Source organism: Punica granatum, chromosome 5 (assembly GCF_007655135.1).
Source record: "Punica granatum isolate Tunisia-2019 chromosome 5, ASM765513v2, whole genome shotgun sequence".
NCBI classification, from domain to species: domain Eukaryota; kingdom Viridiplantae; phylum Streptophyta; class Magnoliopsida; order Myrtales; family Lythraceae; genus Punica; species Punica granatum.
In genome coordinates this window covers 12,117,201-12,189,289 of record NC_045131.1, presented here as the reverse complement: position 1 = coordinate 12,189,289, position 72,089 = coordinate 12,117,201, and the positions used below count along the sequence as shown (strand labels likewise).

The window sequence follows — 72,089 nt, the reverse complement described above, 5'->3', positions numbered from 1 at the left end:
GCTTTTCCCCTCGAGCGATAATTAATGGAGAACCTCGTGAAAGCTTCCATTTTCTGCGGCTAAATTGAGTTTCATATCCTTCATCATGAAGTTGCCAGGTATCCTTCTGCTTTCTGATCTCCCCCTCGATGGGATTTACGAATCCCGCACTAAACCTCTATCTTGAATGCATAGAAAAATTCGACCTTGTCAAACCCAAAGTTTTGACACCACTTGTTAGGAAAGGATCATCAAACACCTATGCACAGCGAGATAATCTGTCCGTATCTCCTATTATCAAAATAGGATATAAAAAAATGAATAAGAAAAATAGAGAAACATTGAGATTTTAATGTGAATAACCCCCCTAATATGGGAAAAAAACCACAAGATGATTTCCGACTCAACTTCACTAATCAATAGTGGTTACATTTCCTAAAGAGCATGCTCTTGTTTTAATCAACAACTCAAGAGAAACACTCTTGGATCAACTATTAATCACCCAACAGGGCGGATTTCCTCCCATCATCGATGTGCTACTATATTTTCTCCTATCTTTTATGTCTATTTCAGTCGTAGTTGACCTGGCTTAACTCCTGAATTAGTGAAAATATCTCTAATTTCCCTCCTCAGTCACTAAACAATCTAAGGGATTTGCTAACAAATCAGGATTTCTCAAATCGGATTTAAATCTAACAAACATAATTAATATCTCCATAATCTCTATTATGAGCTCATATGGACAACTCGAATCCATGAGATTTCTCTTCTCAATATTCCTAACACTGTGTCAAAATTTTTGTAATATGTATAGATTTTTTGTAGCGAAAAGGTATTTTCATTAATTAAAGATTAATTAACTTTTTGAGTAAAAAATATTAACAAAAAATTTAATCGGTGAAAAAAGAAAAAACTGTGAAATCTGAATGATAGAGGACAAAGAGAGGAAAGAGAGTGTAAGGATAGAGAGAGAAAGAAGATTATGAAAATAGATAAAAAAAAAAGTGGGAAAAATGGGGTGGTGGTTAAAAAAAGTAAGTGAGTTTACTGATTAAACCTTTCATTTAGTGGTTCTTATTTTATAATTTTATTTTGCCACAGTCAATTATTGTAAGTGAAAATTACACCACAAAGGCCTTTTGTCGAATAAGTAAAGTAATATGGATATATTTAATTTGTTCTATATGAGGCTCGGGGTTCTTTTCCATTACAATGGGGTCGGAGCCCAAATGCATCGCTGTTTTCATCGATTATCAATTATATAATACATGAAAGTCGAGTTGCTCGACGAGGAAGCGCTCTCTAAGCTAGATTAGTAAACTTTTAACAACACAATAAGTTACCTTTTCGTTTCTAGTTACAAGGAGGACCCGTGAGCATAATACAATTAAATAAAAATTCTGATAGCTAATAAAGGGGCATGGATAGTCCATTGAATATCCAACCTGAAACATATTGGTAATCAGGCGAGGCGTGCGTCCCTGTACTACACTCTCTGTTGATAAATTACCTTGCAATGTCATTAAGCAAATTTCTCCATGTTTTGTAGTTGGATCAAATTCAAGGAGTCTGTTTAATCAATTCACATTATTGGATTATCTTTCAAGTAGTATGTTGATAGTTTACTGTACTATTAAGATTCCTTTTTATCTCGAAAAATGTAATCGAATTGTAAATGACATGTCGAGATATGAATTTTTTTTTTACATAATTTAATTGTCTATGTACCATAAGTCCTAGAAATATGGTTATCATTCAACCACATTTTTTTCCCAAAAAAAACTCTCCATCCTTTGGGACCTCGATCCAACTTGCTTCCTTATATGTATATCTATGTGTGTTAAATGTATAGCTATACGAATATTACTCTCTTTATATGTGCTATTCGATGAAATTTGATTTAATGTCTTGAAATTAATTTATATGATTAAGCAGATTGCTTTTTAGTTTACCTATTTTAAATGCAATTATTTTTTGCTATCTAAATGTCTTTAATATTAATTTTGTTTTTATTTTTTTGGTGTGTATCATAGTATCCGGAAGTCCAATACGCCACGAATATTCATGTTCGAGCAGAGTCAGCCCACTGAGGGTTAAATCTTTCGCAACGTGGATTTTCATCATTTATAAAACTCGAACTTGAGACCTCATTTAAGGAGAACAAGTACTGATCCGCTTGAATCAACCTACGTTAGTATCTTTGATATTAATTTAAATGCCCAATATTTTAAATAGACTTGTTTCCTTTGAAGTTATGAATGTCAGTTGTTCTTTAGTTGTAAGGTAAAATAATATATATGTATATTTACATTTTTCATCTTATTCTTATTAATATTCTTGTAATTTTTAAAAATGCGATTTGACATGATATTTGCACTAAATTTCTCTGAAATGTAACGTTATCGCCTAGTTATATATAATAACTAGGCAATTCTATCTCCACCTTGTTGCGAGTCCGACAATTGCACCAATCTTTCTAATATGAGAACCATGATCTCATTTATCAAAATAAATAAATAAATAAAAGAACCATTATCGCAATATAATATGCCGTAAATGGCTTACTAATTTTAAGTTGATGAATCATACTTGTTTTGCATGTAAAAGCATCTAATAGTCATGACCGAGTCATATCCCGAGTGAGAATCAACCCCAGATAATAGGCTAGTGTAACCTTATATATCACCGGAAATAGGTTAGGAAATTTCTGACGCCACAAACAAAAGGAGACTGCTGAAATAGGTTTTCAAACGTTAAAAAAAATGAAAATATTAAAATTTGAAATAAATGAATAAATAAGTTGTGCCGCTAATTTTAAGTGGACGAACTTTACTTATAGTACCGGAGTTCAAAATTCATAAGGATCCAAGTCAAAGTTTACGATGATTAGTCTTTAGCCAATAAGGAGGTATAATATTGTATTTCACCAAAAATAAAATTAGGACATTTCTAAGTCACAAATAAAAAGATATTAGTTAAATTAGTGGCCAATTAAAATAAATTTTATGCATAAATTAAAAAATTTACGGAATAAAAGGTGGGCCATGCGAGCGGAAAAAACAGCCCCACTCGCGTCAAAAGGTCTTTTTACTGACTATGATTTGTCTTTATTAAAATTTAAAATAAATAAATAAGTGGCTCTGTTAATTTAAGTAGACTAACTTTACTTACTCCGTCAGAATTCGAAATTTATTAAGTGTTCCTCGCCAAGTTAAAGTCCAAGCAATCATAAGTCTCAGCAAATGGGGTGTGTCTTGCATTTCATCGAAAATAAAATTAGCACATTTTTAACTGTACAAATAAAAAGTGACTACTTAAATTTGTGAGCAATCGAAGTAAATTTTATTACACTTAAATAAAAAAATATAAAATAATTAAATTAGAAAAAAATGGATGTGGCGTGCACGTTGGAACAACCACCCTTGCTCGCCATCAAAAGTCCTATTGGAGCCGACTTTAATGGTCTTTATTAAATTAAATATATTAGTTAAATCATAATATAAATAAATGAAAAAGTGGTTGCGCTGATTTTAAGTAGTCAAATTTTAATGCTGGAGTTTGAAACTCGGTAAGAGGCATGGCCAAGTCAAAGCCTAAGCCATGATTAGTCTTGGCAAATTGGTTGACGTAATCTTGCATTTCACTTTTACCCAAAAAAACCTTGCATTTCATGTAAAATAAAATAAGGACATTTTTAACTTGCAAATAAAAATAGACAGTTAAATTGACAACAAATTGAAATAGGTTAATAAAAAACATAATAAAAAATGGTGGGGCATGGAGGTTGGAAAGATCATCCCGCTAGCCCTTAACTATAGGACCAGCATACTCAGCACAGAAAAAAAAGAAAAAAACCTCCAGGACCAGCTTTGATGGCCTTCTCACTTCTGAAACTTATTATAAAATGGTCCTGGCTAAGTTAAAGCCTAAGCATTGATTAGTTCAGCAAATAAGGTGATATAACCTTATATTTCACCGAAAATAACTTGAGACATATCTAATTGCACTATATAAATTGATGAACGATCAGAATAGGTTTTTGTATACTTAAATTTTAAAAGTTACATAAAATGTTAAAAAAAAATTGATGGGGCATGCGAGTGGAAAAAATCAATCCACTCTCCATTGGAGGTCCTATAAGGACTAGCTTTAATGGTCATAGAATAAAATAATAATATATATGTATATTATTTTTATATTATTTATTTATTATTGAAATTTGAATTTATTATATTTGTATTTATATTAAATATTTAATTTATTTATATTTATGTCTATTATTATTTAATATTCAATTTATATTTATATTTATAATTTATAAATTGGGGATATAACCTTGCATTTCACCAAAATTAAAATTAATAAATTTCTAACGGTACAAATAAAAGAAGGACTACTTAAATTAATGAACAATCGAATTAGGTTTTCTCAATTTAAATTAGAAAATTACAAAAAAAAAAAGAAGTAAAATAGCGGGGGGACATGTGGGCGGTAAAAATCACCCCACTCGTCATTGGAGGTCCCATGGGACCAATTTTAATGGTCCTTAGAAATATAAATAGATTAGGGGTTAACGACACGTATAGACGTGTGGTTTGTTCATTGTCTCACATTTAGCAAGTATTTTACATAATTACATAAACATGCATGGGTTTAAATTTCATCCCAAGTCTAGTATATCCGTCAACTTCCGTCAAAAGGCCCCTTTAAGTGATTGCGTTGGCTGGCCCATTATTGTTGAGTTGGAACCTGGCTGGCAATCAGTGGGCCCAGCAGTCACCCATGAACCCCATTTCCCCCCAAAACTCGTTGAGTTCTCCACTCGAGGCCACCCAATTCCTCGCAAAATTAGAAACCTTGTTGTCCCCAACCTCGACCCGCTTCAACCTTGGCGAGTTGAGGAGGAGGGACTCCACGGCCTTGGCTTTGACCCCGCAGCAGTGCACAAGGTCAATACTCTCAAGGAGCCTGCAGCTGCTGGGGACGAAACTGATGGTGGCATCCCTGAGCCCCTTGCACCCTCTCAGCCTCAGATCGACCAGGCAACCGCAAGAGGCGAGCATTGAGATGACCTGCCTTATTATGGAGCATCTCGTTGTAGGAGAGGTCCAGTTTCCTCAGTTCCCTCAGATGCCCCAACGTGGCCAGTAACCCGGGCTCTCTCTCGACCACGTCATCATTAATCAATGAAAGTTCCTGGAGACAACAACTCATGCCAATCCCAAAGATCTTTAGCCCATTACCAGTGACTAGGCAACAACAGCTCTGAAGTCTAAAGCTTGATGATAACGCTCGGAAATCCATAAGGACAAACTGGTGATCCCTCTTAAAGTCTGGAGGGAGCCAACGGTCGAGATTTTGCATATTGCATGAACTAGAATTAAGGAAATGAAGCAACCCATCATGACTTCACCATCGTAGATTAACAGAGAAGTCAATAACTCGCAATTTTCGGCCAATTGCAAGAAGACGCGTTGACTATACTTCGACATGTCCAGAGCTAGACTTCCTCAAGACTCGACAGGCACTGCCCGAAGACGAATAAGGTGCGTCATCACCGATACCTGCGCATCTTTTGAGTAGCAGTTCCTTGAACTTCGTGCAGCTCCTCCATAGTCAACAGAGCCCCAATCGCTGCCCCGAGTACCCGACAGGGAGAGGCTCTCAAGCCCTAATTCGGCCCTGGAATTCCCAAGAGGCGGTATTTCGGGTCTCCACCGATATGAGCCTCGACGCCATTGGAGGAAGTGACCAACACGGAGGGCTCCTTCAGCGAGGGGAAGTTGAGGACCCACGTGAAAAGGAGGGGCCTCAAGAGGGAGACGATAAGGGTGGTCCCATGGGCAAATTTCCTTGACAGCGGAGAAAGCAAGGAAAAGTTCCTCAAAGGGCCGGCGAGGAAGGGGAGGCAGGCGAGCTTATCATGGCAGTGAGAGGCGACGGCAGAGAGGAGGTGATCGTATAAGTCAACGAGTTTTGGAGGGAAATGAGGGTATAGGTGACTGCCGGGGTCCACTGATTGCCAGCTGGGTTCCATGTCAGCAATGGTGGGCCAACCAACGTGCCATGCAATCACTTAGTGGAGCTTTTTGGCAGAAGTTGAGGGATATGTTAGATTCGAGACAAAATTTAAACCATGTCAGTCTATGTAATTATATAAAACACGTGCTAGATGTGAGACAATGAACAAACCACATGTCTATCTGTGTCACTAACTCAATAATTTATAAATAAATTACTTGATTTTAGCTTGGCATGCGCTGATCTTATGTCAATTTTTATATGTCAGAAAGGTAATCAATAAATATGAACATACAATTAATATTGAAGAAAATAAAAAAAAGTACAATTAATATGATCTATCAGGTAGATATATAATATAATCATTTGTAGAGCCAAATAAGTTAAGATCATGATGATAAGCAATTACTTACTCTAGTCTCATGAAAATGCACACGAATAACATGTATATTAAGAGATAATAAAACTAAATATGTATATGTGCAGATATATGGAGTGGTAGATATCATATAGCGGTTAGGATGTCGGAAAATTATAGTGAGTCAAAAGATGATGTGTAAAATCAATTTATTTGAGTCTTATGTTTATGGGATCCTATTTTTTTTTTCAGTCATCTTAAAAGCTTTTAGTTTTTTTCAAAATTTCTTTAATTATATGTTACCATTTATAAATGGACATGTATCTAGAATTCATTAAATATAACCAAACCGGATATATTTATACTGAAGGTTCTTTTGATAGGAAAATGGAAATGCCAATTCACATGGAGTTGAGCACGTTAAAATATTTCTTGCTTGACGCAACTACATTTCGTTTTATAGAGAAGATAAAATAGGTAGTCAACAAATACGAACATGCAATTAATATCTAAGGAAAATGATAAACTAGGTAATCGACAAATATGAACATGCAATTAATATCTAAGAAAAATGAAAAAGAACATGCAATTAATATAGATAGGAAAAATCTATCAATTAGAATGTAATCATTTGTAAGTGAGAGTAAAAAAAGTTAAAATCATGACGATAAGTAAGGACATACTCTAGACTTATGAAAATGCACACAAGGAACATAGATAATAAGATATAATAATCCTAAATACGAGTAACCTAGATATTAGGATATAATAATCCTAAATATGTATATGCGCATGCATCTATATATATACATATATATATGAAGAGCGATAGATATCATATAGGGGTTCGGGTGTCGGAAAAGGTAAAGTTAGTCAAAAGATGATATGTAAACTCAATTTATTTAATTCATATTTATAGAATATTCGATATATTGAATTTGAAAAAATTACATATCTCGAAAAATTCTTTTTAATTAACAAGAAAATTTGTAGTTTTTTTTTTTTACAAATTTCTTGAATTATATGTTCCCATATATGATATGGACATGTATCCAAAATGCATTGAATATATAACCAAAACCAAACATAATGAAGGTTCCTTTCAATGGAAAATGGAATAGTCAATTTACATGGAGTTAAAGGTGTTGAATTTTTTAAATGTTGTAACGATGCTTTGCTCCTAAGCTTTTAGATATACTAGATGAACATGCCCTTGTAAATGGTTGCGATAATCAATAAAATTACTGTCCTATCTCTATAAAAATGATTTTTATCTTCATTATTGTTTACATTAAACATTATGGTTGACTAATATTATATATTTTCTTGAAAATTTGATATTTTTGTGCAATTATCTCAATCAAAATGTAAACCATCCAACAAAATATGAATAATTTAATAGATCCAATATTTTCTTGTATTTTTTGGAGACGTGTAAACAACCTATAAATTTACTCAAGAGTACGTTCTAGAGAAAGGAAAAGATCAGGTTAAAAATTAGTGAAGTTAATGCGTGGAACTTGAAGAGACTCTAAACCCTTAACTCCTTATTTGTCGAGAAAGCTTATGTAGAAACTCCTCAACATATGAATTGGAGGCTCTTGTTGAGCATACTTTAAAATACTATATATTTATATAGATAGATTGACAATAAATATAATTTTAGATAAATCTTATTTCGTTATGGATGGCAATCAAAAGGTCGTGGTTGAAGAGTGTTTAATATCAGCTTATGCATGCACCGGGGAAAGAGAATATAATGTCCTATTTTATATGGGACAATGACACTGTTGGTCCTAATTGTTTGGCATTTTTTGACTTTGAGTCCTAAAAGTTTTAAAACGGGTGACCGAGTCCTATAAGTTTGAGAAAAATGTCAACATTAGTCCTAAATCTGACCGACCGTTACCGTCAGCCTACGTGGATCTAACGCCGTTAAAGTATCCCTTACTGTGATGACGTGGCACGTTCCTATTGGTCCGACTTAACTAATAAACTTTTTAAAATTGAATATTAATCCCTCATTTTTTTCATTTTCGAAAAATGCCCCAGGTCGGCACTGTTCATCTTCTTCTTCAGGAAACAGGTGGAGCACTGTTCATCGTCTTCTTCGGGAACCAGGTGGAGCGTCGATTCCCTCTGGATGTTGTAGTCGGCGAGGGTCCGGCCGTCCTCAAGCTGTTTCCCGGCGGGATGCCCTCCTTATCCTAGATCTTGGCCTTCACATTGTCAGTCAATCATCAACGGCTCAACCCACAGCCTAAGAAAAATGACCATTTACTGCTTCAAGAAATTTCGCCGAAAATTCATAGACTAACCATCTTCCCGCTGATTAATAACAGCTCACTGACGACCGACGCGCACAAACCAATCAAGCAATCGCAAATCGAAGAACAACAAACCATTGCATTTGAGCAGGAACAAGCAACCCATTCCTGCCCTCTATTCGATTAGCCAAGAAATGACAGACAGAGATAACACCGAAGTCAATCCAAGAAACGAATACCCAGAAAAATTCAAAGCAACCCAACAAGAAAACCAACCCAGCAGAAAATAAGCAGGAAATCAACAGCACCTAGAAAACAAACAAAAAATACAAAAAATGATGTATTAATATTCAATCCGTCCTTCCAGACCGTACTGTTCTAGGGTTTTAGTCGTCAGTCTCCACCGTGATTCTCCGTCGCCGCACACCCCCCCACCCCCCCCCCCCCCCCCCCCCCAAACCAATGGCGGCTGACAAGCTTAGGGATTTGAGTCAACCGATTGACGTCGCCACCTGGTTGCTCCACCTGAAGACGATGAACAGTGCCGACCTGGGGCATTTTTCGAAAATGAAAAAAATGAGGGATTAATATTCAATTTTAAAAAGTTTATAATTGAGTCAGACCAATAGGAATGTGCCACGTCATCACAGTAACAGCTACTTTAACGGCGTTAGATCCACGTAGGCTGACGGTAACGGTCAGTTAGATTTAGGACCAATGTTGACACTTTTCTCAAACTTATAGGACTTGGTTATCCATTTTAAAACTTTTAGAACTCAAAGTCAAAAAAGACCAAACAATTAGGACCAACAGTGTCATTGTCCCTATTTTATATTAACTAGATGAAAGCTATTCATGGGCTAGATTTGTTGGATATTAACAAATCGATAATCACAAATAATATAAAATTCCATTCATGACTAAGATTTTGTCCATAAAGATTAATTTTAAAATTTTCATTTGCAACTACATATATGATTAAATTTTATTTCTTATTAATCATATTCTTGATCAAGCTTTTTTAATTTTCTCATGAAACCAATGCGATTTATAACCATTGAGTTTCCTGTATAGTTCATAAAGTAATACATATTTTTTTTTCTTTTTTTCTTTTTGCTTATAATGAGGCAATATAGCTGGAAAAGAAGAGTTTTTCTTTTTTTTAAAAAAAATAATACATACGTACATATATGACTTTTTGTTTCGTGAAGAATTTTTAGAGTTCTTGAGTGGTGTGACTTGATAAACAGCATGTCACTTGTTGCGTTATGATTTGTGAAACTTTAAAGGTCATTCAATCATGGACTACTTATATTCTATATGTCATATTCGATGAATTGATCTAGCTTTTATAATTTATGTAGATATAGATTTTACTTATCTATTTTTCTTATTATCATTCATTTATTTCTTACAGCTAGTACGTCAGGCATGACGCATGGCATGCTCATAAGCATTTACCTCATGTCGACTAATCCACCCTTTCCCACCAGAACGAATCCATCGCCTTCTTTAAATATTTTCCACCCTTTCCCACCAGAACGATATGTACTTTAAAATTCGGAAATTCACTATATTCTGATTAATTCAATTTGAGACGATTTATTTCACTAAGGATAAAGTTCTTTCAACGTATATTTTCTCAATTCACAAGACTCGAACTCAATATTTTACTTAACGGAATACGCTTCGAACTACTTGAATCAATTCAAGTTGGTGATCGATGTGATTCAGGATTGGACACAAATGTGATGATTAGTGTCTTATCTAAGACATTATACCCTATTAAAGCCCTGCTCCTAGAATAATTGGCGTATTAAGTTCATGGTTGGTATGGGAGAGAATAAGAATTTAATTGATATAATTTGAAATGTTATGTGATATATCTAATATTTATGGGATTTTGCATAATCGATAGATATGATCTAGTGCATATGCGTATCCCGTATCTACAAATAAAACTCGTTCAGTTCTCCATAAAATTTCTATAGTTGGACACACCTAAATTTTTTTTTTTCTATAGTTGGCTTGATTGTAGATTATGGATCGCTAACAAATTGATCTATATATTAAACTGTGGTTCCTTGAAAAGAACTCTACGTGCAATATGTTCATTCCAAGAAAATATACTGCTTTCTATACGTTAATGAAAAATTAATATCTTCCGCTAGCTATATGTTATGCTCAGCCGTCGACTAGCCTAGGAGCGCTATTATTTAGCAATACCGTTGGGTCTGCATATGTCGCTTCTGCATTTTTTAATTTTTTTCTTTCTTTGTAATGGGCTTTGTCCCCGGTTTAAATCACCAAAAAATTAATATCTTCTGCTTCGTATATCTACATATTTATACTGAGAAATAAAAAAAAATTCCTTATGAAGAAATATTTATAGAGGTTAATTTATTACAATATAATTGTCAGATCTTTGGATTCAAGCGCACATGTGGAACATGCATGATCAACAGAAATGCGGCACAATCAATCATTACGTCAAATGAAAATACCTCCTATAATGGCACCTTGGGGCGAGTGGAGACACAGTGGTCCCATGAGGGTGCTGGGGACGAGTGGAGACTTCTTCTCCCCTCACCACATTTTTTTTTTTTTAGATTCACACTTTTTTCTTAAAAAAACTTTTAGATTTTTTTAATTTTTTTTAATTTTACCTTTTCTGCAATGTTTTTTAATTTGGCTTGAATAAGCTGCAAGGTGATCCCGCCAACCCATTAGGCCAGTTGATTTGGTCGTTGTAAATGGATCGCTTATTTCTTATAAAAAATATGTTCTACCCCAACTTTATTTCGAAAAATCAGAAAAAAATTTGTATTATAAGTACTAGATATACGAATTAGGATACATGTAATATTTTCTTTTTTCGAATTTTAGGTTGTGAGCGGAGAACGTTTTCATATATAAGGTGTTTCTGTTTTTTCTTTTTCTTTTGTAACTTTCTTCTTTTGTCCTGTGTTTTAAAGCTCCTCCGACAATGTATTGGTGTAACCTGGGTAACCCGTCATGTTTAGGCCAGTTTTTCCAAAAAAAATATTTTTCCCTTTTTGCCCTAGATTTTTTCCCTACTATGTGCAAGTTTTTCCCTCTTTTTAAGATTAATATATATAAAAATAAGTCACTTGTGGAAGCAAACCTTAGCATTCACAAGTAAATATAACATCATGTAAGCTTTTCTCTATTTTTTTCTATCACTATTATAGGATTCGAATCCATGTACTTTACATTATTCTCCTTATTTATTTTACCTTCCTAAAGAGTTATACGTATGATACCTTAGACACCATATATATGAATATATATATATATATGCAATTCAGTTATAAGCTAAAACTCGCATATAAATATTAGGAAGAAAACATTGGCACATAAGAGGAACTCATTCCACCATCTATTAACTTAAAAGTCTAGATTCAGCATGTGCCAAAGGATTTATCCCTCGTTAATCTCTTATGTAAAATTAATATATAGAATAAACTTAATTGAATTGGCATGATAAATTATAATAAATTTTAATAAATATAAAGGTCTCCGATTCAAGTTTAGTGTCAATAAAAAAATTCAGCAAAAGAATTATTAAATAACGTTCAAGGCGTTAATTTTTTTTTGAATGAGTTTATTTAAAAGGAAAACACTTAAAGATAATATAGAATTATAAATATATATATTCTTTTGTATTCTCTAGATGTATAGAGATATTTCAAATTCGGAATAAAAATCTTGATATTACATCTATCTAACAAATAATTTGAGGTAATTTTTGGACCCGTGACGAAGGGCGGACATGTTCCCCAGTGCATATAAATTGGACACTACTATAAAATAAAATTCTGAAATAGGGAAAAGTAAAGTATAATTGTTACCGAAATATGTTAGACTTAAAAAACTAAAAAGAAAAAGAGAAAATAAATTGAATAAAGTTGCACAGTTAGGACACGAACTTCGTTTTAGAAAGGAAGAGGGACCTCGAAATGGTTTTACATTTCTCTTAATTTCTGGAAGATATATGTAACTAATAAGTATGAATAAAATTCTTCGGGTGGTCATACCTTTTATGCTGCTATCAAATCACAGAGTAATCACATTCCTCCCAAAAATAAAATAATGAAATGTATTTGTTTTTTATTCGACCCATCTATAATAACTAAAGCTATATATATGTGAAAATACATATAAAGAGCTGAAAGTTGTGAATAACGAAATGAGACTGAATAGTTGCATGGGCACGAATGGAGGGACAAGAAACATAAGCTTGTAACTAAGAGAGAACGGGTATGAGTATTTTTGGAAGTTAAGTATGAGCAAACAAGAAAAGAATCAGCTTCATACTTTTAGTGTATAAAGTATATAGACATATAATAGAATTTTCTATGTATTTACAATTAGAGTAGTTTTTTTTTTAGTGTTATATCGAGCGCCTACGCCAACCAACCTCGTGACAGGTTAAAAGAACACAATTGTAAGAAAAGGAAAATGGGAAATGCTTTTAGTAAGTTTCAAATATCAAATGGTTAGTTAAAGTTTGAAAATCAAAATGGAGCATGCATGGTGATGTTGGGATGATGTTCGTTCCTCACCTGGCTCTCCTTTGATCTATTTTCTCCTCTCTTTTTTTCCTAATAAAAACCAGAGCCTCATCTTAATCCCATATCGGGATGATTTCACCGCAATCAAATTTCCTTTTTTCCCCTGCTTTTTATTTGAATCATATAGATAAGAAGAGGCAAGGGATATATTTTAGACGGTTCACGTTATAATTAAGCAGTCAAAGTTATTAAATAGTTATGGACTACAAATAACTTTTTTTTTCGGTAGGACTACAAATAATTTAATTACACACATAATTATCACGTGACAGTACTGTTATAGTAGTGAGATTTTGATACGGATTTCACTCTGTAACAGTTGCTTGCAAGTGGAAACGAAGTAATTATAATTGAGTTTGTAGCAATGAGATTCTGATGGCTCTTTATTTCTTTTCTTTTTTTAATTTCTAATAAACCTGGTTTGTAGCCAAATAGTTGGTCTAGCTGCTATAATAAATAGGAAATCATAACAGAAGTGTTTACCTACCTAAAATGAAGAGCAATTTTTCTAAGAGAAGTTGAGTTTTCTAGCTAATTTCCCTGATTAAGTTCGGTTTGGAAAAATACTTTTGATAGTTCTCAAATTTCTTTTTTTTTCCTAATTGAAAATCTAATTAGTCGTCCCTTTTATTTTCAATTATATCAATTCTTCTCCTTGTAATTGGAAAGTTCTAATTGTTGTTAGAGGATGAATATAAGTTAATCTCATACTAATAATGGTCATTTAAAATTTTATATATTATTAGTTTCAGGTGTCGAAATTTTTTTCTTACTCAAAGACACTTTTCTTTACAATTAATTATACAATGAAAATTTTAAATTGAAATAATTTTTACTATATCATAAATAAGAGAAATAATAACAAATATCAACTCAGTGACATGATTCCTAAATTCTCTAAAATGAATTTTTCTTTTTGCTGAATGATTATCTATAAAGTGAACAAAATTGGAAAAGAAAAATAAAAAGGAAAAAGACTTTTCCAAAAGTCTCCCTCAATTATTGAGCTCTCTTCCCCTTCTATAAATACCACAATATTCACATACCGAAAGCAGCTAAACCACATCTATTTGAGGGTAGAGAGAGAGAGAGAGAGAGAGCGGCAAATTGAGACGAAATATGGCAAGCCCCCAAGGTAAGTCCTTTAGTCGTAGCCATTTAAAAATGATGCGGCCTCTCGTTTTGTTATATATTGCCATTATTAGCCTATTAAGATTTAAGGCCCTGTTTGATTTGTAAATTTGATTTTAGAATCATGATTTTGATTTTAATTCAACACACTCCACAACAAAAATACATGTTTTCCAAGTCAAATTTATAATCTCATCTCATTTATCATTTTTCACAATCAAAATCAAAATCAAAATCAAACTTACTTTAACTCTAAAATCAAATGCACCATAAAAGTTTCAGACGAAAAGGTCCGTACCTAATTAATTGGTGTACTTGACCGCGCTTGGCCTTCAAGGCAATACTTAGTGAAATGTATGATTTTATTGTACTGCGAACAACTAATGGCAACGGGGATTATCTTGATTCTGAGGTTATAATCAATGATGAGTTGTACTGATTTGTTCTCGTGCTTGACCATCAGCACCAACGAAGATCGAAAAGTGGCCGGACTGTGTAGGAAAGAATGGAGAAGCTGCAGTAAAAAAAATCAAAGACGAACGCGCTGACCTAGAAGTGAAATTAATCACTTATGGTGATCCCTTACCTCCTATAGCCTACGAACCGAAACGCGTTCTTGTTTTCATCGGTTCGGGCGATTACGCCAACATCGTCGTCTTGGTCCCTACAACTGGCTGAGTAATCACGGTACCATATAAAATAACATAAATAAGCTCCTTATAAGAGGAGCCTGTTCGTGGATGTGATAAAAGCAATGTTATGTACTAGTTACCCAAGAAAAAGGGAAATGTTATGTACTTTCTCTTATCAAATAAAATAACATAAATAAGCTCCTTATTAGAGGAGCGTGTTCTTGAATGTGGAGAAATAAATGTTATTATTATACTTTCGCTTCGTCTTAATCTGGGTATCATGTTCGGTTTACATATATTCGTTCATCATATATTTCAATTTTATTAGTGTAACGGGACAGGCGTTGCTCGTGCATTGTTAGTGGAAATATTAGTTTATTTATACCGCATTCCTGTTAAAATATTGAGATATTTACCCCATATATTCCTTAACTGTCTAATATATCTCATGATTTACATTTTTCTCAAAATCTATCCCGCCGTTGTATTTCCGTCAACTTTTGACAGTCTTGCCACTGTGATCCTTTTTATCCGGGATAGATTTGATAAAAAAATTAAAATCATGTGATAGATTTGAAAAAAAAATTAATACTATTGAATAGATTTGAAAAAAAAAATTAAAACCATGGGATAGATTTGGAGCCTACTAACGTTTCATTAACGGCACATATAATATCGGAATATATTTGGAGCAAAATGTAAATCATGAGATATATTTGACAATCTTAAAAGCATAGGATATATTTAAAAATCGGGTAAACCATGGGATATATGAGGTAAAAACTCCTAAAATATATATATGCCGTAAGGTAAGGCAATAGTATGTGTGTGTGTATATATATATATATATATGTATATGTATGTATGTATGAAATGCCCAACTACGAGCATTTGGTAATATTCAATGTTAATAGTAAATTTGATGTGCTATTAGTTGCTTGTATATTTCATTGATGTGCGACGTCTCATAAATTATTTCCTGCTCAACGTAACAATGTGATATTCATTAAACCAAAAAAATTTATGAGATAGTATAACATTTTACTTTTGTGTCAATTTTATCACAACCTTTTAAAACTACACTATTTAGCACAACGTTTAGGAGTATACTGTTAATTAAATGGAAGGTTGATGTGGACCCATGTGGAAGAATAGTGGTCCCAAAACTCTTGTCACATGCGGAATAATCCATATTTTGACCCACCCGATGGCATTTTACTCACCCGACTCCCTCGCCGTCAATATCCAAATCTCATTCCCGCCTCTTCACTTACAAAATTACTCTTTCTGAAAACAACCATACCATCAATAGAATGAAAGAAAAACCACATATTAAACTTATTGCAGTTCATATAGTGAACAATAGGTGAAAAATTGTTAGAAAAAAAATGGAAGCTCCTACTTGTCAAATGAAATGCAAACTGCTGTGGGAAAATCGTTTTCTTTTGTGGGAATAAAAGATGGATAAGTGTGAAGAGAGAGACTGGCAAGCTCATGGGTGAAGAAGTGGGAGAAATGGCAAAGTGTTGAACTGAAGAGAAATTTGGAGCTACAATGAGACGGGAGATGTGTGAGGAGACGGGAATGAGATTCGGGTATTAATGGCGAGGAAGTTAAGTGGGTAAAAGGCATCGAACATGTCGGAATATGGGTTATTTTGTATGGCAAAAGTTTGGACCCATTATTCATCCACGGGTGCGCCATCTCAACCTTCCGTTTAATTTTCACGAAAAATTTGACGTCATGCCATAATTGACACTACACTCTAAACGACGTGCTATATAATGTAATTTTAAAACGTTGTTATAAAATTGACGTAAAAATAAAAGGTTATGCCATAACATATATTGCTTCCATCATCAAATTCTAAGGGCCAATGAAGGAGTATTGCTCTTATTGATTCGCCTCTAAGTGACATAGTCAGAGCACAAACTTATAAAAAAAGTAAAAACTTCTTAACATATTTGTCTCACTCCCAACAGTCTTCACAAACATCGAGCATTATGCTTCTCTCTATAAGCTATTTATATCTATTGTCTTGTATATTCCAACGCAGATACTTGAGGATATCCACATCATTTTTTTGTTTTACATCAGCGCAGTAGTTTCGTCTTTCCCTGCCGCCAAATGAGATGTTTAGTCATTTTCTTTTTCGTTAATAATGTTAATAATCATTGAAAAAGAATAACAATGATATGTAATAGCAGGAGTAATCCAATATAATTTAATTAATAATTATTTCCACAAAAATAAAAATTAATAATAAATGAGTGGGTTGATGTATAGGACACTTGTCCTCTATCGATAGAGGACACACAAGGGAGATGAATTCAACCCACTAAAAATACCAAAAGTTAAAAGATATTTGAGACCTTGTAGAGGATAAGTTCCAATAGAACTCACTCTTCCAAATATGAAACCCCCCACTACTCAGTATTCCAATGAAGCAATGGGAACTGCAAATTTAATTGGCAAATACATGCATTGTAGACAAACAAATGCAATACAAGCAAACAAATTGCAATATAGATTCAAAGTGAAGAACGGTTAGCTGGGACTTGATCTGTTCGCATGAGGATGGAAAGGGTTTAGGTGTAAAGAATCTGGGCAACTGGATTAATACTTCATGTATTATGAAGTTCATTTGTTTATTATTCAAGCAAGCAGGATCTATGTGGATTGCAGGATCTAAGAGAAGACGAGTTTTCTAGATAATTTCCCCGATTCAGATCGATTTGGAAAAATACTTTTGATAGTTCTCAAATTTCTTTTTTTTTTTTCTAATTGAAAATCTAATTAGTCGTCCCTTTTATTTTTAATTATATCAATTCCTCTCCTTGTCATTGGATAGCTCTAATTTTTGTTAGAGGGAGAATATAAGTTGGATATTATTATCTAAATCTCATACTAATAACGGTCATTTAAAATTTTATATATGATTAGTCTCAGGTGTCGAATTTTTTTTTCTTACTCTAAGACACTTTTCTTTATAATGAAAATTTTAAATTAAAATAACTTTTACTAAATAAGAGAAATAATAACAAGTATTAACTCAGTGACATGATTCCTAAATTCTCTATAATGAATTTTTCTTTTTGCTGAATAATTCTCTATAAAGGGAACAAAATTGGAAAAGAAAAATAAAAAGGAAAAAGACTTTTCCAAAAGTCTAGTCTCTCCCTCATCTATGGAGCTCTCTTCCCCTTCTACAAATACCACAATATTCACAGACCGATAGCAGCTAAACCACATCCATTTTCGGGTAGAGAGAGAGAGAGAGAGAGAGAGAGAGAGAGAGAGAGAGAGAGCGGCAAATTGAGACGAAATATGGCAAGCTCCCAAGGTGAGTCCTTTAGGTCTATTTAGTCGTAACCATTTAAAAATGATGGGGCCTCTCGTTTTATATTTTGCTATTATTAGCCTGTTAAGATTTAAAAGTTTCCGACGAAAAAGGTGCGTACCTAATTAAATGGTGTACTTGATCGCGCTTGGCCTTCAAGGCCAAACTTAGTGAAATGTAAGATTTTATTGTACGGCGAACAACTGATGGCAAGGGGGATTATCTAGTCACTAAGGTTTTAATCAATGATGAGTTGTGCTGATTTGTTCTCGTGCTTGACCATCAAATGAAAACCTTTCTTCCTCTGCTCTTTCATTTTATTGACATACGATTAAAATCAGAACAAATGGGACGGACGAGGAAAGTGGCCGGAACTGGTAGGAAAGAACTGGGACTATGCAGTAGAAAGAGTCCAGGCAGACCGCCCTGACGTGACAGTGCACAAAATCACTTTTAACCCAAAACGCGTTGTTGTCTTCGTAGATGACTCCGACATCGTCATCCTGGTCCCTACGACTGGCTAATCAATCATGTTACCATATAAAATAACATAAATAAGCTCCGTATAAGAGGAGCCTGTTCGTGGATGTGATAAAAGCAATGTTACGTACTAGCTACCCAAGAAAAAGGGAAATGTTATGTAATTTTTCTTATCAAATAAAATAACATAAATAAGCTCCTTATTCAAGGAGCGTGTTCTTGAATGTGGGGAAATAAATGTTATTATTATACTTTCGCTTTGTCTTAATCTGGGTATCGTGTTCGGTTTACATATATTCGTTTATCGTATATTTCAATTTTATTAGTGTAACGGGGTGTTTTTTTTTAGCCGAATAAAAGGTCAGGTCAGATTATTAGTTCGTTGTGACTTTTCCAATTAAGAGAATCTAATCACCACGAAATATTCCTTTCATCATAGTTCGCTGAGACTTTAGTTCAATTTGATCACCGCAGCCCCACCAACATACTAGTGAATTAAATCCAAAGCCCACTGGATAAAGTATTATGGGTCGGCCACCGCCATCCCATAATACACTCACATAGTGACGAGCTCTACGTCCTTAGTGAAGTTCGAACTCGTAATGTTCAAGTGGGGCGCTTGATGCTTAACCACTACACCATCGTACCGATGGTAGAGTAACGGGGTGTTGCTCGTGCATTGTTAGTGAAAATATTAAGCATTATATTTTGTTTATTTATACCACATTACTGTTAAAATATATACCCTGTAAGGTAAATAGTCGGTGTCGACCAATCCCTTGAGTCCTCCAAGGTTATGTGCGAATCCCGAGAGAACCAAAAGACCAATCGATCTACCTGGAAGTGATCTAGGAAAAACTCTCATGCTTCGACCTGGACCGCCTGATATCAGGCAAAGACCCAAGTCAAGACATGCGAGTTGTTCCTAAACGTCCATGCTACTCGGACAGCGGGTCTGTGGTTGTAAAAATTTAAGTTTTGAAAAGGGCACTATTGCCGGTTCATGACCTATCGACTTGGTTACCGATTATTAACAAATATATGCAAGTTATTAAAGGCAGTGTTATCAGAACCGAATCGGATGATGAACCGGAAGGGGTATGGGGTCATGGGTCCAATCGGGGGTTCGATGGGTCGGATCGCATGTTTATTAAAATAAAATAAATATTCATATTATTAAAAAAATTATGATAATTAAGATAAAAGTATGATGATTTAAAGAAATATAACAATAGTATAAGAAAGTATCTATATTTAATATTTCTTACTTCAAAATAAATATTTTATTTTAATAAGTACTTAAAAGTAGAGTTAAAAGAACAAAAAAGTGGTGGTAGCTTGGTTGGTAGTATGCTAATATGAAAAATAAGAGGTCATGAGTTCAAATCCTTACACAACCAATCAATTTTTACATTAAATAGAAAACCCATAAAAACCTATAGAACCGACCGGTTCAATGAAATTTTACTTAAAATCGACCGGTTCAATGGGTCCGATGGTTCAAAGTTGCCATTTCGATTTTCAGGCGAATCGGACCGGACATGGTGCCGGTTCTCGGTCCGACCGATCGAACCGGCCGGTCCGGTCCAGTTCTGATAACAATGATTAAAGGTCCAGTGAATTAATTAGTCAAGTGGAACGTCCCAATTGCCCCATGTGTGGAATTATTGAGTTAATTAAAATTTTACCGAATACTTTAGTTTACGGGTTTCAAGCGGTCAGGACGACTATTGGTGGACTACATGTCTGATAAAAACTCTAATTTCCAACCGTTTTGAAATTAAATTCAAGTTTAACCGACTTTACGTGATTATATTAATTCGTGTGAGATGTGTGGAATTATTGAGTTAATTAAAATTTTACCGAATACTTTAGTTTACGGGTTTCAAGCGGTCAGGACGACTATTGGTGGACTACATGTCTGATAAAAACTCTAATTTCCAACCGTTTTGAAATTAAATTCAAGTTTAACCGACTTTACGTGATTATATTAATTCGTGTGAGGTTTTAATTAAAAATGACAATAAGCACCGCAAACACGAATATGGTTACACACAATCACGTCAAATGGAATTTACCGATTTTAAGCTCTATTGATCAAATAGGCCGATTTAACATATTTTTTGATTTTATTCCTTAAAGCCAAATGAGCAAGAGATTCAATTCTTATGGGTTGGTTCTCAAATCAAACAACCAATTTTAAGTCCAATTCTTTAAAATTTCAAGTTCACGCCCGATGTCGATTTTTACCACGACATGCCGGTTTTAAAACACGAATTCATATTAACACCAGCTCGTGCTTTTCCTTTCTTTTTTTTGAAGACTCATTTCACATCATCATCATCTATATAATCATTGAACCGACCGAAGGATGGGCCCCAATCATGGCGCTAAGGTCCGAGAAAATGTACCTTTCCCGAGATAGCTCGAAAGGACCGTGAAACGGGGCACGACAAAGGGTAGCAGCAAGGGAGCATGAGTGGGCAACGGCTGCGACTAGGGAACACAAAATGGGGCAGCATCAGCTGGACAGCAGCTCGGGAACCCCTGTACAGCAGAGGGGATCGTGGCTGGAAATCGTTGAGGGGACTCGGGCCTGCACAAGAAGGAAAAAGGCAGCAGAACAACAGAAGGCAGAGGTGAACAGAATGGGAAAACAAAAGAAAAGGAGAGAAGTCGTAACTTAGCCCGGCTAAAGGCTCGGCAAGGGGGCAACCGTAGAGAAGAGGGGACCAGTAGTCAACTAAAGCATCGGCAGTGGCGATAGTAGCTCAAGGAATCTCAAGGAGAGACAGCATGACGGCTCAGCAACTCGAGGGAAGCACGGGCAACACTGCTGCAGGTTGATAGAAACTCAGCTCGGGATCACGGAGGTGTCGGCTGTCTGTGATCAGAAAATGAGTCGGAGACGTGAAGCTGGCCGGTTGGTCTGTGCTTGAGCTGACGGGTGGTGGTGAGAGCTCGAGAGAGACAGAGAATAAGAGGGATGAGAGTCCGAGAGAGCCCGACAGTTCTGAGCTGTTGTTCTGTCTTTTTTCTGGGAGCCGTGAGGGAAGAAGGAGAGAGTGGACTGGTCTGTTTTGTGACGGGTTGTTGAGATGTGTGGGAACGTGCCAGAGAGGGAAAGAGAGAGAGTGAGAGCAGGCTGGTGGAGAGAGCTCGAGAATGGCTGCCGCCATGGAAACCCAAGCTGGGCATCAGCTACGACGGGATGGAGAAAAGAAAAGGAAGGTCACGGGCTGAGCAGGAGGAAGAAGCTCCAGTCCAGCTGGGAGAAGGCGTCAGCTGAGGGAAAAGGATAGCCGTGAGCTGGAGGGAGGAGAGGGAGAGAGAGAGAGACCGGCTGAAGGAGAGTGAGCTGAGAGAGAGCGAGAGGAATCGAGCTGAGAGAGAGGGAGCCAGCGCGTGAGCTGGGAGAGAGAGAGCGAGAGGGTAAGTCCAAAAATGGACGGAAGTGTGAGTTGAGGGCTGTTCTGCTGTTCTGTTTTCTTTCTTTTTTTTTTTTGTTTTTCCTGCTCGGTCGGTCTGCTATCTGAGTTCGGACTGAGAGAGTTGCAGGTTTCATCCGAAAGGGAAGAATGGGGCCGGTCAGAGCTATAAAGAAAAGGGAGAAGCAGAGGAAAGAAGAGAAAAGAAAAAAAGAACAGGAGGATCCCGTTACAGAGGAAGAGAGAAGAGGAAAAGAAAGAAAAAGGTCGGGCCGGTCAAAGGGGCCAACCCCTTTCTGACGTTTTTTTCTTCTCATTTTTTTTGTTCTTTTTTTAAATTTCTTACGGGCATCTTTGGAAAAATCGATTTCTCGAAATCCGTCAGTATTTTCGGAACTAGAATTTTGAAATGGTAGAATTCGACAAATAATTGACTATATGAGAATTTCAATTTGTATCAATAGAGATCGAATCTCGATAAAATTGATATCGAATCTCTAACGTACGTCGATCGTAATTATTCGATTATTTCTGAATTTCTCGTATTTTCGAATGGACATCCGAAAAATAATTTGAAAACACCATTGTGCTCAGAGAAAATCAAGGATCGATATCATTTGAAAAAATACTTTTCAATCCCGAGCATCGACTCGAATTTTGCAAAAAAAAAAAAATCAAAATTGCTGCACGTAAGGATTGAAATTCTTATCTTGTCAACTGATCATCAAAAAAATGACCCAGGACCACCATTGCATTTAGAAAAATTTAACGATCGATGTGCTAGTTTCACGGGGCGCAACGGAAGCGAAAAAGGAACAGAAATTCAAAATTTCCTACCCGTGAAACTAATTCCAAGACCTACTAGAAGAATAAGAGTAAATAAAAGCGTACCTGGAATATTTAAAAATGTCGACCGAACGTCCCACGCGTGACGCCTCTATCGGTATCCACACCGACTTTGTCGACGAGTTTTCGAGATTGGCGATGCTAGCGGCCAACACTCGAAAGAAATACCGATGCAACACCCGAAATTTTCAGACTAATGGACCTTATTTGAGTTGAACAATTCAACTCAAATTATATATATATATATACTTATATGCACACACATGCATACACTACGTGTATATATATATATATATTAGCAAATATATATGCAGCACACATATATATATATATATATGTCTCTGCTGATATCTATATATATGCACATTGCCCCCCTTTTTATAAGCAATATGGGGGGGACAATTCAAGTCCCTGGCCGATGTGGGACTAACCCAAATTGGGTTTCCACATTACATGTGTCCATACACATGTCTATTCACGTAAAAGCCATGTGTCACCATATTGATCGTGCATCAATTAGGTCCATTTAATCTAATAAATCGAGTCTAATTAATCAATAAATTTAATCTCATTAAATATCCGATTAATCGGTCGCACCATAAATCATTTACTCTATTAGACGATTTTATTTGTTTCAAGATATCTCGTCAATTTAGTCGTAGTGTGTGACCCTGTAGGTTCCCAATTACGTTGACAGTAATATGGAAATCTCTATTTCAATATCACAAACAGTGAGCGGCATCTAGCAATGCATTACTGTTACTCAAGTAATCGGAAAGTCAATTTCTCGACGAACCTCGTGACCTATATTACCGTGTAATATAATCCATTGTCCTCTATATCTCTATTGAGCCCAAGGCATGGTCGATGACATCCTTGTATGGCTCAATATCTCTCTTTCTTGGTTTACCAGGTAAGTCTATCAGAACAAATGAGCTCGATATCGTTATATCGACTCATTTGGGTATGCATACACTTTTAGACTTAACCACCAAGTGGCCGTGAGATATCGCTCCCGTTTCGTAGGAGGGACAAATCCTATCTCGGTCACTCACATTCCTCTCCATGCTCTGTGATATACCCAATAACTGTCTTTATAACCAGCCTGTTACGGTGGCGTTTGACAGTATCAAAGTATATGACATTACATGTAGGAATCCATGGTGACCTCAAGTCAAAGGACCATTACACTATAGTCACTTTGAGATATGCTAATGACAGTCACGTAACAACCCATGTAGCAATCTCATGGCGGATCAGTCCAATACACATTACTCTTAATGTATACATGTGGTGTGATTTGATATCTCCATATCCATGACCTATGAGATTTGGTCATCAATCAACACTCACACTAGTCTAATCGTATTACCGTTGTCCTAATTAACGATAATACTTTGACTATGGACATTTAGGAATAATGTTCAGTAATTATAGGATCTCACAATCAAGTCACACTTGATGCCTATTGAACCTACTATTCCAAGGACATTATTGTGTAAAATCATATTTAGCGCAATCTACACAATAACAGATATGCCTCGTTTTATAATGAAATAGATATCATATTACAAAACTGATTATAGATTGCCTCTAGGGCATACACCAATTCCCAACAATCTCCCACTTGCACTAGAGCCAATCTGGCACATGTCTTATGCCAATAGATCTAGTGTGAGCCTCGTGCTTGCGCTGCACAAGAGGTTTCGTAAGTGGATCTGCGAGATTCTCATCTGTTGGTATTCTGCATATCTTCACATCTCCTCTGTCGATGATCTCGCGAATGAGATGGAAGCGCCTGAGTATATGTTTGGATCGCTGGTGAGACCTGGGTTCCTTAGCTTGAGCAATGGCTCCATTGTTGTCACAATAGAGATCCACTGGGTCTGCGATGCTAGGAACCACAACAAGTTCTGTCACGAACTTCTTGATCCAAACGGCCTCTTTTGCAGCGTTAGAGGCAGCAATATACTCGGCCTCTGTGGTAGAATCGGCTACTGTCTCCTGTTTGGAACTCTTCCAACTCACAACACCTCCATTCAGGCAGAACACATACCCTGACTGCGATCTACTGTCGTCCTTATCGGTCTAGAAGCTAGCATCGGTGTAACCTCTTACAACGAGCTCTTCTTCGCCTCCATATACCAAAAACATCTCCTTAGTCCTTCGTAAGTACTTAAGGATGTTCTTTACTGCAATCCAGTGTCTTTCACCTGGATCTGATTGGTATCGACTCGTCATACTCAAAGCATACGAGACATCGGATCGAGTGCATAGCATAGCATACATGATGGATCCAATAGCCGACGCATATGGAATCTTATTCATGCGGTCCCTCTCCTCTCGAGTAGAAGGACTCTGAGCCTTCGAAAGGCTTATGCCATGTAACATGGGCAGCGACCCTTTCTTAGAATCATGCATGCTAAAACGCCTAAGCACTTTATCTATGTATGCACTCTGACTTAGGCCAAGCAGTCTCCTGGATCTATCTCTATAGATCCTAATACCTAGCACGTAGGTAGCTTCGCCTAAGTCCTTCATAGAGAAACACCTTCCCAACCAAGTCTTTACAGACTGTAGGGAAGGAACGTCATTCCCTATCAGAAGTATGTCATCTACATATAACACCAGGAAGATTACTATGCTCCCACTAACCTTCTTGTAAACACAGGGTTCATCTTCATTCTTGATGAAACCAAACTCTTTGATTGCATCATCAAAACGAAGATTCCAGCTCCTAGAAGCTTGCTTCATCCCATAAATAGACCGTTGTAGCTTACAAACCTTTTCGGCACTATGTGGATCGACAAAACCCTCAGGTTGCGTCATATACACATCCTCGAGGAGATTCCCGTTCAGGAAAGCAGTTTTGACATCCATTTGCCAGATCTCATAATCATAATAAGCTGCAATTGCAAGCAAGATCCTTATGGATTTAAGCATAGCCACCGGGGAAAAAGTTTCGTCATAGTCAACACCATGAACTTGTCTGAAACCTTTTGCCACAAGTCGGCCCTTAAAGGTAATCACATTACCGTCCATGTCAATCTTCTTCTTGAAGACCCACTTACACCCAATGGGTTTTGCCCCTTCAGGTGGATCAACCAAAGTCCATACTTGGTTAGTGTACATGGACTCCATCTCAGATCTCATGGCCACCAGCCATTTCTCAGAGTCAGAGCCTATTACGGCTTCCGCATAGGTTGTAAGCTCATCATTATCTATGAGCAATACGTCATTATCTTGAGTCACGAGAAATCCATATCTCTCGGGCTCATGACGTATCCTACCAGACCTACGAGGCTCATGTGTCACTTGTGCAGAAGATTGTGCCACAACAACTTGTGGTACTTGCTCTGCAACCTCACCCGTCGATTGGTCAATATCATTTTGTGGTAGAACTTCCCCAAGTTCTAATTTCCTCCCACTAGTTCCTTTGGAGAGAAACTCTTTCTCAAGGAATACCGCAGTTCGAGCAATAAGCACTTTGCCCTCGATGGGATTATAGAAATAGTATCCTCGAGTTTCCTTAGGATACCCCACAAAGTAACATTTGTCCGATTTAGGGCCAAGCTTATCCGAAGACAATCTCTTCACATAAGCTTCGCAACCCCATATCTTTAGAAAAGACATCTTGGGACACTTCTCATACCACATCTCATATGGTGTCCTTTCAACTGATTTCGACGGAGCATTGTTTAATATGAGAGCAGCTGTCTGTAGAGCATATCCCCAGAAGGAGTCAGGTAAGTTTGCATGACTCATCAAAGATCGAACCATATCTAATAAAGCTCGATTCCTCCTTTCAGCTACACCATTCCACTGTGGTGTTCCAGGTGGAGTCAGTTGAGATAAAATCCCACACTGTTTAAGATAGTCAGCGAACTCATAGCTCAAATATTCACCTCCTCGATCTGATCGAAGAACTTTAATACTCTTACCCAACTGATTCTCCACTTCATTCTTAAATTCTTTGAACTTTTCAAAGTATTCAGATTTGTGTTTCATCAAATACACATATCCAAATCTACTGAAATCATCAGTAAATGTAATGAAGTAGAGATACCCACCTCTAGCAAGCTTGTTCACTGGTCCACATACATTGGTATGTATGAGAGCCAGATGATCACTAGCTCGCTCACCTTTTCCGGTAAAAGGGGCCTTAGTCATTTTCCCCATTAAGCAAGGTTCGCATGTCTCGATTGATTCTAAATCAAACGAGTCCAGTAATCCATCCTTATGGAGTCTAGAGATGCGATTCTCGCTAATATGGCCTAAACGACAATGCAGGAGGTAAGTCGGGTTAGAATCATTAGATTTGAGCCGTTTGGTTTCCACATTATAAATAGGCGTATCTAGATCAAGAACATACAGACCATTACTTAAATGTGCACTGCCATAATATACATCATTCATGTACATAGAACAACACTTGTTCTTGATAGTGAAACAAATCCCTTCTTGTCCAAACAAGAAACAAATATTATGTTTCTACTAATAGCAGGTACATAATAACAGTCGTTAAGATCTAATACTAGCCCAGTAGGCAAAACTAGGTGATAAGTCCCTACAGTTAATGTAGCAACTCTTGCTCCATTTCCAACTCGTAGGTCCACTTCGCCCTTTGCCAACGATCTACTGTCCTTTAGGTCCTGCATATTTCCACAAATATGAGCACCACACCCGGTATCTAATACCCAAGATGTAGAAGTAGTAGATACATTGATCTCTATAACATGGATACCTGAAGTGGAAGTCTCACTTCCCTTCTTCTTCTTCAACTCCTCCAGGTATACCTTACAATTCCGCTTCCAATGTCCAGTGTTGCCACAATAGAAGCAGTAATCATTCTTCGCCACCTTGGCTTTAGGCTTCAACGCATCCAAGTCATACTTGGATGCACCTTTAGCCTTCTTGCCTTTACTCTTGCCCTTGCCCTTTCTTTTGGTCCCCTGGACCATTAGAACGGACGTCCCCTTGCTGATATCATGCTCAGCTGTTCTCAACATGTTAAGCAGTTCAGGCAATGGTTTATTGTAGTCATTCATATTATAGCTCATGATGAACTGACTATAACTGCTGGGCAGCGACTGTAGGACTAAATCTGTGGCCAACTCTTGACCCAGAGGAAATCCCAGTCTTCCCAGAATCTCGACGTACCCAATCATCTTGAGTACATGAAGACCCACTGGACTGCCCTCAGTCAACCTTGCTTGAAAAAGTGCCTTAGAAATCTCGAATCTCTCATGTCGGGCCTGCTCTTGATAGAGTTGCCTGAGATGCACGATCATATCGTACGCCTTCATGTTCTCGTGTTGCTTCTGAACCTCCGAGTCCATGGTGACTAACATGAGACATCCGACGTTTACGGCATCATCATGATGCTTACTATAAGCATCTTTCTCAGCTTGGGGGGCATCGTCAGGTGGTGGCGCAAGAAGAGGTTGCTCTAAGACATACAGCTTCTTTTCTTGGGTGAGAACAATTCTCAAGTTTCGATACCAACCAAGGAAATTATTCCCTGACAGTTTGTCCTTATCAAGGATGGATCGCAAACAGAAAATACTAGAAGTGCTCCCTGCCATGGTAACTACCACAGAAATATGCAAAATAAGTATTATGACATTACAATATTTAATGAGGACTCTATTAAATATTGCTCTCACTATTTATGTCAAATCAATGACCCTGAACATTGATTCAGAGAATATCATTCTCATAGTACTTCAAGATCCATATCTCACCAAGCTCTGAGTCAGCGAGGGCTGATTCACCCAAAACTGGCTATTTAGGTAGGGAACTCACTTTCCCAATTGCATCACATGCAACTCTTGATTAGTTGGGTGAATAACTCCTTATTCGAATTTATCTTATAGATCGATGCCCAACTACATGCCTCTGAACTCCTAATCCTATTAGGCTTGCTCAGTTAAGTCCGGCCCACTGGTAAACACCACGTCATACTAGGATAGATGAGGGCATCCTGCGAGAGCAAGGTCTACACACTCATCGATCTTGGTCTTGACTAGCGTTACACGGTGGAAGGATAAGGACTTAATATTTTGAGAAATTTTATTAATATTTAATCGATCTCACCATACACTATTATGTAACAATTACATAATAGTCCAAACGCATAACTATTATACTAACACAACTAGGACATTGTCCATGTCTAACAGTCATGCACCGCAAATATCAAACATAATCACACCAGTACCAAGCATAAAATCATATTTTATGCTATTATCTACTCGGATTCTAACTAGCTAGGCTCTGATACCAATTGCTAGTTTCACGAGGCGCAACGGAAGCGAAAAAGGAACAGAAATTCAAAATTTCATACCCGTGAAACTAATTCCAAGACCTACTAGAAGAATAAGAGTAAATAAAAGCGTACCTGGAATATTTAAAAATGTCGACCGAACGTCCCACGCGTGACGCCTCTATCGGTATCCACACCGACTTTGTCGACGAGTTTTCGAGATCGGCGATGCTAGCGGCCAACACTCGAAAGAAACACCGATGCAACACCCGAAATTTTCAGACTAATGGACCTTATTTGAGTTGAACAATTCAACTCAAATTATATATATATATATACTTATATGCACACACATGCATACACTACGTGTATATATATATATATATTAGCAAATATATATGCAGCACACACATATATATATATATGTCTCTGCTGATATCTATATATATGCACATTGCCCCCCTTTTTATAAGCAATATGGGGGGGACAATTCAAGTCCCTGGCCGATGTGGGACTAACCCAAATTGGGTTTCCACATTACATATGTCCATACACATGTCTATTCACGTAAAAGCCATGTGTCACCATATTGATCGTGCATCAATTAGGTCCATTTAATCTAATAAATCGAGTCTAATTAATCAATAAATTTAATCTCATTAAATATCCGATTAATCGGTCGCACCATAAATCATCTAATCTCTATTAGACGATTTTATTTGTTTCAAGATATCTCGTCAATTTAGTCGTAGTGTGTGACCCTGTAGGTTCCCAATTACGTTGACAGTAATATGGAAATCTCTATTTCAATATCACAAATAGTGAGCGGCATCTAGCAATGCATTACTGTTACTCAAGTAATCGGAAAGTCAATTTCTCGACGAACCTCGTGACCTATATTACCGTGTAATATAATCCATTGTCCTCTATATCTCTATTGAGCCCAAGGCATGGTCGATGACATCCTTGTATGGCTCAATATCTCTCTTTCTTGGTTTACCAGGTAAGTCTATCAGAACAAATGAGCTCGATATCGTTATATCGACTCATTTGGGTATGCATACACTTTTAGACTTAACCACCAAGTGGCCGTGAGATATCGCTCCCGTTTCGTAGGAGGGACAAATCCTATCTCGGTCACTCACATTCCTCTCCATGCTCTGTGATATACCCAATAACTGTCTTTATAACCAGCCTATTACGGTGGCGTTTGACAGTATCAAAGTATATGACATTACATGTAGGAATCCATGGTGACCTCAAGTCAAAAGACCATTACACTATAGTCACTTTGAGATATGCTAATGACAGTCACGTAACAACCCATGTAGCAATCTCATGGCGGATCAGTCCAATACACATTACTCTTAATGTATACATGTGGTGTGATTTGATATCTCCATATCCATGACCTATGAGATTTGGTCATCAATCAACACTCACACTAGTCTAATCGTATTACCGTTGTCCTAATTAACGATAATACTTTGACTATGGACATTTAGGAATAATGTTCAGTAATTATAGAATCTCACAATCAAGTCACACTTGATGCCTATTGAACCTACTATTCCAAGGACATTATTGTGTAAAATCATATTTAGCGCAATCTACACAATAACAGATATGCCTCGTTTTATAATGAAATAGATATCATATTACAAAACTAATTATAGATTGCCTCTAGGGCATACTCCAATTCCCAACACTATGTTGTGTAGAAAAATATTTTTCAGCCTCAAGTTTCGTTTCGAATTTTGAAAATTGAAGTTGACTCATGTAAAACCCGAAAACATCCCATAAAGTATTTTTTTTCTAAATAATGTAAAATTGAAGTTAATTTAAGAAAATGCTTTGATTTCAAAAGTCGTGAATGCTCGAGTAATTAATCAAAAGTACTTCCCTCCGATGGATGATAAAAACGACGATTTTGCTCCCTCCTCCTCGTGACCATGCTAGGTTGTCGGTTTTGCATTCTTGTTGCGTTGTGCTCCTCCATGTATCGCACCCAGGACCGTTAAGTTGACATGGCCGTCCCGACTGTGAATAGTAACCTGATGATTGCCCGACGATTTTCTGTCGCGGTTGGTCGTTGTTAGAAGTGTTGTTGATGCTCTCCCTTGGAACTGATGAACCAAAACGGAGTGCTGACAATATTAAGGCGAGACCTAAAGCTAATTAGCTCTCTAAGGTCCAAAATTGAAAAATTAAAATAAATTACAACCCAAAATTTAATTAAATACAACCCATGAAAAATTAATTAGATCCCATAAAACAGCCAATCACATAGGTTTCCTAAAAACCCATGATTATCCTCATGCCACGAAGATATAAGGAAACTTATAACATAAAAGAAATAAATTTCGTGCCATTTTATAACTTTTTACAAAATCCTTCAAAAATTTTATATTTGGAATTTGCAAATTTTGTAAAAAAAATACCAAATATCATATATATGGCAAATTTGACAAAATTAATTATTAACATCTGATGTCAATATTTTAATTTTCATGATGAATATCAAATATTCAATCAATCATAAAACACATTTTAAGGATTTAATTTTGGTAAGAGATTAGCTTGGAAAACAATTTTCCAAGAATGCCGAAAATTGCTCATAACGTGACTGCTTACACCTCGGGACTGCCGCTGCCTTTTTAGCTGCTAACAGACAAGAAAACAAGCTGCCCGTGACCGTAACAACCGCATTTGACTAGCATATTTTATCCCCCAACATGGCAGCTAACTCGGGTAGTCTTGGCTGGTCCGAAGCCTGGAGCCACAGCCAAGAACAGCCTCGAAAGGACTGTCCGCAGCTGCGGACAGCACTGCACAGCAGTTACAAGTCACATGCACAGTTGCACACCCGAGAAGGGCAGCAAGCAACCGTGTCACCACGTGCAACCACGAACCCTAGCCGTGACTCTTGAGCGACATGTTACAGCTGTGAATCTTATTCAAACCCAGCTGCTCTCATCCCAAGTCATTTCCACCTTCTCAGCTGCCCCATGACCGTCATTAGCATTGAGCCACCATGCTTCACCCGTGAAGGGCAGCAAGCGGCTGCAATTCTCAGCGTGCAGCCATGAGACCGAGTAGGTGATACACGGGAACACTTCTCGTGCTAAATCGACAATTGATTTATCGAACATTTCAACAAATCCAAATTTCAAACCAAAACATGGCACATCTATGCGCATCTAATACGAACAAAAGGGTGGCTCTGATACCACTTGAAAGGAAAATCGAATTAAACGCAGCGGAATTGTAAAATGATAATTAAAATTTTTCATCATATGAATATCATTTCATGAACCGGAATCGTATTCCGGGTGTGGTATAGCCTTTTATTCGAATTAAACAACACAACTCTATAATTATTTCTACAAGGATTATCGGAATATATCTATCGAAAACCTATCCTTGTAGATGATTGAAGCCGACCAAACGTGCGGCCTCTAGCCTCGTCCATACAGGCTGTTTGTCTCCAAGGAATCGCAAGGCAGTCTCGGACGTCCTTCTTGGCAACTGAAAAAGAAACAACACAGTTTTAATCGGCAGCACCAAAAACAAAAGGCAGTAGGCTTATAATTTTTTTACTTAGCCGTTTGCCTCTCTGATCTCTTTCTCTCTTTCGGTTTTTTGTGTGTGTATTCACTGCCCCGCATTAATATATAAAACATATCCATATATATTTTACATAATGAGTCGAATGACTCTTGAAATTGATTTGCAATTAATTAATCAATTCACAATTAATTAATTTATTGCTATTACTGTTATACACATAAGTCATCTTATGACCAAAACTTCAAGAAAGAAAGACTATTACGCTCTCGACATAAGTTTTACGAATTGAAATTGCATTTGAATGCCGCGCGTAGTGTGAATTGCCCGCTAGTAAAGTATAAATCCAAATACTTTACACAGGAAATATAATCTTATTTATAATCCAAATTGCATTATAAGTATTTTATCTGTAGCGACAATAATGTTGAAACTACCCAAAATCGAGAATCTCAAGCACGAGCAAGCCAAACAACAACTCAAAGCAACTAAATAGAGTACAAATGGAGGAGAATCAAGAGACCGAGATTTACGTGGTAAAACCCGAAACAGAAAACATCCATGGAGAAATCCACTAGATGATCGGAAGATTACAAGTGTACACACTCTTGATCACTCAAAGAATCCAAAAGCCCCAAATTGCAGGAACTATAACCCTCTCTTCCTCTTCTCTCTCTCAAATTTGCATAAATATGGTCTTTTTGTCGTTATGTTTATAGGAGAAAGCCAACGAGATATAAAGCGGTCCTAAACTGGGTCAAATGAGGTGAACCCTTGTCAATTTGAGTGGAAAAACACAAAGAAAACTGAGTCAGGTTGCGGGTCGAGCTCGCCGAGATTTCAGCTAAGCTCTCAGATGATACTACAGCATGCATTGCGATGCTGTGACTCTGACAGAGAACCATAAATTTTCCTTCAAGCGATGTTGCGGCACGGTGCGGCAGCATAGGCAGAAGATTACTTGAACTGCTAATAAGCTCCTCTAATCCCTCTCCATCATCTTTGTCGATTTCTTTGTCGTTCTCTGAGTCTCCCAAGACTCACGAATCTCCAAGTCTCCAAGGTCGAATGCAAGGTACCTCGATCAACATTATCAATAATTTATATCTAAATCTATTGATATCTATAATCTATATCTATAACAATTATAAAAGTGTGGAACTCAACAAAATATTTCTTCATTTTTCATAATTTCAATATTACCCTCTCATGAATCTAGACATATTGTAATATTGTACTTTACCATTCATTGAATCCAATCACTATTATATGTTCAATGTATCTTGACAAATTCTAATTCATTCATGTATCTACCACATAAGCATCCATCTATTCACTTCATTTAGTGTGACCGAAGCATTTATGATTTCACACATAAATACATGCCTCTTCGCTTCATATGTTTACATATTAGAATGAAGAAAGGATACGTACTTTCAATTGCAAAAGCACGCCTCTTCATTTCATCTAATCTACTCTATAACTATACTTCTACACTTATATATAAAAGTATGAAACTCCTACCCGTGTTTCTCCATATTTATTTTCGAAAATACCTTCAAACTTTCAAAAATATGCATCTATATCCCTAATGGTGTCTCTTCGATTAAATTCCTCATGGATAACCGTATGTACCTTTTTATGTGCATTCTATACATATTGTTCCTTTCTAGATGCACTATTTCATTGATAAATGTCTCTCATAATATCTATCTATCTATATATATATATATATATATATATATATATTATCTTTTATAGAAGAACGGCAAGTTCATCCTTGTGATTTTACATGTAGAGATATCAGTTGTACTTTTTTTGGGTCTTTTTTCCCGATAGTCACTATTTGCTGCCACGGATCCCTTCGCCTGTCCTTCGCTAGCACCAAACTTAATCGTTACTTTTCCAATAGTCACTTTGCTGGTATGGATCCCTTCGCTTGTCCAAGGACTTTAACTGCTCCTCATGGGTGTAAATTTCTGGCATATTTTCTTCCCAAAAGCATTGCTTCCTGGCTGCACCTACTTGTACTTTCGCAATCGCTCCCTCCTTTCCCCGTTTATTATCGATCCACCACAGGAAACTGCTACAAATCTCCCATTCCTCATTCATGATCCTTTTGATTTTGCTGAGTCATTCTCTGATGCTTTAATTCTTTCTTTCCATTTTCACATCGCACTCTCTAGCTTACCAGAAAAAACAAAAAAACAAAAAAAAAAAAAAAAAAAAAAAAAACAAAAAACATCGCACTCTCTATCCTACCCCATCCTTTACGCTTAATTACGTTGCCCTTTCCATATATAGGGTCATATATATATATATATATATATTTGGTTATAAAGGAGGTCCAAGACTTAATACAATGAAAGAAAAATCATAAATAACTAACTTAAGGGCATGGGTAGTTCCATTAGGTATCGAACATGCGACTTCTAGGCCAACAAGTGAGGATGTGCGTTGTCAGCATCCCATTTTGATCCACTAACTCCAGAGAGGCGAAATCCATTGGAGGGAAATATTTTCAGCTAACTGCTCGAGCATTCGTGACTTTTGAAAACTGATATTTTCCTAATTTAACACCAATTTACCATTTTTCAGAAATAATACTATACATGATGTTTTTGGATTTCGCGTGCATCAACGTCAATTTTTAAAATTTGAGACGAAAACTCGAGACCGCAAAATATTTTATTGCACAACATTGATCCATGAATTTTTTTGAACGCAATGATGGTTACGGGTAATTTTTCTGACATCCAATTAAAAAGACGTTAATTTTAGTCTTTACGCGCATCGAATTCAAATTTTAAAATTTGTTAAAAAAAAGTCAAATCGGTCGTTTGACTTTCTTTTACCGTTGCTTCCCGTCCATGTTTTTTCCGTTCTTTCCTGTTTCCTTTCCTTTCCTTTTATTTTTCTTTCTTTTCTTTCCTTCCTCTTTTCTTTTTCTTTTTCCTTCTTCTTCCCTGCTCTGCGCCTCCTGACCCGAGCCTGCAACCTTTCCCTTCTTCTTCTCCTGTCGACCTCCCGCCTGCAACTTCGAAAGCTAAGCCACCTGCTCCCGCCCCTTCCTACTCTCCGACTTCCAGAGCTGGCTGCAGAACAGCCATGGCTATCTTCCTCTGCACACACCTCGTCACCCCTCTTCTTCCAGTCTTCTTCTCTGCGCCTCTGCCCTGCAATTTCCCGAAAGCTGAGCCCCATCACGATCACCCATCTTCTCCCCTTTCTTCTTCTGTTTCTTCTTTCAACAGCCGACTGAAACCAGCAATCTATCCCTTCCCTCTGTTCCTTTCTTTTCCCTTTCTAGCCGAGGCAAGCTAGGGACCAGTCGCCTCTTCCTTCCCTCCTCTGATCACATGCAACCCTGACCCACCTGTCACACTGCAACAGCAACTTCTCCCTCTCCTTTGCCCTCTCATCTTCACGTTCGGAACGGGCAGAAGGTGATGGACACCCCATCAACTTCCTGACACTCTCGAGCAGCTCTCTCCCTCGCGCAACTCTTTCGGGACTGGCTCCCTCTACCTCTCGGTTACTCTCTCACAACCCTGGACTCTCCTCAGTGGACACACACGGCTCCTCTCCAGAACCTTACGATTCTCTCACCTCTGGAACCCTCACCTTCTCAGCCCACATTTTCCCGAACGTGCACCCTTTGTCACGCCAGTAAACACTTGCCCTCACCTTGATACTTCCGGGTTTTCTTTCGGCAGTCCAGGTCCCCCTCGCCACGCCCCTCAGCTGGGATCTCACTCCCTTTCGCTCCCATTTCCTCTCAGTTCTCGCCTCATCCACAACATCCAGACCGCGGACGACTTCCTCTCGGCTTGTCACCCACGGAGACCATCTGCCAGTTCGCGTCCCTCCCCCGACTCAGTAGCCCGAAGTCTCGCCGCCCCAAGATCGCCTCCAGCTGCGCTCAGGGACCTCCCGGGGTCGAGTGCAACCGCACACAGCCACCCAGACCGCCCCTCTTCCTCTCTGTTTCACCTTTTTGTTCTAACCGGGCCGGTTTCTGTTTTCCGGGTATGCGCAGACAACACTCGTGAAGAGCCATTCCAGACCACTTCCAGGAGCCTCCAAGGAGCCCAAAGCCACCACGCCGGTTCAGAGTTGCAGCCGAGATCCTTTGCACCAACCTACAACCTCTTCCGGACGTTTCTTCATTAGTCGGGTATGTCCTGACCCGACCGGGCATCCGACCCACCCGACAGAATCGACTCTTGTTTTCTTCCCGATCTAGGTACAAATCCCGACCTAGCGGCATGTATAGGACCTCATCTATGTATATTATGCTTGTTTACATGATGATAATCTGAAATGAATGCTTGCGGACTGTGTGGATGAGCGGAATTACCTCGAACCCGTTTTTTATAAACTTTCCTAACTGTTTCAGTTTAGTCCCTGCCACTACTTTTATTTTTTTAAGACCCGCTCTAAACTTTCAAATCTGTTTCAATCAAGACCTGGGCTATTTTCGACATTTTCAGTCCAGCCACTGAACTTTTCAGGCGATTCAGATCAGTCCAAGAAACTTTTATTTCTATTTCAGTTCAGTCCCTATAACATTTTTCCCTCTTTTCCGATCAGCCCCAAACTTTTAAATTCGTTCCAAACAGGTTCTGGTCTATTTTCGACATTTTCAGTCCAACCACTGAACTTTTCAGGCGAAAATCAGTCCAGGAAACTTTTATTTCTGTTTCAGTTCAGTCCCTGGAACATTTTTCACTCTTCTCCGATCAGCCCCAAACTTTTCAATTTGTTCCAAACAGGTCCTGGGCCATTTTCAGTATTTTTTGCGCAGTCCTTTACTTTCCATACGCTTCAAAGCAGTCCCGAAAACTTTTATTTCTGTTTCAGTTCAATCCCTGGAACATTTTTCTCTCTTTTTCGATTAGCCCCGATCTTTCAAATTCATTTCAAACAAGTCCTGAGCCATTTTCAGTATTTTCTGTGCAGTCCTTAACTTTCCAGGCGATTCAAATCAGTCCGGGAAACTTTTCTAACTGCTTCAGTTCAGTACCTGCCGCTAATTTTATTTTCTCCAGATTAGCCCTAACTTTCAGATCTGTTTCAATCAAGTCCTGGGCCATTTTCAACATTCTCAGTTCAGCCACTGAACTTTTTAGTCGAATTTCCAAATCAGTCCTAGTTCTTTTGAAATTATTCCTATTCAATCCTTGGGCTATTTTAACCAAAAAGTATAACCAAAGGATTTCCAACCTATCCTATTTAAGTCCCTGACCGAGAGTATGCATGTTCTATTAATATGTTTTTGTCTTGCTCACTATGCGTACATGATATGACGATACGTGTTTTTGTGTTTTTCTCCGCTTCCATGAATCGGCGCCGTTTTATCCATTCTGTCAATATTATGTTTGTGTATGCTTACATGCTTGTATCCGTTTCTCGTGATCATGGCGGCGCGGTTTAGTAAAATATGTGTGTTATAATCATATTTGTTATGTGAATGCATGCAACTATATGTTTTGTTAGGCATTGATCGAATGATAAATTATATGTTAAACGCATTAGTTTTAAGTTAATGTGCATGGATTTGGGTATTGATAGGGCCGGCAATTCGTATCGTGTCGTGTTTATACGTGTCGTGTCTAAACGGATTCGTGTTATCGAAGTCATAACCCGTACACGACACGATTATTAAACGGGTCATGTTTTGGAAACACGGTTATATTCGTGTCAACCCGTACACGACATGTTTAAACCCGTTTATCGAAACGTATCATAATAGGTACACGAATACACGACACGATTATAACTAGTACCCGGACACGATTATAACCGGTACCCGGACACGTTTACACGACCCGTTTATCCGATAAACCCGATTACCCGTATACGTTTACACGACCCATTTATCCGATAAACCCATTTACCCGGACACGTTTATACGACCCATTTACCCGTTCAATCCGGTTACCCGGACACGTTATACGACCCGTTTATCCATTTATTTCCTCCATGCATTGCACAGTTGCACTGCAGCTCAACAAAATTTCAAACAATACAATTCAGATCTTACCAATACAATTAGTTCCGGAATTATGCAAACATGACATGTTCATCGACAATTCCACTAGCAACTTAATCATTAAGGAGTTCCACCATCAATGTCAAAGAACGAGACTCAAAAATGAATTCATCAGTTCATAAATTCAACCCAGTAAATAACTGTCTTGCTTACGACATCAAATGAAAAGCTGTAATGAACGAGACTAAAAAATGAACTGTCTTCTGATTCTCCTTCAGACTCTTCATCCAACACTTTTTCCTCTTCATCGTATGGAACGTCAGTTTCCTCCAGGAGATGGTCAATTGAATCACGCCTCTCACCTTCACCGTTGCTCTCGCTCTTGTACATCTGGATATAAACAACTGAACACTCAGTATCTGAATACATAAATGCTCAATATCAGGGACAAACCGTTATCTTTTCAGCAGATAAGTCAACAAAATCTTTTCAATAGTACAATGTAGATGCTTATAGCATTCTCACAGGATTAAGCCCCCGAAGATTTACATATGGTTCAACAGAGACGATTCCCAGTGCACAAGTTTCATAATGCATGAGGAAGGAGGAAGGGAGGGAGAGAGAGACAATACTAGAAAGATATTTTGAGCTGTCAAACAGTTAGGTGTTACCAAACACAATCGTAAACTGAACGAACAAAAAGGAACACAAAAGCAAGTCTATGTTTAGGCTCACTGCAGAAAATTCCTTTCAACTTAAAGAAGAAAGAGGCTTTGGTGTCTAACAAAGGCCCCGCCCAACCAAGGCCAACAAGACAAAAAGAGTTTAATACAGACAGAAGTAGCAACTCTGTAACTCAAGGGGCATCCACTATATAAATATGGGCTACTTGCAGGCATAAGTCTACAATGCAAAAGCCTCCAGAAAAAGCAGAACAAATAGCTCAAGAATCATCAAATAACCAAGCAATACTTTCCCAAGCTCCATAAACACGAAGAATAGCCCAGCAATAACCAAGCACTTTTGCCGGTCACATGTTCTAAAACTCAAAAAGCTTCATAAACTCTAAGGAGTAACGGCAGCGCAAACACAATTTTTTTTGTCTTACGTGAGATCACTCCTCAAATAGTCATATTCTTTCTATACATTTTGTACAGACAACAGGGGAATCCAAATCTTGGCAAGTCATGTTCCCCAGCAGAACATAAAAAATAAAATATAAAAAATAAAAATCCATTGATCTTTAGTAAGCATGAACATACGATTGTCTGAGGTACTCGTAATCAATGTCCTGCGTATTGAAGTAAATGCGAATCATGACAATACTTCCAGCTTATCTATATAGTATATACAGAATGTGTTCTAAAATCGATGCTAGTACTCAAAGAATGTTGAACTTTGGAAGACGAACTCATCAGAACTAGTCTCATATAATTTCCTCAAGAGGAAGAAATAGCTAGCAGCCAAGTAAAAATATCTTCCAACCGAGTTCTCCTCCAAGCCGCCTCACCTAATTCCTCTCCGACAATAGAAACAGTGACGAGAATCAGCAAGCATACCTGATACTGGAAGGTGGACGCGAAGAGGAGTATGTTGATGATGAGGAACGTGACGGAGAGGATCAGAGCGGAAACCGTGTCCGATCGAGATCCAATCGAAGCTCCGGCGACGGAAGGGGAAGGATACTTCCAGTGAGGTTCTCCTCCGGCCAAAAGGCAACGAAGACGAGAGATCTTTGACTGGACTGTGAAGACGATCGAAGTCGTCCTTGACAACAGGGGAGGCTGGATCTGCAAGAAGATGAAGGATGAAGGGGGGCTGGGGGGGTGTGTGAAAGACTGAAAGTTGAAATCGGGTACTGCGGCTACTGCTAATGGAAATTTCGAAATTAGGGTTAATCTAAGGATATTTTCGTAAATTCAGTTAGATAAACGGGTTAATAGGTTACACGATTACAGTAACACGATTAAACACGGTTAAATAAACAGGTTTAATCGTGTATAATCGGGTTACACGGGTTCAACCTGCTAAGACACGTTTATTAATCGTGTCTAAACGGGTTGGACCCGTTTAACCCGAATATCAAAAATACCCAACCCAAACCCGTTTAACTCCGTGTTGTGTCCGTGTCGTGTAATCGTGTCGTATCAAATATTGCCGGCTCTAGGTATTGATGACTATCTCGGGCCCACGAGGGTCCAAGAGTGTATCGACCATCATTGACCGGTCATCCTTGACCTTCGAGGACCTGTATCACTTCATAAACCCGTAGTATCCATGACATAAGACGGTAGTCACTAAAATAATTCCACACACGGGAAGATGGAACGTATCATTTGGTTAAGTAAATCACTTGGCTTAAGTAAATCGCACGAACCGGTTATTAATTTGTAATCGCGTTAACGAATCATGAAAAGTCAGGAACGCCCTTTTTAAAACCCATAATTTCGAAAGCATCTAGATACTTAACGCGCATAGCATGGGCATCTAAGGAATGTTCGTGCACCTTGACTCAAAGTACGGGCCCGATTTTAGGTGGTTCGGGTTAGGGTGCACGAATTTTCCTTAGTCCACTCTCGGGCGGTACCGACTATCGACTTTCAGGGTCGACATGACCCTGATAGACCCAAGGGATCGATCAGTACCGGCTACCTACTTTTCGTGAATCGCCGACTCCATAGGCGTTAGGGTGATTCAAACACTTCGATCTACGTTCGGATGCAAGTATCATTTGCATAGCCCACTTCGTTTGTTTTCAGTGTTTTTGTCATCCTACCATAGATGCGGGTGGTTAGATCTGTATTTCTGTAACAAAACATGCGAAATCTGACTAATCCTTCATCCGACTTAATTAAACATTAGAAGATGGTTAGTCGGGACTCTAGGTTCCAAATCTAGTGTCAAAATATATGTTTGGCATAATCAGTGAAATCGCAATAACACTATACAAAATAATCTTAAAACGGACCCACTATACAAAATAGTCGACCTAGAATTGCATTCTAGCATATTTATCTACTCGCCTAGGATAGGGATATTGTTTTCCAATCAACTCCGGTTAATAACTGATTAAATCACGTAAATTTGGTTTAACGCACAACTTGTTTGTATTTGTTTGAATTTGTCAGTTTTTTGTCAGTTTTCATAAGTTTCTATTAGTTTTTATCTGTTTGATTTGTCACAGTTCGAACCAAAACCCATAGGTCACGCTTATCATAGGGTCTAACGCCCCAAATCATCGACCACGAGGTCCAACACCCCATGTACATCGAGCGCGCGTAACCCAAGTGCGGAATGTGGTCTAATCCCGAGTGTGTGAATCGCGATTAGACATCACCCGGGAGCTCGAATAGTCCAATGATCATCGTGAGAATCGATCGATTCTCGTGCCGCCCGTTAGTTCGGTCGGACTTGACCCTCGGCTCATTGAGCCCTCGTTACTTTAAATTATTTGTCAGTTATTCAAAATGCACGATGAGCCGAGTGGAATATTGGCCTAATGCAAGCCGTTCGGGATCCATCTATTGTTTTTAATTGTATTTTGTAATTATTCGAGAGTATACATTGCGAGAACATTTATTTATATATTTACTCATTTATTTGTAAGGATCACCAATCGGTGAGCGAGAGGTCTGAGTTTCGAATAGGTCGAATTAGTCTATTGTTACTTATGGAAGCGTAAACCCAAGACATCACGGTCTCGGTTCTCGTGGGAATTCGACCATTATGGTCCGGTGAACCGTCAAGCGAGGATAGCGAGCCAATTCCTCGACGTGTAGGTTTACCTTTCCTTCGAGTCCTTGGCCTAATTCGATCAATTCATCGGGCGAGTCAAGTGCAATCCTAAATCATGCGGTAAATAAATAAAATGACAAGCCTAGCAAGCTAGAGTACCAAAAGAGCGTATGGGATGTAAGCCCACACGTAATAGAACCCTTGAATTCGGAATTTCCGGTTCCATACAGACCATTGCCTTAACATTTAGGTGTACCTCGTACCTCTAGACTCGAGGGACTCCACGGCCCTTGACCTTTGGGTCGTAAACAGTAAGTGGCGACTCCTTCTCATGTGCGTCCGTCGCGCGTTCCCGGGAAGATGGACACTCCCAAGTTGCATTGCATAAGTGCACGCATGCATGCCTCGACGAGATGAAATTCGGGTGTGCACAGCTTGGCAAGAGGGTTCGGGTTCGATCTCGCTTTCTTTGTTTGCTTTTTTATTACCGCTTTCAGCAATTTTTCATTTGTCTACTTTATGCACATTTACTTTGCACACCTGTATCCGCATATCATTCTAGCTTTAGGCACCTATGGGTCGCGTCCCACGACCGGTAATAGGAAGCATAGGTTAAATAGGGGATTCAAAGTAGGGGTACGACGCGTAGTTCGACTGTCGCTGAGGCCTTGAAAAGAATCTCACCCGATTTTAAGAAATTGACACCCTTGAAACGGGAGCCTCCATCTGTAGGTAGCACAGTCTTTGTAGTACCGATACAATGCATTGTGCTAAGCCTCTGTGCAAGCTTTCAACTCGACTTCGAACAGTCCTTGAGTCGGCTTACGTGCCATTTGAGTCTTTTCTGTTTTGAGAGAGATGTACGATGTATCCTATACATTAAGCCGTGGGCATTTATTTTCTGCATCCATGCATCATCTAATTTTAAAATTAGGGTGTCATTTGATTGATTAATCCTAAATCGGTCTTCCTTTCATCTTGGTAAGAGATGTCGTACTCGACCTCCTTTCCGCACCTTGACAGGGTTACCCCACCGCTCGAGGAGATCAGCAGCGTATGGGCATATTCGCACCAGGTTGACCGCGACTATATCAAGACCTTTGTCGGGGACATATCATCACTAGCCATCCGCCGACCGGATTGAAATTTCCTTGGAGCAGCTGTAACATTTTGGGATCTAGTACACGCCATCTTTAACATTCAGGGCACCAAGCTCACGCCTACTATCGAAGAATATCGCACTCTTGTCGGAAGAACTGCAGCCACCCGCGGCATTGTGGAACCTAACTTCCACACCACCCGACCTGTTTTGGTATCGTGCCTACTCGGGGTGCATAGGTCTCAGCTACAAGCCGAACTTGCATGTTCCGGTGGTACTGAAATAGTTTCCGCGAAACTCCTCTGTTTTATCGAAATACGAGCTCGCGAGGTTCAAGGGGATCTTTTCCAAAAGAATTTATGTCATGCGATCCTACTCTTAATTTTCGGGACTCTTTTATTCCCTCACTCGGCTGATCACATAGACACAGCCTTAGCTAGCGTTGTCCTCCAAGTAATTGGAGGTCGCGAGTACGAGGTGACCTTATTGGCCGAAACCATGTGGTCCCTCGATCGCGTTACGAGAAAGACCGATCGAAGGTTGAGAGGGTCCCCAATCCTTTTACAAATTTAGCTCCAAAGCCATGCAAACCCCTTCGGCCTTGCTCGCCCTGTTATGTTTTTCACATGTCCGTAGTCGATCATTTCGCGGTTATTATCTCTGTTACGTATGGAAGAATGCAAAATCTCCGAGTGAATCAAAATCTTTCGCGAAATATCACTTAAGGGGTTTAAGTAGCGTGCCGCGTGGATGCCACCCGAACCCATGGCCCTCAGGTGTGGTGATTTTAACGGGGTACCACTCCTGAGCCATGCGGGGTCCACCACTTACTTTTCGACGCTAGTGATGAGGCAGTTGGGTAGCTTATAGACGGTCCCCGAGGACACGACGCAAACCGAATTCGAACACACTTGACGGGTTTGATTAATTAACATCCATTATATTATGGATATAATAGTAAATGTGAGTTTTGTAATCACCCACCGGCACCTCCATTTTTTTCACCTTTTTCTCCTTCCTTCCTTTCTCTCTCTCATATGTCTATCGATATTTGAACCTTGCCATTCTCCAATTATCTCTTTACTCTTTTCTATCGTAAAATTATGGCAATTTCTCTAAGAAAAAATTATGGAAATTCACTTTTTTAATTAAAATACTATTAATTAAAACATTTCACGTTGATAAATTATCTTGGGCATTTTATCTCAATGTTTATCATGATACCAATTCATATAACGGAAGAATGGAAGCCGAGAGGTGGGCTATAAATTTCTGGGTATTTGATATATTTCCAATCTTAAATGATTTCGTACAGCAAGTATACATATATACTCACAGATTAAAAATAGAGAACTACAGAATAGCACGAATCAAGGATAAATATTTAGGAAGTTCTCTCCAATTGAATTCCGATTGTGCTGTCAAGTCCTTGCCATTTTTGGACTCTGATTTGTCGGTCGTTGACTGATTCTTGGTATCCTCCAGATCCTTTCCTTCAATACATATTTCATCTTATCGTATTGGCATGCGTCTTGTATACATATACTCCATGTGTTTTTATATGGTGTAACACAAATTGTGCCCTTATTTAGGTGATCTAGTTTTTATATTTGTCATGAAAATTACTTTATTTGAATATGAAACTCTGGTTCATTTTTATGTTTTATTTATTTTTAATACAGATTAAATGAGAAATAGAACACTAAATAAATGGGATTTAGGCTTATATATGAGTAATATAATATTTTTTTGCTCATTATTAAATCTTTTTTAAAATAATTTTTATTAGTGGATATTTAAAGTCAAGAGAGGTAAAATGTGCAAATGGAAAATAAGTTGTTTTCATTCGATAAAGAATTGAAGAGATGAAACATTAGAGGATTGATTAATTAAGGGTTCTATCTATATTATTTAAAAATAATTATATATTTAGGGCATTTTTGAATAGTTGAACAAAGGGGGGGGGGATTAGTAAAAAAAAGGTGAAAATAACTCCAGCCAAAGAAAAAAACTAATTCTTATTTTGATGGTGGTGGATACACAGCAAGAACCCTATATTTATTATGATAATATCCCCTTTTTTTGTTAGATATTAAAAGCTTGACAAATCTGCCCATCTTTGAGCGCATGTGCTCCATATATTTCATGGTCTTTGAATCGATAATCCTGTGTGCATGCAGAGAGACAGAATTACTGAGAAAAAGTGTACTGCTCGTCCAAAAATATTTGCTCAGAGTATGCTCCCTTGCTCTGTTGTTTCTTCGGTGAGCTAAGCTGTATCTTCCTTATTAGTTAACCTTTTTTTCTTATTCCTATTATCTTTCAAGTACGTATTAGTTTCATCAATAATCCCTTTCCTTCAAAATTCCCGCTACTACACATACATGCCCTTCACCTTTGAGTGCTCTAATTCCTTCGCACGTGGTATAGTCATTAATTTCATTAGTAATTTCATTAATTTGCAGTGTCCCAAGTAAAATGAAAAAGAAAAAACCTTTCCGTAGAATCTACATTATTCAAAATTTGAAAATGTATTCCACGAGCAACGCACGTGATTCTCTTACTAGTAAAAAAAAAATGAATGAGCTAACAAAGACATCATAGAGAATAACTTATCCAAAATTTAAAAAATGCAACTATTTGATATTCCTTCATAGTTATTTTAGCAGTGATTTTACCAAATTGCCCTCAACGATTGTAATCATATTGAAAAGAAGAAAAATAGCATGTTAAATGCGGGGAGAAAACTGTAGAAATTGTTATGTCTATCACTACCCACAACTTTCTCCTGTCATCTCTTTGCGCCACGTGTCCCACACCCCCCCCCTTTCCCTCTCCATTCCTCTTCGTTTTTCCCACCCCACCTCCCATTCACTTTTAGTTTTTTTTTTTTTTCCATATCATAATAATTTGTTTTACTTGAAAAGGAATAATGTAATTTTGCTCAATCAGCCTTGCCTAGCGCAAGTGAAAGCTCAAGTTATATAGAACATATAGATTTTCAACAGCAAAACTATTGCATTTCCCCTTACATGTCTTAGTTTTGTTTCCAACATGAATATCATACCATTAAACCAATACGGTTAGCAGGTGGTTAAAGGGCAATATCGAATAACTTAGTGCTTGAACTTTTGGAGTTATTTGAAATAATGATTCCTTAGATATGAGGTACTATACCTATTAAATGTTAAAATGCGCTATTAAGAGAGATTATTCAAAAGATGTGTGCAAGCACGAACTCAGGATTTTGGTTGAAGGGGGGTCTGCAGTCCCAACTCCCCTTGGTTCATCCCGGGATGTGCCAATCTATGTTGTCTTTTTAAAGAGCATATCAATACCAAATACACTTTCCTTCAAATGATTTAACAAGTTCGTTACACTTAGACCAATTTCAATTTTGTACAAAGAAGCACAAAATTAAGTCCGAATATATATTATTTTTAAGGGATACATGTTCTAAATAGTAAAGTGAAATTTATCCAGGTATGATGAAGGAAATGGTCTAAATGCATCGCAAGACTGTGGATGGAAATTAAAATTTATTAAAATAAATCAAAAGAGTAAAATGGACTTACAAGAAATATTGATAAACAGGTTATTGACATTCATAATTTTATAATAGTTATAGATTAATTTTTATAATTAGTAGGGATGATCCCGTAACATTACAAGATAGCTAATAACAATTCCAGGATGGCCCATAGAAGTATATACAATGTCCAGCAAAATTGTGCATGAAACCAAAAGGGTGCACATGGAAATGTTTTATAAGTTTCACATATCAAATGGCCGGATAAGTTTGAAATATTAAATGGGGACCACGCATGCAGGTGACCACTTGGTTCCAATTTTGTGCTGCCATCACTTTGTTTTATATCAAAGGGGACCACTAAGTTGATTACCGGCTCCTATTATCTAGCATCTATTTTTTTTAGTTTTTCTTTTTTACTTTCATATTAATCCCACTGCTTTTATTATTATTATTATTATTATTTTTCAGTTTCAGATGAGGTTCATGGACTTAGCATAAAATAGATAGAGGGGAAGATATAGAAGCACAGATAATCACATTAGTAAGAACATAAATCAGGATCTCTTAATCCGGGTCAAGGACTGTTGCTTTCATTGCTTTTAATTTTATTAACCTGGAAAAGAGAAGAGACCAGCGGAAAAAAAAAAGAGGACAAGCGGTAGACTCCTATTTAAATGGCTACGAAGCACAAATAAATATTGTACGATATATATGTATCGTGGGACAGCTGCCTTTTAAGAGCTCAATTGGCATGTTAAAAGTGTGTAAGAAGCAACGGGTCCATATACATTTAAACGGGGATGGACCGAGGGAGGGCTGGAAGTGACAGTTGACCCCTATAATTTTTACGTATTAAAAAAATTTATGTGTAGTCCTTCAAATTTTAATGAAATTTCTTATTTTTACCCCCCAACTCGAAAAAACTATCCTATAGTTTGTCGCCTTAAGAATCTCGCCCCCTAAGTCCAAACCCTAGGTCCGTCCCTGCATTTAAAGGATGAAATAAGAATTTTGAAAAAGTGAAAAGCATTTGGTTGTATTTTTTAATTTTTTAATAATTAGATATAAGTTTCACAATATAACCATTTGTTTGAATTAGTTTTATTTTTACAATATCGTAAACAAGCAAAATAATAACACATGTTAACTTAGTAGACATGTTGTGGGCACCCGAATTTAATCTCGTCGGGGCACGCGTGCGCTCGCCTATGCAACGCGGCTTGGGAGTGTCCACCTTCCCGGGGATGCGCGACGGACGCACGTGAGAAGGAGTCGCCACTTGCCATTTTACGATCCGAAGGTCGAGGGCCGACAAGTTACCCGGGTCTAGGGGTACGGGGTACACCTAATTGCTAAGGCATATGGTCTGCGAAACCCGAGGTTCCGAATTCGGGGGTTCTGTTACATGTGAGCCTATATCTCGCATGCCCTATCGGTACTCTAGCTTGTCTAGGCTTGCCATTTTAATTTAATTACCGCTTAATTAAGTTCCGCTCATCTTACGCGTTTTGACACCGTGAATTCGAAGGAACACTCCGACCGTCCATTCTCCGACCGAGATTCTTACATGAATAAATGTACAACATGAATCCTTACATTGTTCTCTGAAATAAATAAAATACAAATTACAACAACTGAATCCCGGTCGAATCGCGTTCGGTTATTATTCCACTCGTGCTCACCGTGTGGTTTTGAAAAAAAACTGGAATTGAAATTAAGATGCGCGCTCAGTGTTAGGGGGTTAGACCCCGTGATCTACGGTTGGGGCGTTGGACCCCTTATGGATCGTATCCTAAGGGATCGGGCTCGATCCGCATAACAAAACAAGTGCAAGAATGTAACAAAACGGACATAAATAAACAAACAATGGGGTTTTGTTATTGCCGAATTTACGTGAATTAACCGATTATTAACCGGGGTATTTTGGCATGCAAATCCTACCCTAAATAGACAAAGTGGGTACAAGGTGTGAATCGATCAAGGGTCGCATCGGGAAGATATTTTGCATTTTGCATTATTTTCCGAGGACTTGACGTACATGACGTCTGTTGTCAAGTCTTGTGTTTGTGGATTGCTTTTAGGATTATTCTATGTTGTGACACTACGGTTGTTACAAATTATTACCGAATATGGATTCCGCTCGTAATTCCTAGAACTTAATGCCTATCCCGCTATTGCCCGTTTTTGCCTTAACCAAGTATATAATTAATCTGGTATTTGTATTTTGAGCCCATCCACCGAACTAACTACCCGAGACTATGCTAGAATAACGAAAAACTCATCGGTCGGATGGAGCGGGCTATGCAGATGAACCTGCGCCTAGATAGGTAGCCCATCCCTACCCTGATACCGTAATGTTTCTCTTATTCTAACCCTAGGGGTGTCGCTAAGTTGCAAATAGACGATTTTGCCCTTGAGGTAAAAATTATTTTCGGGAAAGAGAGATTACGCGGTGCGGGCCACCTCGGCCTATGACCGGCGCTAACCGATCCCCTGGACCTTCTAGGGTTGTCAAGAACCCTAAAAGAGCCAAAAGAACGGTTAATCTATCCGGAAGTGATCTAAGAAAAACTTCCACGTCCCAACCTGAGTTTCCTGAAATCAGGTGAGGCCTCGAGTCGAGACGCGCAAGTCCTTCCTAGACATCCATGTCACATCGAACCACGTGTCTCGAGTTTTATAAAATTTGCAAGTTTTGAGAAGGGTACCAACGCATGTTTGCAACCTATCGACGCGTGTTACCGATTTATTATCAATTCGTGCAAAATTATTAGGGTCAAGTGATTTAATTAATCATGTGAACGTCCCAATTACCCATTAGTGGAATTGTTGATTAAATTAATTAATGTTTTTGCCAAATGCTCTGAATATACGGGTTTCAGATCGTTGAGCCGATCATTGATAGATTGTCCGATGCGAATCCTAATTCCCAACCATCTTGGGATTAAAAAATTGATTTTAGGTCTAGTTTACATGATTAATCCGATTCATGTGAGGTTTCGATTAAAACGAGAAAATAAAGAATTTAAACACGGATCAGGGGCACATTATCACGTCAAGCACAACAAACATGCAAATTTACATAACCGGTGCCGCCATGATCATGATAAACACATACAAATATACACACAAACACGATATCAACGAAATCGATAAAACGGCACCGATTCATGGAAAGCGAAAAATCATGCAAAGTACACACGTTGTCATGCCGTATACGTATAATTACAGGAATAAAATATTTAAACATGGCACATACGTTGTCGGTCGGTGATCCAAATAGGAAAGGGCTGGATATCTTATAAAAATGTCCAGGGACTGATTTGAATAATTTTAAAAGAACAGGGACTGATTTGAAAATTCGAATAAAGTTTCGGGGACTGATTGAAAATTCTGAAAAATTGGGGACTGTGTAAGAATTACTGAAAATATTTCCAGGACTCCTTTGGAATAAATCTGAAAGTCCGGGCTGATCTGAAAAATAAAAATGTCCCAAGGACTGAATTGAAACGACACGAAAGGTTCCGGAACCGATTTTAGAAATTTATGGAAATTTCGAGGACTGATCTGGAAGTATCAAAATGACCGGGACTTGAACGGAAATAATTTAAAATTCAGGGCTGATCTGAAAAAGGCGAAAATGACCCCGGGACTAAATTGAAACAACTTGAAAAGTTTCTTGGGATGCTTGAAAAATTCTGGAGATTTCAAGGACTGATCTGGGAATATTATAATGGCCGGGACTTGACTGAAAATAATTTTAAAATTTGGGGCGGATCTGAAAAAATAAGAAATGCGTCCTCTGGACTGAAATGAGACAAAATGAAAAGTTTGTAAAATCGAGTTCGCGACGAATCCGATCACCCACACGACCCAATAACGCTCATTTCACATCATATTCATCCAAGCAAGCATAAACATTCAGAAATGGAGCCCTAAACATGCCACTAAGTCGAGGATTTACCTAGTTCGGGAAGTTGAGGGGTGATTCTGTAAATAAGGAAAAATTAAGAAAAAAAATTTAAAAATTCGCCGGGTAGTTGGGCTGCTGAGGGAGGATTGGGCCGGACTGGGCCTGCTGGGAATTGGGCTGGGCCGAGTGGAGTTGGCTGTTGCTGGGCCGGGCTGGATGGATACCGCCGGGCCGGGCCGGATGATTGGGCTGGGCCGTGGCTGGACCGTACGGATTGCTGGGCTGGGTCGGCGCGATCGGCCCTGGTCGTTACGGGCGTTCCCTGTACGATCCAAAAAAGAAACCGACCCGATTAATGTCGGAATGGGAACCGAGGGGGAGAGGCGAGCTGAGGGAGCCCGGAGATGGGCGAATCGGTCGAGCTAAGGGTTCGCTGGGCTGAGGGACGAGCTGGGAATTTTCGGGCGTGAGAGTGAGCTGGACCGTGGGCGAGCTCGTGGTTTCGGGTGTGAGCTGGGGGTTCCGGAAGTTCGAGCTTCGGGTTTCCCTTTCCTTTTTTTTTTCAGTGAACCACTGTTCTTTCTCTCAAAAGAACGAGCTGCCGAGAGAGAGGGAGGATCCGAGCTGAGGGGTCCGAGTCCGGGAGCTGAGGGCGGATCGTCCGAAAGAGCTGAGGGAGAGAATCAGTGAGCTAAGGATTTTTTTCGTTTGTGAGTTCCTCCCTTTTTTTTGTGAGCTTCGGTTTTTGTCCCGAAAAACCGAGAGAGAGAGAGAGAGTCGGCGTTTGCGTGTCGGAGATCGTTGGCGTGTGCAGAGAAGTCGCGTGCGCAGAGGAGTTGGCGTGCGGCAGGCTCGGGTCGGATCGCAGCAGGCTTGGTTCCGACTCTGTCAGGAGGAAGAAGGAGAGAAGGAAAAGAAAAGAAAAAAAGAAAAGAAAGAGCCAAGAAAGGAAAGGAGAAAAAGGAAGAAGAAGAACAGGAACCTAGGGGGGAGGGGGCGTCGAGTCAATCGGTCGAATTCGACGCGCGTACAAATCGAAAATTCCTCTCTTGATCAGGAGTCAGAAAAATAAATCGAGACCACCATCGCGCTTAGAAAAATTCATTGATCGATATTATGCGATGAAATTATCTCCAATCTCGAATTTTGTCTCGGATTTTGAAAATTGACGTCGATGTACGCGAAATTCGAAAACGTTTCAAATAGTATTATTTTTTTGAAAAAAATTACAAAATTGGTGTTAAGTTAGGAAAATATCATTTTCAAAAAGTCGTGAATACTCAAGTAATTAATTGGAAATACTTCACTCACGAGTGGCAAAAATGACGATTTTGCCCCTATGGAGTCGGTGGGCCAAAATTGGGTGCTGACACATGTTATTCAAGTCCCTGCTTGCACTTGCAAATAGTCAATTTTGAGTTTGTGAATGTTATTCCTAAAATCCCAAGTTCAAGTTCTCATTAGCACATCTAGTCATAACTATTTACGACTGATCTGATTTCTCATCTTATATTGCTATATATTAAGAAGTTTCGCACCAAAAAAAGTACGTACCAGAATGGTATCGAACATTTTTCTCCCCCGATTTTCTAAATTATCATGTCTCTAAGTTGTATTGAGTTGTACTAATTTCTTTCCTCTTTTAATTGATTGTATTAGCTAGTAATGATCGGTTAAAATTTTAGCAGGAAAAGGCTCGTGGCCGGATCTGGTAGGGAAAAAGGGCAGTAAGAACCCAAATGTTGAGGCATCCACGATCAAAGAGGGCAGCGCCATCACCATGTCCTGGATGGAGCCATTTTACAAATAATCTGTCATGGATTTATTGGTACTGCTCTTTTTTTCTTGCCAAGAATGAGTTATGATAGAGCACATCTTCTTTATCTCGACGAAATGGGTGGAGTGGCTATTGCTAATGAGTCGTGTTACAGAAGAAGATACAACAGATATAGGAGCCCTCTCTTGAATATGATGAAATAAATGTTACTTCTGTCTCGATATATCTTAATACTAGTTTTCTATCCAGTGCACGCACGGGTTTATTTCCATTTCTAATTGTAACTATTTACATTTGAAACACGAATTTTCTGATTTAAAATAATATATATTTTCAATTATTAATTATAATTTCAAATATTTATCTAAACTTTTTGTTTTTAAAAATTAGAGTAAGTTAATTATTTTTGCCACATATCAAGAAATTATTACAATAATATTTTGAAACTACTTATTTCAATTTATACGCATCACCGTATTTTTGTTAATTATTAATATAAGTTGACGACTATCAAGTTTAATAATGAGAATAAAACTTTATCCCCTCGTTTTTTAAAACAATATTTGTGATATTTTTATTTTAAATTTTTTTTTATTTATGAGTTTAAGATCATAACGCTATATCATTATAGTTTTCATTTATAATTTTTGTAATAATTATATTGAATTTTGAAAAATATTGACTTCTTTAAGACAATAAAATATTTTACTTATCAGAAAGCACATATATATGTTCATATATTATATATCAGAGAGCACATATATATTTTCCATCTATATATATATAGATGGTCATATATTATGTTCCATTTGCATTTGTTCTGTGTATTTCAAATACGCTAGACATATGGCCCTCACTATGCGCGAAATTAGTAAATTCAGATTATATAAGTTTTATATATATATATATATATATATATATATATTTTCCCCTTTTGCAATAAGGTAAACCTTAGTCAACTTCAAAAACGGTTACAAAATGGGCTTTTCCTTTACATATTTAGTTCTAGATAGCACAAGCAGTGATTGCACTAAACCCTTCTCATTGATTTATTTTCCCCGATCGATCACTTAGCAAAATTAGTTAGTTGTTCATCCATGAAGCATGTAGAAGATATCCGAATATTAAGATATACATAACCTGTATATACGCATGTACATAGTAATCGTGCTAGATATGATGGATTTAATATATAACGGCTCTAACATATAAATTTTTTCGTCCTGTCGAGAGTGACTGAAGATCATGAGAAACTTATTAACTTTTGAAATAGAAGAAGATAAAGATTAAGGGACTTAGGCCAATTTGTTATTGTAAAAATACCCACTTGGGCCTACACGGACTCGAGCCCATCTGCAACCCAAAAGCTTAAGGCCCAAGTGGATATTTTACATGGTATCAGAGCGGGTTATGCTTCCGCGCGCTCATGTGGGCTCACACCACGCCAGATTCGATTTCGAGGTAGCCAAAAGTGCATCTCATGTTAATCAGGCCCAAGAGTGATCTGGTCCAGTTCCGAAGTAGCTAAATGTGCACCTCTAGTTAGGCCCGAGTGTGGAGCTCGATGCTAGTTTGGTATTTGTCCCCCCTTACCCGAGCACGGAAGAGGATGCCCGGCTTGGGTCAGTTGTTAAGAGCGAGTGTTTAAGGGCACGTGACAACGTGTAGGCAGAAATAGATCACACATTGCACGTGAGGGCGAGTGTTACGAAGTAAAATGGGATAAATCTCACATCGAAAAAGAAAAGGAAAATACATGGGTTAATATATGGCTTGAGTACCACTACTTATAAGCTTGAGCTTTTAAGTGGATATGGGTCCAGGCCAGTATAAACCCAAATGAAAATTTAATATGGTATCAGAGCGGGTTACGCTTCCGCATGCTTACGCGCGTATGCGCATTGACTCACACCACGCCAGGCCCAGTATGTCCAAGTGCAGCCAAGAGTGCGCCTCGTATTAGTGTCCCTCCTCGCCCGAGCACAGAAGATGAGCCTAGCTCGAGGTCAATTGATGAGGGCGGGTGTTTAAGGGCACGTGATAACGTATAGGCAGAAATAGACCTCACCTTTCACGTGAGGGCAGGTGTTGAGAAGTAAGATCGGATAAATCCCACATCGAAAAAGAAAATGAAAATACATGGGTTAATATGTGGCTTGGGTACCACCACGTATAAGCTTGAGCTTTTAAGTGGATATGGGCGCAGGCCCGCATAAGCCCAAATGAAAATTTAATAGTTATAATATACTCGTTGGGCCGTGCACTTCCAGTAGATTGAGTGTTATGACGAAAATATCCGGTGGCCATGAAAATTCTATTTTCGACCGGAACGTGAAAAATGTGATTTTGCATCCACAGTCTCCTTCTTCAATTTTTGGCATGCATATTGGTTCTGGAAGCCCAATATACCCCAATAAGTCCAATTCGAGCCGGATCGGTTCACTAGAGATAAAGCTAGCTCTTCCAACAAACATTTTATCCATTCACATAAGATTCAAATATGAAATTTTATTTAAGAGAAACAAGTGTTGAACTATTTGAACTAATTCACATGGGTGACTTTTCTTCATTTTCAATTATTGAACCCTCTCCTCCCGAGCCCCAACCCTTCTATAAATACCAAACATTCATACCAAGAGATGCTCAACACATCCATTCCATTTAAAAGACGCATAGAGAAAAAAAGAAGGGAAAAAAAAAGAATAAGAGAGAGAGAGCATCAGACGGGGTTTGAATTATGGCAAGCATCAACGTTCCTGGTGAGTTCTTTAGCTAGGTATAATTATTTAGAAATGTGATTCCATCTCTTGTCTCATAATACAATTTAAAAGTTTGACATCAACATAATACGTACCGTAATGGTGTCACGACGTTGCTCAGCCTTATCAAGGCCATAATTTGTGGAATGTAAGATTATACTGTCTTGAACAACTTTTTGGCCCTGGGTTTCCAAATTATATGGTCACTAAAGTTGTAAATGGGTTGTATTACTTTGTTGTTGTGCATGACCATCAGGTGAAAAACTTCTTTCTTTGCACCTTTATTTGATTACGATAACAATGATCCATTGATGAAATTTGACAGGAAAGAGCTCGTGGCCGGAGCTGGTAGGGAAAAATGGGGGGGTTGCGGCAACAACCATAATCAGTGAGAATCCAAATGTGTTTGTGGTGATAATCCCCCCGTCTATCACCGCCGTCACCGGCCCCTACTTAGGCAATCGTGTCCGTGTCGTTGTCGATGACTCCTGCATTGTCACTGCAGTCCCTAATATTGGGTGAACAATCGTGTCACTAAATTGAATAATATGAATGAGCTCCTCAATATGTTAATTAGGGGAGCCGATGCCCATCGCTCTTAAAAGTTATGAAATAAATGTTCTTTATTCCGTGTCCGTCTTAATCTAGTTATATGTGTTGTTTATATTTGCTCTTCGTCTATTGCAAGTATACTAGTAGAAGAATCACGTACTTTGCATGAGAATCATATCTTAATCATATCACATTATTTTACAAGTATGAATATTTTCGAAATAGAAAATACATAAGTAAATTATCACTTTGGTTCCTAAATGATTTTTCGGCCATCAATATGGTCCCTTGTAATTATTTTGCCATCAATCGACGTAACTTTCCCAATTCTATGATAAAAAATGGTACGGTCGTCAACTCTATTAGGAAATGTGATGGAAGGCTGACCTAGAGACTCATGTGGTTCATGGAACCCTGAAAATAACAAATGAGAGACCCGTGTAAAAAAATTCAGTAAACATGACCCACATTACAAACCTGATCTTAAAAAAAAAACCGAGAATAAATTCGAATAGCTCTTGAAGCCTTTGTACGGGGTTTCCCAAGAACTGGTTAGCGGAGTTGATCACATACCAAATCTTCTCCAAGAATGAACATCAACAGCACTAGGGATGGACTCTCTACGTATTAAGCGAGAACCAAACGTTCCACGGCACAAGAACTTTTAGCACGATCTCTAATGGGAGCACTCACTCGAATGATTCTCTCTCGTTCCCTTGTGTAGCTCAATACACCATGCATCCGCCTATACATGCATACGTATCCTAGTGCGTATATATATATATATCAGACTCAGGCTGACATAATACATGCAACCGTTAACCCAATTAATCCATATCTGTCCATATCCATATATGTATAGTAAAATTGACTGCACTTTGCATTAAATGGGATCATAGTTAGTATGGTTAAAATGGTCAATTTATAAATTTATAACAATGAAATATTTAATCGGACATTATTATGTAACTTATATCGAAAAACAATTAATTGATCATATATAGGACTAAATCATAAACTATTGGCATGCAGAAGAAATTAAAATATATGAAATTGAGTATAAAATCAAATCAAATTCGTAAGAGAAATTTGAAAGATAAAATATTGAATAAGTTAATTAGTCCAACTTCATCAAGGTAATTATTCGAAGATTATTGTGTGAAACTTTAAACTGCTTTTTGATAATTTTATGATTCCTAAGAAGCAAATTATTTTTAAAAAAATATATAATTATTATATAAATGAAATAAATGTATGAAAAGATGAAACCACGTATAATACAAAGATAGAACACAAAAAAATAATTAGTTTTCATATAAAAACTTCCCAAAATAATAACAAATCATCAATTCTTAACTTATGGTCATATAATTAAATTTCGCTCATATGTTAATAAATGTTATCTCATTATTGAACAAAATAGAGTAGATTTAATCACATTTATTTAATTGGATGTTAACCTAATTCCTATTAAAATATTAAAATTGTTATTATTATTTACGAACTTATGATAATATAAAAAATTAAACAAGGATGTCAAAAGATTTACATATTTTAAAAAATGGGTAATGAAGTAAATATATATAAACTTATCTTAACGATTCATTTACAATAAATCTCTCTTACTTGCTATTAAATAAATATATAATATGATGCATACTAATTAGGACTATTTGTTGAAAAATATATATTAACCATGCAAAATTACTCTAATTTTATTATTTAATTATAGTATGAAACTTGAAATTAATTATTAATTTTTTTTACAGTATTAAGAAGTCAATATGTTTTTTTAATTCAAAATAATTTTTATGAAAATGATATATAAATTTTTTAAGCTCATAAATAAAAATATAATTATTCAAAAATTATATATTATTTTTAAGGGATACATGTTCTAAATACGTAAAGTGAAATTTATCCAGGTATGATGAAGGAAATGGTCTAGATGCATGGCAAGACTGTGGATGGAAATTAAAATTTATTAAAATAAAACAAAACAGTAAAATGGAATTACAAGAAATATTGATAAACAGGTTATTGAGATTCATAATTTTATAATAGTTATAGATTGTAGATATATAGATTATTTTTTATGATTAGTAGGGATGATCTCGTAACATTACAAGATAGCTAATAACAATTCCAGGATGGCCCAAAGAAGTATTTGTATATACAATGTCCAGCAAAATTGTGCACGAAGCCAAAACGGTGCACATGGAAAATGTGTTTATACGTTCCACATATCAAATGATCGGATAAGTTTGAATTATTAAATGGGGACCACGCATGCAGGTGACCACTTGGCTCCAGTTTTCGTGCTAGCATTACTTTGTTTTATATCAAAGGGGACCACTAAGTTGATTGCCGACTCCTATTATCTAGCATCTACTTTGTTTTGGTTTTTCTTTTTTACTTTCATATTAATCCCACAGCTTTTATTATTATTATTATTATTATTATTATTATTATTTTCAGTTTCAGATGAGGTTCATGAATTTAGCATAAAAAGATAGAGGGAAAGATATAGAAGCACAAAAAATCACATTAGTAAGAATAGAAATCAAGATCTCTTAATCCAGATCAAGGAGTGTCGCTCTCATTGCTTTTAATTTTATTAACTTGGAAAAGAGTAGAGGCCAGCCAAAAAAAAGAGGACAAGCGGTGGACCTATTTAAATGGCTTCGGAGCACAAATAAATATTGTACGATATATAATGCTGTGTTTGATTTCGCATTGGATTTTGATTTTAAAATTCTGATTTTGATTTTAATTGATTTGTAATGATTGTATCGTTAAATTATGAGAAAAAAATATGAAAAAGTAATGAATAGTTGAGATAATTTATTATTAAAAATTGAATTGAATAGTTAAAAAAATTGAAGAAAAATGAAAAAGTAATAATTGTGTTGTTGACTTTTGTTGTGTAGTGAGTAGAATTAAAGTTAAAATTAAAATTTTAAAATTAGATTGAGAAATCAAACAAAGTATAAGTATCGTGGGACAACAGCCTTTTAAGAGCTCAATTCGCATGTTAAAAGTGTGTAACAAGCAACGAGTCCAAATACATTTAAATGGGGGTGGACCGAGGGAGGATTGGGGGTGACGGTCTCCCCCAAAATTTTCACGCATTAAATAAATTTATGTATAGTCTTTTAAATTTTAATGAAATTTCTTATATTCACCCCTAGCTCGGAAAACTATCATATAGTTTGCTGCCTCAAGAATCTCGCCTCCCTAAGTCCAAATCCTGGATCCATTCCTGCATTTGAAGGATGAAATGAGAATTTTGAAAAACTGAAAAGCATTTGGTTGTATTTTTTAATTTTATAATAATTAGATATAAGTTTCACAATATAACCATTTGTTTGAATTAGTTTTATTTTTACAATATCATAAACAAGCAAAATAATAACACATGTTAACTTAGTAGACATGTTATTCAAGTCCCTGCTTGCACTTGAAAATAGTCAATTTTGAGTTTGTGAATGTTATTCCTAAAGTCCCAAGTTCAAGTTCTCATTAGCACATTTAGTCATAACTATTTACGACTGATCTGATTTCTCATCTGATATTGCTATATATTAAGAAGTTTCGCACCAAAAAAAGTATGTACCAGAATGGTATCGAACCATTTTCTCCCCCTATTTTCTAAATTATCATGTCTCTAAGTTGTATTGAGTTGTACTAATTTCTTTCCTCTTTTAATTGATTGTATTAGCTAGTAATGATCGGTTAAAATTTTAGCAGGAAAAGGCTCGTGGCCGGATCTGGTAGGGAAAAAGGGCAGTGAGAACCCAAATGTTGAGGCATCCACGATCAAAGAGGGCAGCGCCATCACCATGTACTGGATGGAGCCATTTTACAAATAATCTGTCATGGATTTATTGATACTGCTCTTTTTTTCTTGCCAAGAATGAATTATGATAGAGCACATCTTCTTTATCTCGACGAAATGGGTGGAGTGGCTATTGCTAATGAGTCGTGTAGCAAAAGAAAGATACAACAGATATAGGAGCCCTCTTTTGAATGTGATGAAATAAATGTTACTTCTGTCTCGATATATTTAATACTAGTTTTCTATCCAGTGTGTTGCACGAGTTCATTTACATATATTCTTATACCATTTCTAATAAATTCAGATTGTATAAGTTATATATATATATATATATATATATTTCCTTTTGCAATAAGGTAAACCTTAGTCAACTTCAAAAAGGGTTAAAAAATGGGCTTTTCCTTTACATTATTACTTCAAGATAGCACAAGCAGTGATTGCACTAAACCCTTCTCATTGATTTATTTCCCCGATCGATCAGTTACGAAAATTAATTAGTTGTTCATCCATGTAGCAGGTAGAAGATATCCGAATATTAAGATATACATAACCCGCATATACACATGTACGTAGTAATGGTGCTAGATATGATGGATTTAATTTATAATGGCTCCAACATATAAATCTTTTCGTCCTGTCGAGAGTGACTGAAGATCATGTGAAACTTATTAACTTTTGAAATAGAAAGAAGGTAAAGATTAGGGACTTAGGCTTATAATAAACTCGTTGGGCCTTGCACTTCTAGTAGATTGAGTGCTATGATAGAAGAAGTCAAATCTTGATTGGCTGTTTTAGATATTATTCATAGCTGTTAGCGACGAAAATATCCGGTGGCCATGAAAATTCTATTTTCGACGGGAGCATGAAAAATGTGAATTTGCATCCACAATCTCCTCCTTTTCTTCATTTTCTAGCATGCATAATGGCACCGGAAGCTCAATATATTCCAATAAATTCAATTCAAGCCGGATTGACTCACTAGGATAAAGTTAACTCTTCCAATGTACATTTTCTCCATTAACACAAGATTCGAATCTGAAACATTATTTAAGAGGAAGAAACGCCGAACCGTTTGAACTAATTCACGTGGGTGACTTTTCTTCATTTTCAATTATTGAACCATCTCCTCCTGAGCCCCCGCCCCTCTATAAATACCAAACATTCATACCAAGAGTTGCTCAACACATCCATTCCATTTAAAAGACGCATAGAGAGGGGGCAAAAAAAAAAAGAATAAGAGAGAGAGAGAGCATCGGACCGAGTTTGAATTATGGCAAGTATCAACGTTCCTGGTGAGTTTTTTAGCTAGGTATAATTATTTAGAAATGTGATTCCATCTCTCGTCTCATATTACAATTTAAAAGTTTGACATCATGGTATCACGACGTTGCTCGGCCTTGTCAAGGCCATAATTTGTGGAATGTAAGATTATACTGTCTTGAACAACTTTTTGGCCCTTGGGTTTCCAAACTATCTGGTCACTAAAGATGTAAATGGGTTGTATTACTTTGTTGTTGTGCTTGACCATCAGGTGAAAAGCTTCTTTCTTTTTTCCTTTATTTGATTACAATAACAACGATCCATTGATGAAATTTTGACAGGAAAGAGCTCGTGGCCGGAGCTGGTAGGGAAAAATGGGGGGGTTGCGGCGACAACAATAATAAGGGAGAATCCAAATGTGTACGTGGAGATGATCCCGCCATCTGTCACCGGCATCACCAGCAACTACATAAGCAGTCGTGTCCGTGTCATTGTCGATGACTCCTGCATTGTCACAGTAGTCCCTAGTATTGGGTGAACAATCGTGTCATAAATTGAATAAGATGAATGAGCTCCTCAATATGTTAATTAGGGGAGCCGTTGCCCATCGCTCTTAAATGTTATGAAATAAATGTTGTTTACTCCGTATCTGTCTTAATTTAGTTATATGTATTGTTTACATTTGCTCTTCGTCTATTGCAAGTATACTAGGAGAAGAATCACGTACTTTGCACGAGAATCATATCTTATTATTTTGCAAGTATGAATATTTTCGAAATAGAAAATATATAAGTAAATTATCACTTTGGTTCCTAAATGATTTTTCAGCCATCAACTTGGTCCCTGGTAATTTTTTTGCCATCTAACTTCCCAATTCTGTGATACAAAATGGTACGGTCGTCAACTCTGTTAGGAATTGTGATGGAAGGCTGACCTGGAGGCTCATGTGGTTCACGGAACCTTGAAAATAACAAGTCAGAGACCCGTATAAAAAAATTCAGGAAACATGACCCACTTTACAAACCTTATATAAAAAATAAATAAATAAACCGAGAATAAATTCGAATAGCTCTTGAAGACTTCTACCTGGTCTCCCAAGAGCTGGTTAGCGGAGTTGATCACATACCAAATCATCTCCAAGAATGAACATTAACAGCACAAGGGATGGACTCTCTCTATCTATTGAGCGAGAACCAAACGTTCCACGGCACAAGAACTTTTAGCACAATCTCTAATGGGAGCACTCACTCGAATGATTCTCTCTCGTTCCCTTGTGTAGCTCAATACACCATATATCCGCCTATACATGCATACGTATCGTAGTATATATATCAGACTTAGGCTGACATAATACATGCAACCGTTAACCCAATTAATTCATATCCATATCCATATATATATATATATAGCAAAATTGACTCCACTTTACATTAAATGGAGTCATAGATAGTATGGTTAAAATGGTCAATTTATAATTTTATAACAATGAAATATTTAATTGGACATTATTATGTAACTTATATTGAAAAACAATTGATTGGTCATATATAAGACTAAATCATAAACTATTAGCATGCGAAAGAAATTAAAATATATGAAATTGAGTATAAAATTAAATCAAATTTGTAAGAGAAATTTGAAAGAGAAAATATTGAATAAGTTAATTAGGTTAACTTCATCGAAGGTAATTATTCAAAGATTATTGTGTGAAACTTACACTAGTTTTTGATAATTTTATGATTCTTAAGAAGCAACTTATTTTTTTAAAATATATAACTATTATATAAATGAAATAAATGTATGAAAAGATGAAACTACGTATAATACAAAGATAGAACACTAAAAAAAATTAATTTTTCATATAAAAATTTCCCAAATTTTTTTTCAATTGGGGGTGGTGGCTGCAATCAAGGCTTCACCCGCTGGAATCGAAAGAAACTCCATTTTTGGGTTTCACGATTCCGGTGCGTGTGAACGGACTAATAAGTTCCGTGAGTTTGCAGGGTGTTCATGTGGGCATTGGAGATTATTCAACCGAAACCTGAACACATTGTTAAAAAAATAAAAGGAATTTCATAGTATTTTATTTATTAATTAATACTGAATTCAAATATCATAAATGAACACGTGTGAAAATTTGAGGAAGAGAATATAGAAAAAATATATCGACATAAATTACTATTGAGGCTAGATGTATATGGGACATAGAAACAAACCTAGGAATTTTCGTGGCGCGAAAAAACACGTTCTTTAGAGTTATTTGACCCAACATGAAATTTAGTATTGAGTCTAGTCAACGCCTATTCCTAGAATACAATAAAATCTTAATGAGTCATGAAGTAAGCAATTTCGACTGACTTATTGCTCGAACTTTTGTGATTATTTTGAAATAATGATTTATGACATATGAGTTACTGTATCTATTGAATGTTAAAATGCACTACTAAGAGATGTGTCGATCAAAATTCTGTTCGTACAGTCATATCTATATACCAAATACACTTTTATGTTCATTCAAAGTACTAAACAATTTATACTGACCAATTTCAATTTTGTGGTAAGAAGCACAAAATTTAACTCCAAATATATATCATTTTAAGGGATATATGTTCTAAATACGTGAAATAAAATTTATTTTGTTACGTATTATGAGAAAAATGGTCTAGATGCATTGCAAGCTAGACTGAGGATGAAAATTAAAATTTATTAAAATAAATCAAAAGAGTAAAATGCAATTACGAGAAATATTGACAAACACGTTGTTGAGATTCGTAATTTCATAATAGTTACAGATGGTAGATGTATAGAATTTTTTTTTATTATATTTAGTAGGGATAAATTCCGTAGCATCACGAGGTAGCTATAACACAACAAGTCGAGGATGGCTCATAGAAGTGTAAAATACCCACTTGAGCCTACACGGACTTGAGCCCATCTGCAACTCAAAAACTTAAGCTGATAGGTTACTGGATCCAAGTCTCATATAAGCTTGTGATTTCTTTTTCAATTTTTCGATGTGGGATAACGTATCTCAACACCCGCCCTCACGTGGCAACGCATGGTCCAACACGTGCCACGTGCCTTAAACACCCGCCCGCCCTTAACAACTGACCCGAGCCGGACATCCTCTTCCGTACTCGGGCAAGGGGGGACAAATACCAAACTAGTCTCAAGCTCCACACTCGGGCCTAACTAGAGGTGCACCTTTAGCTACCTCGGAGCTGGACCGGACCACTCTTGGGCCTGATTAACATGAGGCGTACTCTTGGCTACCTCGAAATCGAATCTGGCGTGGTGTGAGCCCACATGAGAGCGTGGAAGCATAACCCGCTCTGATACCATGTAAAAATTTCCACTTGGGCCTACACATACTTGAGCCCATCTGCAAACCAAAAGCTTAAGCTCTTGGGTTGCAGATGGGCTCAAATTAAATTTTCATTGGGCTTATACGGGCTTAGGCCCATATCCACTTAAAAGCTCAAACTGATAAGTGGTTGTACCTAAGTATCATATAAACCAATGGATATTCATTCATTTTTTCAATGTGGGATTAACATCCTCAACACCCACCCTCACGTGCAACGTGTGGTCTATTTCTGCCTACACATTGTTAGGTGACCTTAAACATCCGCCCTCAACTGCTGACCTCGAGCCAGACTCATCTTCCGTGCTCGGACGAGGGGGACTAACATGAGACGCTCTTTTGGCTGCTCTCGATATTGGGTCGGCGTAATATGAGCCCACGTGGACACGCAGAAGTGTAACCCGCTTTGATACCATATTAAATTTCCATTAGGCTTACACGGGCTCGGGCCCATATCTTTAAAAACTCAAACTGATAAGTGGTGGTACCTAAGTCTCATATAAACCAATGGATATTCATTCATTTTTCCAATGTGGGATTAACATCCTCAACAAGAAGTATATACAATCTCTAGCAAAATTGTGCACGAAGGCAAAATGGAGCCCATGGAAAATGTGTTATATATATATATATATATATATATATTTCACTATCAAAGGGTCAGATGAGTTTGAATATCAAATGGGACCACGCATGAGGTACCACTTGGCTCATGTTTTCGTTCTAGTACATACTTTGTTTTTTATTAAATGGGACCACACAAGGTGATCACATGCTCCTATTATCTTCTATCTATTTTATTTTTGTTTTTGTTTTTGTTTTTATTTTCATATTAATCCCACTGCTTTATTTTTATTTTTTAATTTTTTCAATTTCAGATTAGATTCACGGACCCTAGAATGAGATAAAGGGAAAGACATAGAAGCACAGAGAGTCCCATTTGTACAAATAGAGATCAGGATTTCTTAGTTCTTGTCAAGCAGAATGTCATTCTCATTGCTTTTAATTTTATTAACTTGTAAAAGAGAGCATGCCAGTAAAATAAAATAAAATAAAATGGAAGACAGGCGGTGGACCCCTTTTCAAATGGCTACGCAGCACAAATAAATATTGTACGAGATATATGTATGTATCGTGTGACAACAACAAACTAAGAGCTTAATTCTCATGTTAAAAGAGTGTAACAAACAATGAGTCCAAATACATTTAAAGGATAAAATGGGAATTGCAAAAACTGAAAATTGCTTGGTTGAATTTTAATTTTATAATATATAATTAAATATAAGTTTCACAATATAACCGTTTGTTTGAAATAGTTTTATTTTTACTATATCACAAATATTGCTATATATTAAGAAGTTTCCCACCAAAAAGTATGTACCATAATGGTATCGGACAATTTTCTACCCCGATTTTCTAAATTGTCATGTGTCTGAGTTGTATTGAGTTGTACTAATTTCTTTCCTCTTTTAATTGATTGTATTAGCTGGTAATGATCCCTTAAAATTTTAGCAGGGAAGAGCTCGTGGCCGGATCTGTGGCTGGATTTGGAAGTACACCGTGGTATTCATAAGTCCAATATAACTCAACAAATCCAATTCGAGTCGTGTCGGCCTACTAAGGGATAAAACTAGCTCTCGCAACGTAGATTTTCTTCATTCAAACAAGATTCGAATCGAAGACCTTGCTTAAGAGGATTAAGGTGCTGAGCCATTTGAACTAATTGACAATAGTGACTTTTCTTCATTTTCAATTATTGAACCCTCTCCTCCCAAGCCCCCACCCATCTACAAATACCAAACATTCATGCCAAGAGTTGCTCAACACATCCACTCCGTTTAAAAGACTGACGCAGTGTACACGCAAGCAATAGTCACAGATTCGTTGATTCTGCAGAATACCGGAATTACGACATTCAATCTCCTATTGATTCTTCGAATTCTTAAGAAACCAGCATCAAACTCGAATCAAATCCGAGAATGGGCGAAAGAGTACAGTAACTCCAAAACTTTATTGATAATCCAAAAAATCTGTCTTTAGCCCTAGGGCTTACATCGCTTAAATAGGAAAAAAAAATAAGAGAGAGAGAGAGAGCGAGCGTCAGACCGAGTTTGAATTATGGCAAGTATCAACGTTCCCGGTAAGTTCTTTAGCTAGGTATATTTATCAGGAAATGTGATCTAATATCACGTCTGATATTACGATTTAAAAGTTTGACATCAACACAGTACATACCGTAATGGTATCACGACATTGCTCGGCCTTATCAAGGCCATAATTTGTGGGATGTAAGATTATACTGCGTTGAACAACTTCCGGCCCCACGGAAGTTGTAAATGGGTTGTACTACTTTGTTGTTGTGCTTGACCATCAGGTGAGAAGTTTCTCTCTTTGGTCCTTTATTTGATTACAATAACAATGATCCATTGATGAAATTTTGATAGGGAAGAGCTCGTGGCCAGAGCTGGTAGGGAAAATGGGGGGTTGCGGTAACAACAATAATCAGTGAGAATCCAAATGTGTATGTCGAGATAATCCCCCGGTCTGTCACCGCCATCAGCGGCAACTACATAAGCAGTCGTGTCCGTGTGTTCGTTGATGACTCCTGCATTGTCACCAGAGTCCCAAATATTGGGTAAACAATCGTGTTACTAAATTGAAAAATATGAATGAACTCCTCATTCCTCAATATGTTAATTAGGGGAGCCCATCTCTCTTGAATGTTATGAAATGAAATAAATGCTGTTTACTGCAAATCTTTCTTATATGTTTTGTTTACGTTTGCTCTTCGTGGATTGCAAGTATACTAGTAGAAGAATCACGTACTTTGCAGGGGAAGCACATCTCAATATTTTACAAATATGAATATTTTCGAAATAGAAAATATATAAATAAATTATCAATTTCTTTCCTAAATGATTTTTGAGTCATTCAATTGTTCCCAGGTAATTCTTTTGCCATCAATCGAAGTAACATTTCCAATTCTGTGACGCTAATGTGGCTCACAGAACATTGAAAATCACCAAGTGAGTGAGATGTGTAAAAAAAAAAAAATGTGTCAGGAAACATGACCCACATATAAACCTCCGACATAAGCCATGGGTAAATTCTAATAACTTTTGAAGCTTTTGAGCCCGGTTCTCCAAGAAATCTTTGGCTGAGTTGATCACGTACCAAGTCTCTTCCAAGAATAAACCCAAACGGCATCAGCGGTGGATTGTCTCTGCGTTAGGAGCGAGAACCAAATACGTTCTACAGCACAAGAACCCCTCTCAGACGATCTCTAATGGGAGCACACACTCGAATGATTCTCTTTCCCGTTCTCTTGTGTAGCACAGTACACAATACATACTTTTATACATGCATACATCCATATCCGTTTATACATAAATAATATATAGCAAAAGAGAGATGCCAAATTCTCCGATTCGGAGCCTGCGAAAGCAGAGAGAAATGGCAAATTTGTAATTATCATGAACAACATGGGCATTTCTTGCAGCAGAGACGTTCGAAGGAATGGGAGGATCACTTTTTCGGAGGAACAAGCTTTTGTCAGCGACTCCACCTTGCATTAAGGAGTCATAGTAAGCAGGGTTAAAATGGTTAATTATAATTATATAACAATGAAATATTTAATATGGTATTATTATGTGACTTATATTGAAAAGTAATCAATTGATCATATATAGGAATATACCATAAATTATTGGCATGTGAAAAAAATTAAAATATATGAAATTGAGTATGAAAATGTATAGATCAAATTCGTAACAGAAAAATAAAAAAATATTGAATAAATTAATTAGTCCAACTTCGTCAAAGGTTATTATTAGTCAAAATTTTGTGTGAAGTTTTAAACTATTTTTTGATACTTTTATGATTCTTTAGATGCAAATTATTTTTAAAAATATATAATTATTATATAAATGAAATAAATATTTGAAAAAATGATTTTTCGTATGATACAATGATAGAACAATAAAAAATAATTAGTTTTTTCACACAAAATTTCCCCAAAAAATGATAACAAATCACTTATTCTATAATTTATGGTCATATAACTGAAATTAACTCTATATTAATAAATGATCTCTCAGTAGTGAACAAATTTTTAAAAAAATTAACAGAGTTAATTTAATCATGTGAATTTCATTTATTTAATTGGATGTTAACCGAGTTTCTATTATAAATTTAAAATTATTCTTATATTTATGAACTTATGATAATATAAAAAAATAAACAAGGATATCACAAAACTTACCTACTTAAAATGGGTATGAAGTCAATATGTATGAACTTATCATGATGATATCATCTACAACAAATCTCTCTATATACTTACTATTAAATTAATATATAATATAGTACTTACTAATTGGGATTGTTTGTTGCAAAATTATATTATCCAATTATTGTCTGAAAGTATTTTATTGTGTTAAGTGTCAGTACCTCATTTTGGTCCACCGACTACAACAAAGTCTTGAACTAATCAGGCCATAATATGAGCTCCAGCAGAAAACAATCAGACAACGTCGGTTCACTATTCAAGGTAAGATCGATAGGGCCGACCAGGCGACTCAAGAAGCATGATGACAAAGGAAGGTTTCAGGGCCTCCTAGAAGGTTTGCGAAAGGATGACAGATCATGCCCAGACAAGCAGTACAACGCACAAACATGCAAACATGCAATTGAATCAATTAGTGTTGCTTCAGTCACTCGAACAGGGCAAAGTCGACTCTCAAGCTCCCAGTGCATCAAGTCATGATAAACCAACATCGGGCTCGTCGGGATCACCCTCCTGCACACACCAACAATACCTTGTCTTTTGGGTTATAAAATTTGAATGTGCACTTGATTGAGACCCGAACTTCTCCAACATCTCTTGAATCCATGCGGACCCACGACCACACCCACTTCCCCATTTTTATTCATTTGCAAACTAGCTCCATTCTCTCTTTTTTTTTGCAATCTAGCTCTTTTTCTTTTATTATTTGCAAACTAGCACATTATTTTTATTATTTACCAACCAGCCCTATTATTTACAAATTGGCCCCATTCTCTTATTTTTCACGAATTAGTCCCATTCTTTATTTCATTTGCAAATTAATACCATTCTTTCCTAATCTACCACATTTCCATCCATATTTCCCATTAACTTACTTCCAAGTCCCCTCTTTCCTATTTTATTTTACATTTGGCTACTTTTTCTCCTTTTATTCTACTTTAACTTCTTTCCATTCTTGAACCCCACTTCCAAGTCAACTTTTTCCTTTTCAAGTTTGCCATTTAAACCCCTTTTCTTTCCTTCATGACCCATCTTTCTCCTTTTACACTTTTATATTCCAATTTTTCTTCTTCCTTGAATGCTTGCCATCCAAAGCCTTCTCCCCTCTTTCCCCACACTATATGACCGAATTCTTCTTCCATTTTCAGCAAAAATAGCAAGTTTCCCCACTTGATTTCTCCTCTTCATGGCCGAATCTTCCCTTTTCAAACCAGTTTTCAACGGTCTCCAATTTACCTTCATTACTTGCCAATCAAAAGAACCTTCCTTTCTTGCCACTCTCCCTCATTCATTACACATTCATTTCAGCAGAAAAAAAATCATTCAAAAAGAAGGAAAATTCGGCCACATGCATTCAGCAGAAGAAAGGAGGAAGTTCATTAACGGTTTTCCCGTTTTGGCGCAATTTTCCGATCTTGGATCATCCTTCCTTTCTTGCCAATCTCCCTCATTCATTACACATTCATTTCAGTAGAAAGAAATCATTCAAAAAGAAGGAAAATTCGGCCACATGCATTCAGCAGAAGAAAGGAGGAAGTTCATTAACGGTTTTCCCATTTTGGCGCAATTTTTCCGGTCTTGGACCATCCTTCCCTTCTTGCCTCTCTCCCTCATTCATTACTTATTGATTTCAGAAGTTTTCAGCAGGAATAGGAGGGAGAATCTCGGCTAGGTTCAGCAGAAAAAAAAAAAAAAAGAAGTTCGTGGGAATTTGCCCAATTTTTGGCATCGTTTTCCAATAAAAACCGCTCTTTCTCTTCTTGCTTTTCAACCTCAATTGATCCTCATTTTTTTCAGAAAAACTACAGGAAGAAGACAGGGAGGAGAGGCAGGAGAACAGGGGAATTCGGAGAAAAGGGAGCTGCACAGAAGAGAGAAGAAAAAAATCATTATTGCCGGAAAAATGCCGTTTTCCAGTAACCACCCATCCACCTTCACCCAAACCCAAAAAAAACACATACCCCACCTATCTTTGACCCTCTCAATCCATTGGTGATGTCATTTTATTCGTTTGGAGCCTCCAGCAGCCCCAACCAGGCGTGACCAGAATCTGTCCAGAATTGGTTCTCGGGTGGCAGCCGAACTTATGGCCCGAGCCATTCCTCTAATCGAGCCACTTCTTGGTGTTTTTGGCTCGAGCACATCCTTAAGCACTCCCCAAGGGTCCTCTCGGAGCAAGGAGCCATCAAGCAACCCATTAAAACTCACTCAAACTCTCATTTTTCCTTACCGGGTCCAAAAAACAGTTTTGCTTTAACCGGTTTTTGCATGTTTTCGGGTTAACACAGGTTCTTGCACGCCACGAGCCACCCATAGCCACCTTCAGCATCCTCCTAGGGGTCGTGACAGCCCGGGCCAGCTTGTGCAACCATCCCGAGCCACCGGTGCAAGCTAGCCAAACCGGGTGCCCTCTCGGCTGAACAGTACCGCCCAGGCATCCGAACCCCAGCAAGCCTTTTCCAGCCATTTTTCTGACTTGTCCTTGACCCTTGAGGCTAGGTATAACTTTCTTACAACTCAGAGAAGCTAGAACTCATAGATCCTTAAGCTTGTGGGGTGATAAGGCGGTATTTATTCATTTTCGTTGCACTTTTTCGTTTTTCTCGTTTTATTTTGGTTGTTTTAACTTGTAGCGATATAAGTGTATGGATGAATGTGTGTAATATGTCGTGCATGATGGGAAAAGGTTAGGCTCGAGGCCGAGGAGACCATCCATACTCAAGGAAACTGAGAGATCCCGCAGGCATACCTTTTAAGGGGCCGAGATCCTCTTGATTCTCTTGGGTCTTGGTGGTCTCCTTTGCCCAATCTTGGCCGTGTCCCCATGTTTCTCTATACTTTGTCGATGCATGAGTTGGTGCCGTTTTATTGATTCCGCCTAATATTGTGTTTGCATAAAATTCCTCCTCGAGATCATGGCGGCACCAACTTCGTTGTTATTAATCGTTATCAAATATGGCACGCAAAGCACAAGAAAAACGATTAAAACCGAGGTAAAGAGACCATTTCCGACTTAAGGTAACCAAGAAATCCCGGGCATACCTTTCAAGGGGCCGGGATCTTCCTTGATT

At 37.4% G+C, this 72,089-nt stretch overlaps 4 long non-coding RNA genes across 4 annotated transcripts; 3 read left to right on the top strand and 1 right to left on the bottom strand.

The window, feature by feature from the left end:
• The first annotated feature begins 14,259 nt into the window (after positions 1 to 14,259).
• Positions 14,260 to 15,209, top strand: LOC116206718. The gene is made up of 2 exons (XR_004156778.1): positions 14,260 to 14,355; positions 14,815 to 15,209. It is a non-coding gene; the product is annotated as an uncharacterized LOC116206718 (long non-coding RNA).
• Positions 15,210 to 16,773: 1,564 nt separating this feature from the next.
• On the bottom strand, positions 16,774 to 23,054 carry LOC116206719. The gene is made up of 2 exons (XR_004156779.1): positions 21,215 to 23,054; positions 16,774 to 17,100 (listed from the first exon to the last, which is right to left on the bottom strand). It is a non-coding gene; the product is annotated as an uncharacterized LOC116206719 (long non-coding RNA).
• Positions 23,055 to 55,600: 32,546 nt separating this feature from the next.
• Positions 55,601 to 56,354, top strand: LOC116208787. The gene is made up of 2 exons (XR_004157120.1): positions 55,601 to 55,719; positions 56,045 to 56,354. It is a non-coding gene; the product is annotated as an uncharacterized LOC116208787 (long non-coding RNA).
• Positions 56,355 to 61,011: 4,657 nt separating this feature from the next.
• On the top strand, positions 61,012 to 62,108 carry LOC116206948. The gene is made up of 2 exons (XR_004156825.1): positions 61,012 to 61,401; positions 61,711 to 62,108. It is a non-coding gene; the product is annotated as an uncharacterized LOC116206948 (long non-coding RNA).
• Positions 62,109 to 72,089: the final 9,981 nt, after the last annotated feature.